General features: G+C 33.3%; 9 protein-coding genes and 1 long non-coding RNA gene across 12 annotated transcripts; 4 read left to right on the top strand and 6 right to left on the bottom strand.

The window, feature by feature from the left end:
* Window positions 1-1,281: 1,281 nt before the first annotated feature.
* LOC125216463 (chaperone protein dnaJ 15-like) lies at window positions 1,282-6,068 on the top strand. Of its 2 annotated transcripts, none has more exons than XM_048118175.1 (12): window positions 1,282-1,418; window positions 1,699-2,008; window positions 2,418-2,541; window positions 3,067-3,149; window positions 3,230-3,341; window positions 3,448-3,552; window positions 3,849-3,899; window positions 4,194-4,283; window positions 4,362-4,470; window positions 4,586-4,734; window positions 4,828-4,881; window positions 5,527-6,068. In XM_048118175.1, exons 2-12 carry the CDS (start codon window positions 1,881-1,883, stop codon window positions 5,749-5,751), a joined length of 1,230 nt encoding a protein of 409 aa, XP_047974132.1. In that variant the 5' UTR covers window positions 1,282-1,418; window positions 1,699-1,880; the 3' UTR covers window positions 5,752-6,068. The 2 variants fall into 2 exon arrangements, with proteins under 2 accessions (XP_047974132.1, XP_047974133.1); XM_048118176.1 differs by having other exon boundaries at window positions 1,401-1,539.
* Window positions 6,069-15,205: 9,137 nt separating this feature from the next.
* On the top strand, window positions 15,206-16,172 carry LOC125216485 (zinc finger protein GIS3-like). The gene has a single exon (XM_048118200.1). The coding sequence runs from the start codon at window positions 15,328-15,330 to the stop codon at window positions 15,901-15,903; it is 576 nt and encodes a 191-aa protein (XP_047974157.1). The 5' UTR covers window positions 15,206-15,327; the 3' UTR covers window positions 15,904-16,172.
* A 3,756-nt stretch (window positions 16,173-19,928) lies between these two features.
* LOC125215889 (cysteine--tRNA ligase 2, cytoplasmic-like) lies at window positions 19,929-23,427 on the bottom strand. Its single transcript, XM_048117471.1, has 9 exons — window positions 23,160-23,427; window positions 22,774-22,837; window positions 22,271-22,432; window positions 21,850-22,020; window positions 21,485-21,766; window positions 21,255-21,380; window positions 20,624-20,842; window positions 20,403-20,519; window positions 19,929-20,326 (listed from the first exon to the last, which is right to left on the bottom strand). The coding sequence occupies exons 1-9, from the start codon at window positions 23,330-23,332 to the stop codon at window positions 20,042-20,044; spliced, it is 1,599 nt and encodes a 532-aa protein (XP_047973428.1). The 5' UTR covers window positions 23,333-23,427; the 3' UTR covers window positions 19,929-20,041.
* A 745-nt stretch (window positions 23,428-24,172) lies between these two features.
* On the bottom strand, window positions 24,173-27,690 carry LOC125214909 (cysteine--tRNA ligase 2, cytoplasmic-like). Its single transcript, XM_048116129.1, has 9 exons — window positions 27,396-27,690; window positions 26,830-26,893; window positions 26,601-26,762; window positions 26,209-26,379; window positions 25,844-26,125; window positions 25,618-25,743; window positions 24,986-25,204; window positions 24,775-24,891; window positions 24,173-24,705 (listed from the first exon to the last, which is right to left on the bottom strand). Exons 1-9 carry the CDS (start codon window positions 27,566-27,568, stop codon window positions 24,331-24,333), a joined length of 1,689 nt encoding a protein of 562 aa, XP_047972086.1. The 5' UTR covers window positions 27,569-27,690; the 3' UTR covers window positions 24,173-24,330.
* Window positions 27,691-29,385: 1,695 nt separating this feature from the next.
* LOC125215841 (glutamine--tRNA ligase-like) lies at window positions 29,386-35,636 on the top strand. The gene is made up of 23 exons (XM_048117408.1): window positions 29,386-29,553; window positions 30,085-30,135; window positions 30,251-30,322; window positions 30,423-30,522; window positions 30,828-30,923; window positions 31,282-31,343; window positions 31,464-31,565; window positions 31,796-31,891; window positions 32,123-32,275; window positions 32,360-32,415; window positions 32,540-32,630; window positions 32,697-32,783; window positions 32,950-33,147; window positions 33,226-33,324; window positions 33,555-33,686; window positions 33,773-33,909; window positions 33,993-34,092; window positions 34,219-34,311; window positions 34,449-34,549; window positions 34,635-34,740; window positions 34,822-34,911; window positions 35,013-35,142; window positions 35,358-35,636. Exons 1-23 carry the CDS (start codon window positions 29,413-29,415, stop codon window positions 35,450-35,452), a joined length of 2,388 nt encoding a protein of 795 aa, XP_047973365.1. The 5' UTR covers window positions 29,386-29,412; the 3' UTR covers window positions 35,453-35,636.
* A 154-nt stretch (window positions 35,637-35,790) lies between these two features.
* Window positions 35,791-37,953, bottom strand: LOC125210024 (probable pectinesterase/pectinesterase inhibitor 6). Its single transcript, XM_048109604.1, has 2 exons — window positions 37,158-37,953; window positions 35,791-36,583 (listed from the first exon to the last, which is right to left on the bottom strand). The coding sequence occupies exons 1-2, from the start codon at window positions 37,951-37,953 to the stop codon at window positions 35,904-35,906; spliced, it is 1,476 nt and encodes a 491-aa protein (XP_047965561.1). The 3' UTR covers window positions 35,791-35,903.
* Window positions 37,954-38,774: 821 nt separating this feature from the next.
* On the bottom strand, window positions 38,775-39,372 carry LOC125212636. The gene is made up of 3 exons (XR_007174763.1): window positions 39,298-39,372; window positions 39,150-39,218; window positions 38,775-38,914 (listed from the first exon to the last, which is right to left on the bottom strand). It is a non-coding gene; the product is annotated as an uncharacterized LOC125212636 (long non-coding RNA).
* A 6-nt stretch (window positions 39,373-39,378) lies between these two features.
* Window positions 39,379-40,466, bottom strand: LOC125210023 (transcription factor BEE 1-like). The gene is made up of 6 exons (XM_048109603.1): window positions 40,249-40,466; window positions 40,048-40,155; window positions 39,879-39,944; window positions 39,697-39,765; window positions 39,549-39,617; window positions 39,379-39,384 (listed from the first exon to the last, which is right to left on the bottom strand). The coding sequence occupies exons 1-6, from the start codon at window positions 40,414-40,416 to the stop codon at window positions 39,379-39,381; spliced, it is 486 nt and encodes a 161-aa protein (XP_047965560.1). The 5' UTR covers window positions 40,417-40,466.
* A 5,363-nt stretch (window positions 40,467-45,829) lies between these two features.
* LOC125212736 (zinc finger protein CONSTANS-LIKE 16-like) lies at window positions 45,830-47,471 on the top strand. Its single transcript, XM_048112977.1, has 2 exons — window positions 45,830-46,985; window positions 47,098-47,471. The coding sequence occupies exons 1-2, from the start codon at window positions 45,948-45,950 to the stop codon at window positions 47,350-47,352; spliced, it is 1,293 nt and encodes a 430-aa protein (XP_047968934.1). The 5' UTR covers window positions 45,830-45,947; the 3' UTR covers window positions 47,353-47,471.
* A 19,399-nt stretch (window positions 47,472-66,870) lies between these two features.
* On the bottom strand, window positions 66,871-69,295 carry LOC125216102. 2 transcript variants are annotated; one of them, XM_048117726.1, is made up of 4 exons: window positions 69,134-69,295; window positions 68,094-68,296; window positions 67,945-68,008; window positions 66,871-67,576 (listed from the first exon to the last, which is right to left on the bottom strand). In XM_048117726.1, exons 2-4 carry the CDS (start codon window positions 68,273-68,275, stop codon window positions 67,274-67,276), a joined length of 549 nt encoding a protein of 182 aa, XP_047973683.1. In that variant the 5' UTR covers window positions 68,276-68,296; window positions 69,134-69,295; the 3' UTR covers window positions 66,871-67,273. The 2 variants fall into 2 exon arrangements, with proteins under 2 accessions (XP_047973683.1, XP_047973684.1); XM_048117727.1 differs by lacking the exon at window positions 69,134-69,295 and adding an exon at window positions 68,959-69,097.
* Between the last annotated feature and the right edge of the window lie 366 nt (window positions 69,296-69,661).

Here is a 69,661-nt window from a genome sequence, read left to right as displayed (position 1 = left end):
CCGATCGGCGAGCTCTAGTCGATTCGTGGGCACTAGTCGATCGTTGGCCGATGCGCTAGCCGCCATAGTAAGCTCAATTTTGGCTAGCCGGTTGCATTTTTTTTAATGTATTTTTTATGCATTTTTTTATTTATTGCATTTTTTTAATATATTTTTTATGCATTTTTTATTGTATTTTTAATGTATTTTTTTTAATTATGTAATTTTTTTTAGGATGTATCTTTTTTAAAATTTATATAAAATTATTGCATTTTTTATTATATTTTTAATGTATTTTTTTAATAAATTAGTGAGGAGTAGAGTGAGGCGGGGGCTCGTGTGTGAAAGCCCGTTTTTTTTAAAATTATGTAATTTTTTTAATTAATGTACTTTTTAAAAAAATGAAATTAATGAATTTTCCCGTATATGTGTCGTAAATTTAATTCCGTATTTTGTGTTTAATTCCTTAAATTTAGTTGTTTTTTTTATTTATTTTGTTTGTTGTGGCTAGCCTATGACTAGTCTATTGCTTATCCTGATGATGTGGCAGGAGAAATTTTAGTGCTGATGATGTGGCAGGAGGAGTTTGTGGCTAGCCTAAACCCATTGTGGAACCTCTTACACTTTAAGTCTTTTGTTTCATAGCTCTATTACTGCTTTATACGTCATTCTCGTTCCATAGTTGTGGAATCATTTTACCATTTTGGTACGTTATATAGTAATGAAGTATATCATTTCACTTTTTAGTAAAAGTCAACACATTTATTCTCTATTTATCTCTCTACCTTTTTAATTTCCTATTTTATTTTACGTAACTCACTTAACACATTTTTTATTAAATCGCGTGTCGAAAGAAATGTCTCTACTATTATAGACCAAGGGGAGCATACCACAACACAATTTGCTGTGTTTTTACATTACAACTAATGCTATAATATTGAGTTGTGTTGAAGATACATGAAATTAGTCTTTCTACTATTAAGCACTCAAGATTCGAAGCATGATTTTCTAAAAGTTGTGCTTTATATACTGATGCATTGCTTCTTTTTTGTTTTTTTGAAATCTAAGATATAAATGATTGTTTTTTTTAATGGCCAAGATCCCCATTTTGAAATGAATAAAAACCTTTATCCAACAAGTAGAAAAAAAAAAGCAATTGGAAAATGAATTAACATAGTATTACTCCATTATTGAACGCGCATTACATTATTATTCCATTAACCAATTCTCCACACTAACAAAAAAACCAATCAAATCTAATTTCCCGAAACATACATAATTAATTTATACAAATTCGATAAAATCATAAAGTATTACTGAAATAGTATTATTTCTAATTCCATTGACGCAAGCAAACGAGGAAGAAAAAAGTGAAATAAAAAATGATGAAAATACTTTGAAATCGTTCCATCTTCTCCGCCCGAATTCGAAAAGCCGAGGTAATTCCTTTAAAAACCCTAGATTCTACCTGTGATTGATCTTTGAGCTGGAGCTGCTAGCGTTTTTTATTTGCTTTGTGCACTGAATAGATCTTACAAGCATCTACAATTTCGTACTACTGTATGTCATTCACAAACCCTTATTTCTTTGTTGATTTGTGCATTTTGTTACGAAAAAGGCTGTTTAGTGATCCGATGCATTGGATTTCGCACTCCAGCTCAATCTCCCAAATATTTTGGAATTTGTGAATTTTGATTGCATTTGCTTGCTGATTTGCAGACAGGGCGACTGCTTGTACGTGAGACGCGAGTGTTGAGGGTGTTTTTCCGGATACTGAAGTATCAGTGATTGAATTTTGGAGGTTGGGAGAAGGATTTTAGAAGGGGAGATTGTAGAAATTTTAGAGGAAGGGGAGTTTGGGAAAGATTAGAGATTGGAGGTGAGCTTTGGAAAGAGGAGTAATGTCGGGGACAAAATTGGAAGGACCGTCAGCGCCTGTGTTGCGGCGAGATCCTTATGAGGTGCTTTCAGTTACTAGGGATTCGTCTGATCAGGAGATTAAGACTGCTTACAGAAAGCTTGCGCTAAAGTATGTGTTTTGCTTAACCTGTTTTATATGTTTCCTTCTTCATATATTTGTTATATGTTTTTCTGGCTACAATTTGAGTCTCTAAGTTGAGTTTCTGAGAATTATTTTTCTGCAAAATCTGATAAGTTGTGCGTTCATATGATTAAGCATTATTTTGCAAGTTGAAAACCCGCAAAATTTGATAAATGCGAAATTAAGACTGTCATGGATTTTTCAGTTTGATTAAATAAAGAGGATTGAGCTTTCTATTGTTATTGGATCTTTTGATCATGCTATTCGATTTGATAATTTCAACTTCAAATGAACTTGGGCCTCTTTCTCAAGAAACTACCACACCGCCATGTGTCAACAAACTGTACATTTTAAACGTTCCTTGGAATTGTTAAGGACAAGTTTTTTGGGTTGTCAGGTATCATCCGGATAAGAATGCTAACAACCCTGAAGCTTCAGAGCTTTTCAAGGAGGTTGCATATTCCTATAGTATTCTGGCTGATCCAGAGAAAAGGAGGCAATATGATAATTCAGGATTTGAGGTACTCCCTGCATTCTTGTTATGTTTTTTTAGTATTTTATACTTCCAATAGCTATCACAAGATATACTCATTGAAAGAGTACCATGTTGTTTTCTCATAAGCCATATAGGTAATGTTCCAAACAGGTAGTTTACGTGTGTATTTATACCTGGACAGATGTTTGATGAGATCTCCTCCCAGAAATCCTAGCAACTCAACGTTAAAAGCAATTAATTTCATATTCAGCTTGAGCGCTGTAACTTTCATAAAAGAATGATCATGATGACATAAAAAAACAACTGCAGCCAATATTTATACTTCAACTGCAGCCAATATCTGTGCCCTTAACTCCTTATACAGCGACGCCGGTTCTGCTCTTCTCTTTCTCTCAAAGGAAACCTTGGATATGGGGTTCTCAGCAAAGTTATATAAGAATTTATTTGCTTACCTTCATTTTGTGTCTTGTTTAGTTGATCATTATTTTTTCCATCACTTATGTGAGGTTATCTTTTAATTTCTGTGGTATCTGATATTGGTGATGATAAGGCCCTTGATGCTGAAGGAATGGACATGGAGATTGATTTGTCTAATCTTGGAACTGTCAACACAATGTTTGCAGCTTTGTTCAGGTTATACTCTTTACTGAGAATCTGATCTATACATATCGTTATTAACTTCCAAGCTCAGTATTATCTTTTCATTTGGATAGCAAATTGGGTGTGCCAATCAAGACTACAATTTCTGCCAATGTTCTCGAAGAGGCTTTGAATGGAACAGTTACAGTTAGACCTCTACCTATTGGAACTTCTGTGAGCGGAAAGGTGTGTAATCCTTTACCAGAAAAAAAATCTAGTCATAATGCTACTCTCTTCTTTCTCTGTCTTTATGTTTAATCTAACTGCTCTATTACCCGATGATTTATAACAGGTTGAGAAACAGTGTGCTCACTTCTTTGGTGTAACTATCAGTGATGAACAAGCAGAGTCAGGAATAGTAGTTAGAGTGACATCAGCTGCCCAAAGCAAATTTAAGGTGCCTTCCTACTCTGTGCTATCTACAACGGAGAGAAACACTTGTTCTTATTTCTACTTATCCCTTATCTTGTAGTAGTACTTAGCTGGAGTTTACTTCATGTTTCATTTTCCTTTATGCCTTTTCAGAGGTTCATATCTATGTTTGAAAGTAACTGTAGTAAGGCTTCAAATAGTTAAGATATGGCCTTATTCTTACTGAAAAAGGTTATAAAAAATGGCATCTATCACTTTTTCTCTTGTTCTAATAAATATATTATAGTTTCTTTCTAATGGTTCTGTTGCATGTATTTTCAGCTCCTGTACTTTGAACAAGATGCAAATGGGGGATATGGTTTGGCATTGCAGGTAATTTTGACTGCCAGTTCTATGTTTATGATTGTGTTGCTATTTGTTAATCTTGACTTTATCCTGTTTCCTCTGGATTTCAAAATTCACCATCTTGGTGATTTGCTCTCATATCAATTGAGCTTCAAAAATCAAGGCTCCTTAAGATGAATTTCATACATTCTTTTTTTAAACTTTTGTCATCCAACTATGATGTTATCTTTTGAGCTCTACTTTCAGAACAATAGTTAGAGCATAAATGACTTCCTAGTGGAGAATTGTAACATTTGATGACTTGTACCACTGTTAATACAGGAAGATAGTGAAAAGGCAGGCAAAGCTACATCAGCTGGAATGTACTTCTTACATTTTCTAGTGTATAGGATGGATTCAACTATAAATGCGGTATGTACACTCTCTGTTCCCTTAACTTAAGGCCTCATATTCTACAATTTCATTTATGAATACTTCTTGTTCATGTAGTTGGCAATGGCTAAGGACCCAGAAGCTGCTTTCTTTAAAAGACTGGATGGCCTTCAACCTTGTGAGGTCTCAGAACTCAAAGCTGGCACTCATATATTTGCTGTATATGGTTAGAACTTCTAATGGCATCCTTGTTTGTATTTCTTGGCATTCAAATCCGAATATTAAAGTTTGCTTTGTAGAAAGCATGAACTCATTGGGGATTATGTGTGTGATTCTTGCAGGAGACAACTTTTTCAAACCTGCTACTTATACAATTGAGGCCCTTTGTGCAAAGACGTATGAGGATACAACAGATAAGCTTAAGGATATTGAAAGTCAAATTTTGAGAAAGAGAAACGAGTTACGGCAATTTGAGACAGAATATAGGAAGGTATTTCTTTGTTTCCGTTTATAATTATTTTGAAGTAAAGAGTTTTGGATGTATTCTCAACACATGACCACTCGTCATCTTTATTTTTTTCAGGCACTGGCACGATTTCAAGAAGTCACTAACAGATACACTCAGGAAAAGCAGGCTGTAAGTTTGCATTTCGAGATTCCTTCATAAGTTCTTGTTTCTTGTCTGGCTAAGTGTTCTAAGCTCTGAAGCTTATTTCCCTTTGCATTTAGTTAAAGCTTTTTAGTTATTTGAGAATATTGCTATTTTCTATGCGATGGGAAGGGTATTAGTGAGTCTCTTTGTAATTAAACTGCCTTGAGGTTTTCCTAATTATCTTTGAGCGGGACACTGATATGCAGTGTCTCAGGACAGGCTGGTCCTTTTTTTGGGTGTGGGGTGGGGATAGGATGTTCTGTCAGTTCCTCAAACAGTCATGCCAATGTTCTGAAAGCCTTTGTTGTTCCATGAACAAAATCGGAATTGGACTACTGCCCTTTGATACTCACAAATAGAAGAGGAGCCTCTGAGATCCATTTTTAGTGTTCGATTATTCTATCTGAAACTTTCTGTTTCAGTAGGATATATTGAGTTGTTTTCACCCCCAAATTTGTACTCTAGGTTACCTTGTCGCCATCTGTATCTTTTCATATTTTCTCTCGGTTTAGCGAGCCGCCTTAGCCAACTCGTACGACAACTCTAATTTACTTGCTGACTTATCAAGTCAACCTTTTTTGTTTGTTGCCCTTTTTATATTCTCACCATTCATGGTATTTGCTTCAACAGGTTGATGAGCTGCTAAAACAAAGAGATACCATCCACTCTTCTTTCACCGTTTCAAGGACTGTTTCTTTCCCAGCAAGTGGACATTTTAGCAATGGAAGTAGCAGCAAACTTGCAGAAGATTATAAATCCGAGAGTCCAGGTGAAGAGGGCAGTTCAGATTCGAAGGATAAATCTTCAAAGAAGAAATGGTTCAACCTTAACCTCAAGGGATCCGAGAAAAAATGAACTGTGCTCGAGCTACCTCTTTACCTGCTCTTCGAGGTTTGAAGTTCGTTCTCTCCTTCATGTTCGCATCTCAGTTTTCTGTCTATATAAGGCTCACCCCTTATTATATCGGTGGAGTTGTATCCTATTCTTGAGGATGTCTCCTGGTTGGTCTGTCAAATTATTGCTGTAAAATGTAAGTAATTAGGTCTCTATTCATGGAGCTTTTCGTCGCCCGATGTTGGAGCTGGGATAGTTTGTAGAATAGTCGATTTATATTTGTTCTGGTTTCACTGTAACAGTAATTTTGTTTGCAAACTCAATTTTTCACTTTTTCAGTTGCATTTGGCACAAGGTTTTCCAAATATTATTACGCTTGTTGCAGGAGGTCATTGAATCCTTGGATTAAATATTCAAATCCAAATCAAGAATTTTCTTTATTTTAGCCCATTTTATTTGGTTCAAGAGTCGTGTGATTATTAAAAGTGCTTTTGACATAGCCTTTAAAAGATTATGACATAAATTTTTGTTTATTATTTAGTATGCATGGTGACTAGATTTCCAACTCTTTCTTCAATTCTTTATGTAGTTGTACCATATTTTCTGGATTTTGTTGCTCTTTTCTATCATTCTTGTCCTTTTTAAGATCGGATTTTTCATCTATGTTAATTAATTTAGGTTTGACGAATTTGGTTTCACAGTTTGTCTAGCGTGACACCAAAGTTTTGATGTTATATTATTGTTATTTGGTATTGGGATTTGCTTTTGGTATGCAATAATGTAAATGCAATAGTTTTATATACACATACTAGAGAGGGGATAAGATAGAAAATTAGTAATAATTTTATTTGCATTATTGCTAAGCTTTAATATTTTAATCAGATTAACCGATTTGAGAGGCTAATTAAGCTAATATATTAGTACTTCAGAGATATATATATGCCTTAAACAATGGCAGATGGACAGGAAGCCCAATAAATAAATTAATCATTTATTTAAAATCCATCTTAGGTTATCTGATCCTATACTTGTAGAAAAAAAAACATTGTTTAGCCCCAAAAAATTAGATGTACTATATAAGTATTTAGTGTTTTCCCGACATGACCTAATCACAAGAATAATTAACTTGTAACTACATTATTAATTAATAAAAATAACTGGTAGGAAACTTGCTATTTTGACTTAACTTGAAACTTGCATCTCACTTAGTGGCCCAACTCATTGATTGCCTCCAAACTTTGTAAAAAAAAGAGTGATTATTTAAGGTTCTTTCTTAAAGAAATAGGTAATCATCTTGTTTTGTAGAGCATTTTATAACTTAAAATCTATTTATGTCAGTCTTTCTCCATGACATAGTTTTCACATGCAAGCGCACGTACGCACATGTGCAAGTTTTTATATAGAGAGAAGAGATCACATATACATACAAAGTAGTACTAAGAAAGTATGTAAAGAGGGTTCAAGAATACTATATAGTGTAGGTTCGAAATTATTACATGGACTAGGTATTGTTTTATTCATAGAAGTGTACCTGACATGTGAAAGGAAAATCAACTAAAATCTAATGCAATTCATTCCAAAACCAACTAATAATAGATGGTGATATTTTAAGTTAATTTTTTTTCACTTCTCATTTCTGTATGGGATGCCTCGTTCATTGAAGTGTACCTCATTACAAAAAAATTGGCTTTAGCAAGTAGTGATGATTTTTCTCGGCAATTAGGAATAACATTGTTGTATCAAGTGATTGTTGTTATGGTAACACTTACCGAGTGATAGTGTACCCAATACATCACTGAAAACAAATATGCTCAGTGATTGCTAGAAAATCCCATTGCAATTTCATTTATCACTGTTGTTCGCAAAGAGCTCGGAAAGTATTATTTGCTTGGTAAATGTTACTTGCAAAAGCCCGTAGTTGTAGTAATGACACGTAAAAGGAAGGTACTCTAATGCTAGTGAGGTTCCATCCAAAACTAATTGGTGATATGAGAGGTAGTTTATATACTTTAGTTTGTCTCTTTTTAGTTCATACTATTTCAGTATTACACACTCAAACCAATATGTCCAATCAACAAAATTAAAGATCAATGCTTAGGAAAAACCGCTGCCCATGTAGCTAGATATAGATGATTAGATGGTAACACTATTTTCTCCTCTATATATAATTCTAAACTGCCCAATTATTAGCTTTTATTTTCTTCTGTATATATAATATTAAACTGCCCAATTAGCTTTAATCAAGGAACATTTTTATTTAATTAATCCCAATGACATGTGCAAGTGTCCCCCAACAAATGTGTTTTGAGTTTACATCTAATGTGGTGTTTATGTTGCCGTCTAAATGTCCACTTTGTTAGCAACCCTAAGCACATTTTATTTGTCTTATTACATATCTCCCTACCCCCCACCCCACCCCACCCCACCAACAAAACTCTTAATTAGTAGATCTAAATTCACGGGACTTTAATAAGATTAGTTAAATAACAAAAGCCCAAATATTGGAGTTCACTGTCAAATGTATTAAAAATATAGTAGACATTCTTGACTGTAATCTAGGCTTCGGCCAAGTTATCAGACAATTAATTAAGTTCATGATTGTTTAAGTGTTGACATGTGTATTAAACTACAAATAAGGGATAGAGTCACATATCACATGACTTAAAGCAAACTCCACCAATCCCACAACTTTATTGTATTCAATTTGAAGTAGGTTACAATCACTTGGAATACTTATTTGGAGAACTCATTATACTCTTATGAAATAACAGGACAGATTTCTGGTCAATCCCGCAATTTAAAAAATATCAATTATATCATTAATTTTTACACATTTACATGTCTCGTCAATAAATTCAAATATACAAGATCATGTCAGAATTTTATTTTTCATGAGACAAGTGAAGAAAATGTGAAAATTATAATATATTCGGTCATTTTTTAAAATTTCAAAATTGACTAAACTTTATACTTTTTCCGCTATTTTACCTATATATTTTATGTTTCAATCTTCTTTCATTTGTGCATGTTACGTGTATAATATTTATATACGTTGATAAAAAAGATAAAACAATGGATTTCCAATGATTCTATTTGAGTCAGCCCCACATAAGTAAATGGTTAATTTAACCATGCTTTTGAACATATCCATAAAAGGTGATTACAACTTGGAAACTAAGTCTTATATCACTCTCTTTTCCATTTCTCTTTAATCCTTTTTGGATCTTTCCAAAGTCATGGCTGTAAAAAGGGAACAAAGATGATTAGAAAAGTTAATGGTTGTATTAGGATAGGATCATGTTTGAAATAATCTTTTCTTGATATTGATTGAATAAGCTCTCATTGGTTTAGTTGTCTTGACAAACACATTTAGTGGGCCATATTCCGATTTAGGCAATCTAGAATAATAATTATCTAGAATTACTTCAATCAACACCAAGAAAAAAAAGCATGATTTTGGTCCTTAAAAAGCATTTTCCAATCGGTGATGGAAACCATTAACCACAATGAAAAGCCCCTAATCATGTTTAATAATTAAGTGCATTAGTAGATTAATCAACAAGCTTGTGAAGAAGTTGATTGGACAAGCTTGCTAGCTTATTAAAACACTCAATATTAATGTATTTTAATTGCTCAATATTTAAGTTTTTAAAACCATATATCGTTTGTAATTCTATATATATTAAACACAGATCAAGATATATCAAACCCACAATTTCATGCAAATAGTGGGTCACATAAAACCTATTTTTAAAGTATAAAATTTAGAAATTAAAAAAAAAATCAAAAGCATGTTTCTACACTAAAGATGATTTCTACCGAATCTCAATTTTTTTACATTGTGCTTATGATTATATAAATGAGTACAATAATTATACGAAGACAATAATATATCTAATCTAAATCATCTCAATTCTACTTATCTCTATGTATGTTTAGATATATCAACATGGGCATCGTGCAATAGGTTCTTAGGTTCATATAATAGTTTAAGTTTAGACAATAACATGTTTTTCCCTATAAGAATGGGGCGGCCATGTGCTTGTATTTTTTTCTCTAATCTTGACTATTTTTTATCCTCAAACAATCTTGTCTTACTGTATATATCATGATTCAAAATTAAGTGTTGCAGAATTTTGGTTGGGCCGGTTCCTTGTTTCCCACAAAGGCTAAATTTTCTTAATTATACAGTAACTCCACTTTTAATATAAAAAGGGAAAAATGTGGAAAAATAGTGAAGTTTGGTCAAATTCTGGTTAATCTCGCAATTTTAACATCCAAACGAAAAAACTACGGAGTTTGGATTTGTTCATAATTATTTCTCGATGAAAAATTCTAGTCGCCTACATGTAATATCGTATTATTGATATTTTAAACTAAATGACACAATTTTTTCTTTATAAATAAACGATACTATCTTTTAACTCATTTGGTGGTGACATATCCATGTATGATTTTCGGATGGCAAATCAGATACATTTTCACAAAAAAATACAGTATGTAATAATAGTGATAAATCCAAATTTCAATGTTGTATGACAAATCATAATTTGACCTAATTTTATGAATTTTCTAAAAATGTGCTCTAAGAAGAAAGTGAATATATGGGACTGTGCTATAACTTATGATTGGGTCCGCCTACCCTATGTATACTATATTGCATTAAGAAAAATAAAAGTTGCAAGATTTTTGGTCTAGATTCACTATTTTTATGTCATAATTTGAAGGAATATGGAAAGTAGTAGTAGTAACTTTCTTTTGTTGTAACTTTTACACCACCTAAGTAAAAACAATAGATTTATGGAATTAGTTGAATCATATGCAGGTTCACGAAAAGACCATAAAGCATGAGATTTGAGATTTAAATCAACGCTACACGATTTCTACAACTTTATACAAATTTGAGCAAAGATTCGAGTTTTTAGCAATTTTTGAAAGTCTAAGCAAACTTGTTCATCTTAATTAAACTTCCAATTTAAATTGGTTGTCTTTATCTAGATTTGCAAATGTCAAACCAACTTCTTGAGCCCCTAGTAGAAGTGATCGTATATTTACTAGGGTTTCCTAGCTAATATATATGTATATATAATCATTGGATCCATGTTCTCTTAATTAGACGACAAGTTTATATCTATATAGATAGATAGATAGGTTTTTGTAAAAAAATATTTTTCTATAGTAGGATTCCTAACTACAATTCCTAAATCTATAGCCACAAAACTTCTCAACTATAGATAACTCAATAATATATTTCTCTTGTATATCGAGGTTTAGCTTAGGTGGTAATGGGACAAAAGCAAGTGACCTTTTTAAATTTATGTCTCTATTTGTATTTTAACTAAATAAAATTGAATTCATTGCACTTGGAACAAATTGATAATTCATTTATTTTATTTTGCAGATAGTTCACAACTTCACATAATTTTTTCGAAGTATATATTATAACATTTATAAATGTCATTAAATTTTGTTGTGACAACTTTGTAAGTATATATAGGCAGCCATGCAGTATGTCACAAAATTTAAAATATGTCACAAAATTTAGTGACGTTTAATTAAGGATAATTTAGCTATCATATGTAAATGTTTAGCTAGGGAGTGGTTCCGGTGAGAACTTTTTGAAAATGAGAACTTTGAGAACTAAAAATCATATTAGTTCTCGGATACACTAATATCAGTTGACATCACAAAACATATCAATTACTGATATTGAGTCAAAAATTGATATTCATGAATCATCAACTGATATTTAATAAAAAACTGATATATTTTGTAATACCAACTGATATCAATATATTTGTGAACTGATATAATTTTGTGTTTTGATTTTAAGAAAAATTCTATCATGATCTAATCTGTCTTGTGTAGCTATTTATATGACATGTACTCCCTCCGTCTATGAATAGGAGTCTCATTTCTATTCGGCACGAGTTTTAAGAAATGTTAAGAAAAGTGAGTGGAAGAAAGTTAGTGGAATAGGGGTCTCATTTGTATATATTAGTTTTAAATGATATGTGGGTGGAATGAGTTAGTAGAATGTGGGGTCTCTTTACCATTTATAGTAATTATGAACCGGTACTCCTATTCGTGGACGGACCAAAATGAAAAAACGGGACTCCTATTCGTGGACGGAGGGAGTAAAAGGGTAACTATTTGTTGTGATCATACTAATGTAATAGGTTCAAATATGGTAGTAGTAGCATAGTTTCACACACACCCACATGTATGTGTGTCAGTGTGTGTGTAAATTTGAAGCACTTCTCTCTCTCTCATGATGTAGTTAGTAAGATTCTAATAGATCTTTGCCATTGAAAGCAAAGCCAAAAGGCTAAAACAATATGGATTTCAACGTAAATCACGCAAACAAAATTAACAAGAATTCATCATCACCACGTAATCCACTCCACTTAACATCTTGTCAAAACTCATACTCTTTCACACATGATTCACGAACACATTCATTAAACATAAAATTTACGTATGTAAAATACTAATGTCGGCATCAAGTTTGAATTTCCACTAATTAAGATTATCATATTTAATTAAGAGACGATAAGAGTGTGTATAAAGTTTTGAATTTCAACACAAATCATATGAAAGATATGATGATTGTACAATTCGATATTTACCTTAAAAATTTTCAAAATACACATATTCAAGTGTGGGGTAGATTATGTACCCACCATTCATGTCATAATTAATATTAATTAATGATTGAAAAGCCATGAAACCAATCCAAGAAAAGAGTGGGGTAGATTATTTAAATGACTAAAAATGACCTAAAATATGTTCTTATTGATCATATTTTAATTTATTTATTTTGCTTTTCTACCAAACTTTTCCTAATGATATTACTAAAATATTCCTTTTATTTTCTGCCAAATTTTTTTAAAGGACATTGGCGATGACTGAATTCCTGAGTTTAGATTGATAAACACACAAAACAATGTTGTTTGTACAAAAACATTCTTGCCCATGCATGCACAACTCAGTATAATGAAGAGAGAGATGGGCTTCACGATATCTCTAATCATGAATAAATTTAATAAAATTTAAACTAATATTGTAATATTCTCTCTGTCCTATAGTAAGAGTCCATTTTTTCCTTTTTACTTTATCCATGATAAAAAGAAAAAAGGTCCACTATCACTTTTATTATAAAATGATAACCAGGTCTCATATTTTAATAACTCATTCCATAACATTTTGTTATAAAATTAACGTATATAAAATTGAAATTCATACTATACTAATTTTTTTCAACTCATTTTCTTTTAAATTTCTTAAAACACGTACCAAGTTAAATACAAATTCCATTGTGAGACGGAGAGAGTCCAAATTTTTAAGTAAGGATGTGAATATCACGTGGGGTATGAAATTATGAATGTTGACATTTCTGATGTCTAATTGAATGAAAATTTGCTACTTAATTATCCAACAAATTCTGGTATACTGTTATAAGTGGTGTATGACAAGAAATTTAATGCTATACTTTCTTCTCCATGTATATCTCCAAGAAAGGTCAAGCACAAGGACGACATGAAGTAGAAGTTAGGTAAATACTAAATGCCTTACAAATTTAACTGAAGTTTGGTAGTACTTATTAAATGAGATTATATTTAATGATGATAAATAGACAGAAAAATCACTAAATTTAGGTAGTTTCTAGTTAATCCCATAATTTTAAAAATATCCGATTACATCATAACATTGACAATTTTTTCAATTGTCCCATAGCTAAAAACATCCGGCGTCCTAGGTGTTTTGAATTTTTTATGATGTACAATAACATATATGGACAATTTATCAAAATTATGATATAATCAGATATTTATTAGAATTGACTATGATTTTTTGACAATTTGGCTTTATTACTAAAGTCCCTTTTCAGAAAATGAATGATGAATATAATATTGGATAGCATTAATACTCAAAGCTGGCCAAACAGTGCTACAATTGCACCATAGGAATGATTCATTTGTGGTGTTTCCACTTTTGAAATCTTGTGGATTACCAAATCTTGCAATATAAATAACCTATATACTATTTTAATGTTTTTATCTTGGACTTTTCACTGATGCCCAGCTGTTTGCTGCAAATAATGGATGATTATAAATATATAGATAGGTCTGATTTTGAATGTTGGCCCATGATGAAGTGAATGTGTTAGCTAGCAAGAAAGTGGTATGTGTATAGTAACACAAAAACAAGGGGCAAACTCAATCATTTGATACTGCAAAGCTCACATGCATCACATTCTTCACTCCAATCCCCACACACCATATATATATAGTTCATAGGCTCCACAAATTATTTAACATTCTACTACTTTTTCCCTTGGTCTCAATATTATAAGGCTAGCACAATAAATTTTCATTTTTCCACGAATGCAAATAATTTTTATGGGGAAACCCTAATACTAATAATAGAAACAATATCGATTCAATCGTATATCCAAATTTTTATTTTTTCTTCACCTTATTTTCGTGATAAACAACATGATCTTTAAGTTTTTTAAAATTTGGCACTGAATTCAAATTTCGTTGGCCGATAGCTAGATTCTTTGGAAACATGATGAAAATATGAAGGTATCATTATAAAGCTCCCAGTGATACTTTGGCATGTAAAAAAAAGAAGAATATATAAAGTTTTGTGATGACGGTTGTCGTATGACTTGTATCCCTCCGTCCGTCATTTATAATCCTACTTTAACTCGTCAAGGATTTAAGAAATTGTATGACTTTATGAAGAAAAATGGAGAAAAAGTAAGTGGAATGCAAGCCTCACTTTTATATATTGATTTTATAATAGAATGTGAGTGCAATGATTTTAGTTGAATGTGGTGTCTATTTACTAAAAATGAAAAAAAAAAAAAGTAAAAGAGACTTTAAATCGCGGACGTCCCAAAATAAATGGGATGCTTTTACGCGGATGGAGGGAGTATTTCATGCCCACTTCAGTGACCTAAAAAACAAGCTATAACGGCAAACAAAATTTTGTACTCATCATAAAATAAGTCTGTGTATTTTTTACCAAGAAAAAGACAAAATATATACCCCCTCTGCCCCATAAAAATATGGTGCATATGATATGACACGTGAATTAAGACAAAATTGGTAAAGCGGAGAGGAAGAGTAGTTAAAGTAATGTTAGTGGATAGTGAGATCCACGTTATTATTAGTGTTTTAATAGTTGTACTATAAGTTAAAAAATGAACAATTAATATAACTAACCCAAACAAGAACCCTAAAAGTTAAAAAGGGCAGTTGTGTAACTTGACATGATAGAGGTGTAGAAGAGAAGGTGAAAAACTCAGAAAAATATGATGTTGATATATCGACAAGTGCAATCTATTGGATTCCTTAAAGTGTTTGTAGGGTATGTTTCCAACTCTCTCTTTCTCACACACACACAAATTTACATGTATAAATACCCCACACATGCAATAATCCCCTTATAAAACAAAACCCCCCATAGCTTCCCCTCTCTCTAAACACACATTTATTACTCCCTTCGTTCCAAGCTGCTTGCTCCATAATATTCCATTTCTCCTTCGTTCCAAGCTACTTGCTCCATAATATTCCATTTCAGTACACCATGACGAAAGTGGACTACGAAAACAAGCCATCATGCAACACTAGCGCCCCCTTAAAGCTCTTCGGCTTCCACGTCACCGAGGAGGAAGACCAAGAAGAGGACTCCTCCTCCGCCACGCGGCCGGACCCACCCGGTGGCCGCCGATACGAGTGCCAATACTGCTGCCGCGAGTTCGCCAACTCGCAGGCCCTCGGCGGCCACCAAAACGCCCACAAGAAGGAGCGGCAGCAGCTCAAGCGCGCCCAGATGCAAGCCACGCGCAACGCCGCCGTCTCCTACATGCGAAACCCCATCGTCTCCGCCTTCGCCCCGCCCTCCCACCTCCTCTCCGCCGCCCACGCGCCGCCGCCGTGGGTCTACGCCCCACGCGCCCCGCCCCCCTTCCACGTGTCGCACGGGTGCGTCTTCTCCGCGGGCCCCTCTGCCCCAAGCGGGCCTAGCGTTGGGCCTTCTTCGAAGCCCATTTTGGGGTATAATGGGCCGTCGCTGAGTAGATTTTCGAGTGATAATGGGCCTAGCTTTGACGATGGGTTTGGGCTGGATCTGCATCTCAGCTTGGCTCCAGCCGCGCCGTGAGGACTCTCTCGGCTTCAATCGGATTTTTCTGTACATTTTTTTCTTCTTCTGATTTATTGATTTATTTTTCCTCTTCTTCTCTAGTGACACATTTAAATTTTTTTAAAAAAAGTGCTCTCTTTACTTTAATTTTAAATTTAACACTAGATGAAATTTATGTAACTAATTCGGAATTTGTGGGTCCCGCATTGTAATGTATTTCGTTCGATCCAATTGGTAGTTAGAGTTATAATAATAGGATTGGAAATATTAGTATAGTTTTGATGTCCTATACTATCTTCATTCCTTGTTAAATGGAGCGTTTCTCTTAAATACAAGATTTAAGAAAATAATTTAATGATTAAATATGGAGAAAATAAAATAAAAAAGAGGAGAGACATATTAATAAAATGTGTTTTTTGTTATAACTAAAAATGATACAAATAACGTGAGACAATTTCGAATAGAATACGATTCAAGTAACATATAAGAATATAGGTATAGTAGTCCATGCAAAAATGGCATAATGATTTTCATGATATTGACAAAATTATTGTCAACCGCACAAACTGAAGTATAGGTAGTTTAGTCATTATTGTCATCATTATTTAGACCATTTAATTCCACCTACACAAAAGAACAGTGTAGGGTTTTCAAGCTTTCATTCAAAGTTTAATGCCATATTTGTCATATGTTTACAATACATTCAATAATTGAAGTTTCAAACTTCATTAATTAGATTTGAAGGGTCTCATTGGATGCTTGCAAACGAGTACTTTAATAATGTGGCAGTCTGAATTAAATTAGTTGTTTATTTCAACAACTACTTGAATTTGAGAAGAAAAAATGGTCAGATATAGTTGGGAAAAAAATAATTGGGCAATAAATGATAAATACATAAAAGTATGTATATAGGTAGACGTGAGAAGCCAATGAGATTTATGTTTAAGGAAGCTTAGGTGTAAGCACGAAAACAAGTTAATGCAAATCCAAGAATGAAGCATTTAAAAGTCTTATCTTTTTCAAGCTTTCCCACTTTTTTTTTTTAATCATTTTTCTTTGGGTTAAAAGACTAAATATAATATATAATAATATTAGCTATTTGAGAGGGGAAAATGTTCAAAATGGCACCTTCTTTTCGGTGGAAAGTAACGTTTTTTTTTTTTTAATAAATTGATGGTGTGTCTTAAGTCGGTGCCTTTTCATTGCATGCTCTAGCTTCATGTTGGCTTTAAAGTTTTAAATTTATGATTTATGTTAGTAAGGAAGGATCCAAGAACCTTTTTATGGTGAGAATGTGAGAATTCTTCGATCACGAACATCAACGGGTTGCATCACCTTGTCGGGTGAATGCAATTGCATTCATCCAACATGTACGAATCTCAATTTTATTTTTTAGTGCTATTTAATGGCGAATGCAATAATTTTTGATGCTCGTTGAAATTCTCACATCCTCATAATAAGAAGACCTTTATGTGAACCATATTTACAAAAATTTACGATATGCAATGACAATAATTAAGTTGGAAACTTACAATTTATTTCTCATTTAATTATTTCCATGCATAAAGTCTTTGTTCATCATATTCTTACATTATGGAAAGGAAGACTACACTATATAACTTAATTAATTAGGATATAGAAGTACACAATTTACAAATATATATTCATAGTATGAAGTTGAGTAGTAATGATGTGAATGAGTAGGGACATGATGATAATATATCAAATTATGAAAAGAGGGCTACAAGAGATTAAACATCAATAAATTATAAGGGATTTGCAGATTATATGCCTTTTCATGTCTGATTAAAAGATTTTTGTGTGAAATTGATGAGCCGATCTTAGTGAAAAAGAAACAAAGGATTTACACAATCTGAGATTCTTGAAAGCTTGTGGACTTATATAGCAAGAAGTGTATTTTCTACAATCCTACGATAACTTTTTTTGGAGATAATGAACGTGATTGTTGTGTGCAAAGGAAATTTCAAGAAAATCCAATCCCATAATTATCCCACAGAAATAAATCGTACGACTAGCTGTTATTTGGGGGCCCTATAGTTGCCCCCATTTTTATTTTACCCCCTAATCAAAGTTAGAATTGATGTGTGTGGACATCCATCTCATGTAAAATCAATCAAAAAATTATATGAGAGAGAGCATCTATATATGTTCAAAAAATTAGTTATGACTTATGCCGACAGTGTGAAAATATTTTTAGGGTCCAATTTCATTTTCAGTAACAAGAGTCTTACTTTTTCCTGATTTCATGAAATGTGGGTAAAAAAATTATTAATGGAATATATGTAGTGAAATATAGATTTGATGAAATTGTATTTCTACTTATAGACAGATCAGAATGAAATTTCTATTGGCGGATGGAGGAAGAATATTAATAGTAAGATTATATGTAATTAAGCTCGATTTTTCAATATATACACATGCAACTTATATTGGAAACTTTGATGATGAAAACATTATAATTATATTGATTCATGTCATGTACATTCTTGATTGATAAGACTGCAAATTAAGGTCAGTTTTTTTATTTTGGGACCATGACATGACATGAGTCACATGACAAACATCAAGTTGATGTACAATGATGTAAGGTTTTAAGTAGAAATAAAATGTTTCCAATTACATGTTTTGTTTCAACTAAAATATAATTGCATGTGTGCCCTAATCAAGATTTCACTGTCAGGGACAAATTAGGGTTGTTTTTTAGGAGTAAATTATGGCATTGATAATGGATCAGATTCCTAGGAAATGCTTCAATCAAAAATAGCACAAAAATGTACTAGTAATGATTTTCAGTTAAGTAGATAACGGGCATGCCTCTCTTTATATTACCTAGATTTGATAGTGACAAAATACTATTTTAGCACTTACTGAAATTTAATTGGAAAACTAGCCGCCCCACTATGGAGTTCCCCATCTAGTGTTATTAATTATATCATGTTACTCACTTATAAACTTTTTATGATATTTTGAACTTAATTTTTGGATGCAATCATGCCAAAATATTGTCACGAATCATTTATATGTGTTTTAAATATTTGCCCCTTTAATTTAAAATTACATCCATGCCTTATGTTTTGTGCGAAGAACTCTTTGTGTAACCATCATGTCAAAAAGTAAAAAATATTTCAAATCTATAGTGATAATAAAGTTAAAAATTTATTGTTACAGCTTACAATCGAAAAAAAAAACTCTTAATTTGGCGGGTTGTCGGTAAAACCAAAATAGTTATTGAGAAACCATAAAAATGAGTAAATTTTGGGTACGAATCTACTTGTTGATTCTTGAATTATATGTGGGGATGATTGAACCTCCATAGTTGTACCTTGTGGGACATTAACTTGTACAAGTACATGATTTTGGCTTACTATAAGGGAACCCTAAGTGGGAGTTGTTACACTTTTATGACATCCTTTGATGTTTCACCAAATTTTTGTCATATCAATATCACATCAACAATTTCCTTAATTTTAATTTTCACCAAACGCAGTCTAATATGGAGTTCTCCCTCCGTCCCATAGGAATATGAACTTTATATTGGACATGGATTTTAATGCACAATTGATAAAGTAAGAGTGAGGTAGAAAGAAAAAATAATTAAAGTAATGTTAGTGGAGATTGAACCAAGTTAGATTGAAGGTGATTTTGTGTTTTATTGCTACATAATCGAACACCTCTCCGGATATACGCATTGAATTTTACCATCGAACCGTGATTCATTTCCCCTTCGTGTTATACTGAAGCAAGTACTCATCATTCATGCTTCAATTGATGTTTCATCTTCAATTTATTCACAATTATTATGGGACGAAGAAATATTTCAAAATTTGTGAATGATGAAAGAAAATAGGTTTGATCGGTTTATATATAAATTTATTAGAAGAAAAAAAATACACTCATAAATCCAGATTCAGATATAACAAGACTATCAAGAAAGGGGAAATTGAGAAGTAATCAAAATTGGTGGTGTTTATGCACCAGAGCTACAATGCTTACAAATAGGTTAAGAATTTTCATGGACAAGATTAATAGTCAAAATTCTTGCATTAGAAAGGAAAATACAAATATCATAGATACAGTATAGTATGATTTGTTACTACTGACATAGTTCACAGGTTAAATCTGTTGTTCGTAACTGCTATTTATCGGTTGGTTTAGCCGACTGATCTTTTTCAGCAGGCGGCACACTTTTGGTATCGACCTGAGCGGTCTCTGGTTGAGCTGGTACGCAGGGCCTCCAGACAGTGCCATTCCCGACATCCATCAATGCGATTCCCTTTGCTGCAAGATCGCTCCTAATTTGATCGCTTCTAGAGAACTCTTTGTTCTTCCGGGCTAGTGTTCTTTCCTCGATTGATTGGAGAATATCCTCTTCGGTTAACTCTGCCCTTCTCAGAGCCTTGTCTTTCAGTTGCTCCAAGACCTGAGGCCCGATAAAACAAATTACTACGTAACAGCTCCCAAAATTACTGGTGATAGAGAGGTAGAAAATGAGGTACCTCAGCGTAGGTTGAACTGGAAAGTAATCCAAGAGTGCCGAGAACTTGCTTGATCTCTACCTCTAGATCAATAAGTGACTTGACAATGGATAACTGTTGTTGCTTCTGCTGTTTCTTCTGAAGTAATCACACGAACAAATTGTCCAAATTATGTAAGTTGCCAACATGATGAAAAGAAGAGGGGAGGGGAGGAGAGGGGAGATATCGATGAACATCCCTACCTTTAGTGAGTTTACACTCGTGTTGATGTATTTGAATGCTTCTTGCAGGGAAGCATTTAGGATGGTAGGTGTGTGCAGATCATCGGCTAGTTTTGTCTCAAAATCGTTATGCAGCCTACTTATGCATTCTTGTGCAGCGGGACTGATACGAACTTTAGGATTGTTGACTCCAGCATCTTCTCTAAATGCTGACAACGCATCTTCACAATCTTTAAGTGTCTGTTGATAATGAAAACAACCCATAAGTAACACACGGTGAAACATAAAATCTCTGTTATTGTTGGTTTTAATGTTCATATACAGAGTGCAATGTGAGAGAAACCGAACTTACCACAAGTAAAAGAACAAAGTATGAAATCAAGAATGCAAGATACTAAGATAGCTTGTACATAAAACCATAATACCAGTGCAAGACACCAATGGTTAGTTTCTGCTGCATAAAAATTACGAACATAGAACAGCATAGATGTTAAAAGTATTTGAAAATCTATGTTTAGTTAGAGTTCATATGCTGAAAAGAAAAGTTGATATTTTGAAAAAGAAAACCATGAACAAACTATGAAAGCGAGTTGAAAATATAAGCAATAACTAGCCATCTAAGACATGTGTACGTTGCCTGAAAGGTATTCACCTGATATATGTAGAAAACAGCATCTGAAGCAATTTCTATCTGAGATATGGAATAATTGACTGGAGAACGGTAGTGAGTTCCCAAGAGGAAGTGCCTTAGTGCAAGAGGATGGTACAATTTCGTAACCTGGGAAAGAATAATTGATTAAAGGCAAAGCACCCCCGATAATCACAAACATGGTTCAAAAAGTATATAGAAGGAAGTCAGGAACTAATAACTCGAATATTTACCTCACGAATGGTGAAAAAGTTTCCGACAGATTTTGACATTTTCTCATCATTTGCTGTAACAAAACCATTATGTATCCAGTAATTAACTGTGCTCTCTGAGCAAGCCGCACAACTCTGAGCAATCTCATTTTCATGATGAGGAAAGATCAAATCCATCCCACCGCCATGAATATCAAATGCGTGTGTCAAGTAATGAGCACTCATGGCACTGCATTCAATGTGCCATCCTGGTCTTCCAGGACCCCAGGGGCTGTCCCATTGTGGCTCCCCAGGCTTTGCAGCCTACAATGAGAATAGAATTAAGAAATTCACGAGGCAACCCAGAAACCATTTTTTGATAAGAATTAAGAAAACAAAATTCTCACCTTCCACAAAGCAAAGTCAGCAGGATTCTTCTTCCTTGTATCTACAGCAACCCGTTCTCCAGCTCTATTATCTTCTAGCTTCCGCCCCGATAAACGACCATAATTTGGGAAACTATCAACAGAGAAGTAAACATCTCCATCAACAGGATAAGCACAGCCATTGCTAATAATCTGCAAAATTGAGAATGTAAATAACAAAAGAAATGTAAATGATGAACTAAAGAAGGATAACATAGAAAAAGAAGAAGCTCCAGAATAAGACATCAACGCAGCCACATATACATCATACAATTTGCATCAACTTACTAAGACACAGGCATCGCAGAGAGAAATATAAAGTAGTAGTAGCATTTAAATTAGAAGAAAGATCATATTGTATTGTATATACTAAAGGGACAGAAATACAAGGAATCCAAAGGACCTTAGCTATCATATCCTTGATTTGCTCCATATGATCAGTAACATGTGGTTGGTTGGTTGGAAGAAGGCACTGGAGATCAGCCATGTCATTAAGAAACTCTTGGCAAAACCGCCCACTCAATGCTATTGGGTCTTCACCAACCTCATTCGCTCGACGAATAATCTGCAAATAAATTCCTTAGGAGTCACTGCATATATTTAACACAATTAAATTGGACACACACAGCCCCTAACCAAATTGTACATTTAAATAACATGCCATATAAATCCATGCAACCTTTATCACAGGTTTGGGATTGCCAATACGACCGTTTTTTTTAAATCAACATATACATAAATTTGACACGAGGAAAGATATTTAACAAGATGATAACTTATCCCTTGACAGCATTCAACATTATAAACCTTCATTGCTCCCTATCTTTAATTCTATGTAACCGATTCACTAGATCCAATTCTGATAGTCGTGAACATAGAAATAAACAATTTACCATAAGATCTCACCTTGTCATCAACATCCGTGAAATTCCGCACGTAAGAAACATCATAGTCCAAATATTTGAGATATCTAAAAAAATTCAATTCAAATATTCAATAAATGCAGTTCATAGGTTAGAGAATAGTAGTTTAACAAGTAATTATCAGGAGACGTGAAGCAAAAATCATGTTACATATCCAATAAATCAACATTTCATCACCAATTCAACGATTGCGAGTTGCGACAATTAGGTTCAGCTCGTTTCGAGAGATTGAACACATTAATGATTACCAGCTCCTCAAATACTCGATCCTCTCCAAAATTCCTCGACCGATTCCATTCATTCACTCTATCTCTATCCGAATCACTCTCTAACAAGCACAAAATAATAAAAATTGGAAGAATCGCAAACCGGTAGAGAACATCGAACGCAACGTAGGCGCGGGCGTGGCCGATGTGGCTGAGATCGTAGGAAGTGACGCCGCAAATATACATCCCAACTTTGCCCTCAACAATTGGCTTAAATACCTCCTTCTCCTTCGTCATACTGTTGTACAATTGCAGCTCCGGCTTCTTCCCCGCCATTTCTACTTCAATTGACACAAAATTCTGCAGCTGTTGAATTTGAGGGCTCTGGAAAAGGAAAACAGCGACAAAACCCTACTGCGGTTGAAATTTCTGTTAAGTGTATTTGACTATAATAATAAGTTAATAACAGAAAATATTCTCCTAATTACTACTAATACTCATGTTTTTGTTTTTGGCATTTAACTTTGATTACAATTTACAGTCAAAGGTTCTCAATTTACTTTCCACGTGCGATTTTCAGTTTGAAAAAGAAAAATTATGTAATTCCTTTTTAGCAATAATTTGATTTAGAAAAAATGTGAATCAATCTCAGAGGTTGACTAATGACTATATTTTGTGTGTATGAATTTTGAGAGAATTTTAATTAATATCTTAGCTTTAGATTTTATTTTATATCGTGGAGTATTAGTTTTGAGAAATTATTTAATTATAGTCAATTATAATAAAAAACAATTTTATGACATTTTCTAATACTTTTACATTGATGGTGTTTGTGCTTTTCTTGAGATAGAGATTTTGACATATTACTCAACATTATTTTTTTGGTTTAATAAAGCAATTAGGACAAATTTTCTTTTCCAACGAAATTGAATATCATTACTAAGTCAAAATTGTAGTAATAAAAATATCCATATTCACATAATTGACAAAGATTAGGTATTAATCATATTCTTCTACTATAGAGTTGGAGGAAAAAATAAATTTCACTAGAAGTCTTGCTATAAAATATATGGAGTAATTAAAATTTCTCATGTGTGTGAGAGCCCAATACATAACTAGTCCATCAAATAAAACCTCAGATAAAAAACAGAGGAACGTTAGAAATCTCCAGCAAAAGAAAAAAAAAACATAAAAATATCTATAAAGAAAAAAAAGGATGGAGTTTATGCATCAGAGATTCAGAGCTACAAAGCTTACAAATAAGTTACAAATTTCTTGGTCAATAGTCCGAATTCTTGGAGTAGAAAGGACTATCTATCTGTTGTTCGGAACTTCTATTTATCGGTTGGTTTAGCCAGCTGACCTTTTTCAGCAGGCTGCGCATTTTTGGTATCAACCTGAGCGCTCTCCGGTTGAGCAGGCGGCACATTTTTGGTATCAGCCTGACCGCTCTCCGTTTGAGCAGGCGGCGCCTTTTTGGTATCAGCCTGACTGCTCTCCGGTTGAGCTGGCACACAGGGCCTCCAGACAGTGCCATTCCCGACATCCATTAATGCGATTCCCTTTGCAGCAAGATCACTCCTGATCTGATCGCTTCTCGAGAACTCTTTGTTCTTTCGGGCTAGTGTTCTTTCCTCGATTGATTGGAGAATATCCTCTTCAGTCAACTCTGCCCTTTTCAGAGCCTTGTCTTTCAGTTGTTCCAAGACCTGATAAAACAAATAAATGTGTTAGAGCTGCCAAAGTTACTGGTGACAGAAAGGTCGTCGATGAGGTACCTCAGCGTAAGTGGAACTGGAAAGTAATCCAAGAGTGCTGAGAACTTGCTTGATCTCTATCTCTAGATCGATAAGCGACTTAACAATGGATAATTGTTGTTGCTTCTGCTGCTTCTTCTGAAGTAATCAGACGAACAAATGGTCAGTATTACGTAAGTTGCTAATGCTGAAAAGAAGAGAGGGGAGTGGAGATATCGATGAAAATCCCTGCCTTAAATGAGTTTACACTCGTGTTGATGTATTTGAATGCTTCTTGCAGGGAAGAATTTAGGATGGTGGGTGTGTGCAGATCATCAGCTAGTTTTGTCTCGAAATCGTTATGCAGCTTACTTATACATTCTTGGGCAGCAGGGCTGATACGAACTTTTGGATTGTTGAGTCCAGCATCTTCTCTAAATGCAGACAACGCATCTTCACAATCCTTAAGAGTCTGTTGATAATGAAAACAACCCATATAATGCTATGTAACAACTATGAATGAAATATAAAATCTTTGTTAATGTTGGCTTTAATGTTCATAATATACAGAGTGAGTAAGGTGAAACTGTGAAAGAAAGGAACAGCAAATTACGAAATCAAGAATGCAAGATAGTAAGATAGCTTATGAAGAAAACCATGATACCTATCACAGAAACCAATGGTTAGCTTCTGCTGCCTAAGAATAAAGAACAACATAGCTGCTAAAAGTATTTGAAAATCTATGTTTGGCTTGAGTTCATGTTGGAAAGAAAAACAGATATTATGACCAAACAAAACCAAGAACAAACTAAAGAAGCGAGTTGAAAACAGAAGCAATAATTTGTAGTCCATATATGATATGTGTATGTTGCCTGAAAGTTTCACCTGATATATGTAGAAAACAGCCTCTGAAGCAATTTCTATCTGAGAAATGGAATAATTGACAGGAGAACGGTAGTGAGTTCCCAAGAGAAAGTGCCTCAGTGCAAGAGGATGGTACAATTTCGTAACCTGGGAAAGAATAATTGATTAAAGCACCACTAATCATCACAACATGATTCAAATATTATAGAGTAGAACTGTAGAAGGAACTACTAACTCAAATATTTACCTCGCGAATGGTGAAAAAGTTTCCAACAGATTTTGACATTTTCTCATCATTTGCTGTAACAAAACCATTATGTATCCAGTAATTAACCTTGCTCTCTGAGCAAGCAGCACAACTCTGAGCAATCTCATTTTCATGATGAGGAAAGATCAAATCCATCCCGCCACCATGAATATCAAATGTGTGTGTCAAGTAATGAGCACTCATGGCACTGCATTCAATGTGCCATCCTGGTCTTCCAGGACCCCAGGGGCTGTCCCATTGTGGCTCCCCAGGCTTTGCAGCCTACAATGAGAATAGAATTAAGAAATTCATGAGGCAAGTAATTCACCAGAAACCATTTTTTGAAAAGAAATAAAAGTTCTCACCTTCCACAGAGCAAAGTCAGCAGGATTTTTCTTCCTTGTATCTACAGCAACCCGTTCTCCAGCTCTATTATCTTCTAGCTTCCGCCCCGATAAACGACCATAATTTGGGAAACTATCAACAGAGAAGTAAACATCTCCATCAACAGGATAAGCACAGCCATTGCTAATAATCTGTAAAATTGAGAATGTAAATATCAAAAGAAATGTAAATGATGAACTAAAGAAGGATAAAATAGAAAAAGAAGAAGCTCCAGAATAAGAACATCATATAGTTTGCATCAACTTATGAAGACACATGCATCCCAGAGAGAAATATAAGTAGCATTATAATTAGAAATTAGAAAGACCATAATGTATACTAAAAGGATAAAAATACAAGGAATCCAAAGGACCTTAGCTATCATATCCTTGATTTGCTCCATATGATCAGTAACACGTGGTTGGTCGGTAGGCAGAAGGCACTGGAGATCAGCCATGTCATTAAGAAACTCTTGGCAAAACCGCCCACTCAATGCTATGGGGTCTTCACCAACCTCATTCGCTCGACGAATAATCTGCAAATAAATACTTTAGGAATCACTCCTTATATTTAAACCAACTAAATACGACTAACGATCTGACCTTGTCATCAACATCAGTGAAATTCCGCACATACGTAACATCATAGCCCAAATATTTGAGATATCTACAAACATTCAGTTCAAATATTCAGTGAATGCAGTTCATAGGTAGGAGAATACTAAAGCTGGACTATGTAACAGATACCATAAACTTAAAACCGTAAAAAGAACATAGACGAACACAGTTTTCCCAATCCTAGAGCCAAATTGTTTTAGCACTTTAACAAATCCAGAATATAAATATCTTAAAGTCCATATCAAGTTACTCGATTCAGAAGTTTTACAAGTAAAATGAATCAAGAGATACCTTCTGCCAGAGCATGAAGCAAAAACTCAAACAATTATAGCCTAAAATCAACATTTCATCACCAATTCCATAAAATGCAACAGCTAAGCAGTCAAATTAGAAAAACCTTAATTAATTATTGCAACAGCCTAACAATTAAAAAAGGCACAAAAATTACTCGATCCTCTCCGAAATTCCTCCATTTCCATTCACTCACTCCATCACTGTCCCAATCTCTCTCTAAATTGCACAAAACAAGCAAGCACGAGGGAATCGCAAACCTGTAGAGAACATCGAAAGCAACGTAGGCGCGCGCGTGGCCGATGTGGCTGAGATCGTAGGAGGTGACGCCGCAAATATACATCCCAACTTTACCATCAACAATCGGCTTAAATACCTCCTTCTCCTTCGTCGTAGTGTTGTACAATTGCAGCTCGGGCTTCTTCGCCGCCATTTTCTCTTCAATTGACAAAAAATTCGGCAAAACTTAGGGCTTTGCCTTTTGCTCTGCTTCAAATCGGAAACGTCACAAAGCAAACAACAAAACCCTACTGCCGGTTGGAATTTCTGTTTATTATACTATCAATATACTTTCTTAAATATTTTTGAAGATTATTACAATCCATCATTTATTTTGGGAGCTGAATATTTAATTATACCTGATTATCCAATTGAAAAATAATATAAATTCTCTTTTACCATAATTGATTTATATATTACTCCTGAAACATTATTAAACCTCATCATCCAATTAAAAATCTTTTGGAACTTATCATAATTTTAATTTGCAGTTTTAATTTTGAAGAATTATTTAATGATAGTCAACCAGGAGTAAAATCAAAATCTCCGTGATTTCACGTATTACTCGATATTTTAATGCGAATAATTAGGATGGTGTTTTCGGGATGTCACTATAATTATTCTTTGCTCTTTTTTTCTATGAAATTCATTCGCATTACTCAATTAAACTTATATTTAGTACTCCTATTGGATGATTGATACTTCTACTACAATTTTTTTTTACTAGCTATAAGTCTATAACTAGGCCTGTAAATTCGGGTACCAGCAGACATCCAAACCCGAAAATTCGAGTATCCAAATCCGAAATCTCAAAAATATCATACCCAATACCCGATCCGCATGTGATTTCGGGTACCGTAATACCCGATGCGGGTACCCGTATCCAACTAATCGGGTACCCATAAACCCGAAATTATTATATTTCAAATTTATTCTAATTATATAAAGTATATTTTGATGAGAACATAAATTATTAAAAATAGAAAAAATACTAATAGTACTATTTATTGATTATTATTAAAAATTTAATCTTTAATTTTAATGTTTTAGCTTTCTCTAGATTGAGATTCTACGACATTATACAGATATTCACTACTTAATTTTAAAATAAAGAAACTTTTGGCACAACTTGAACTCAAAATAGATTAAAATAATTTTTTTAAGATTTTAAATAAAAATGTAAATAAAAGAGATAAAGCATAACTATATATTGAAAAAATAATACTAAGAACGTAAATAATGCATATGATGTTTAAATAAAATAGAAACAAATGTAAAGAAGTGGTATTAAAATCTAGATAATAGAATAATAAAATGTCAAAATAGTCTTAAATCGGGTTGCATTATACTAAAACATTCATAAATCTAAATGAAATTAAATAAATTTACCCTAAATTTACCTTACGGGCCGTATGCGCTATACTAAATCGAAATATTTATCATAAATATATAATTAATCGGGTATTAGTCGGATACCCTAATACGGATTTTGAGTACCCTAAACCCGAAAAATCCTAACATGAACTACTCAAACCCGTACCCAAACCCATAATTTCGGGTTTCGGGTATCCAAAACCTGCCGGGTATTGAGTCGGGATCAGGTTTACCCGACCCGCTGAATAAATTTTCACCCTATCTATAAGACTATAACTATTAATTTTTCAAGATTCGAAATACTGAAAAGGAAAATGATTTCAAGATTCGTGATATAGAAAAGGAAATAGGAATATAATTTCAAGATTCGTAATTTCGAAAAAAAAACCTAAAATGTAAAAAAGAAAGAAACGGTAGAAATTGAATGTGCTGAAGTGCGAGACAACCTAAAATTAAAACCGCTGAATAAAAAAAAAAAAAGAAACGGTAGAAATCTCACGCCTAAAAAGAAACGTAAAAAAGGAGCATCGAATAAAATAAATAAAACTTATTAATTTAATGGATTTTAGTATTACTAATTAGATATTGAGGGAAAATAATTACAGTTGAGTTTGAGCAGAAGCAATGGTGGGGAAGAGCGCGACTGAAAGCGGCGGCGGCGAGGCGCAGGATTTGTTTCTGAAGATAGGGCTAGATGAGAGGACGGCGAAGAACACCGTCGCTAACAATAAGGTCACGGCGAATCTCACCGCCGTCATCCATGAGGTATGCCTGCGTTTGCAGAATTGCAAGTTTTGCGATTGCGTTGGCGGAGTGTGATTTCTAGTGTTGTTTTCTGTTTGTGGATGCCGGTTTTGTGATATATAGTTGAAGTATCTGCCTAATGTTTTACAATTTTGTTGTAATTGGAAGGGAAAGAGAAGTTCGTTCGTTCTCAGATGTGATATGGATTGTGATTGAGAGTTTTATTAGTGATCGAATGTGGTTTTATCTTTGCATGTAGTATTCTTCCATTTTTTGAAGTTATTTGAGTAAAACATTAGTTAGTTTCGGATTTAGCTATGCATCACCTCAAAAATCTGCAAACAAATGCTTTTATTGGATGTAATGAGGTTAGATTAGATTGATAAAGTTGTTGATGTTCATAGATTTTTTTGTTCTGTGGTGATTAGGAAATGGAGATAAGGTATAGTCAAGCATTTAAGATCATCTATTGCCAATTTATGCGATATTTTTGTTCCATTATAAGTTATTGTACAAGTTAGCTTGTTTTTAAGTTCAACTCTGGTGTTGCAGGCAGCTGTGACTGATGGATGTGATCGAACAGTTGGGAATCTACTTTACACGGTGAGAACAGAGCAGCATGTCTCCATTTCAATTTTCCATATGCTGATTGTGGACTTTATTTCTTAACTGAGATGGATAGAATATGAAAAGTTAAAATGATACCTTTTCTTGGCAGGTTGCTACGAAGTTCCCTACAAATGCGCTTGTACATCGCAGGAAGTTGCTTAACTACATCACTTCATTAAAGGTCCGAAGCTCATATATTTATGTATTTTCGTAAGAGGTTAAGGCTTGAATAGTTACTTTTGAGTATGCCAGTAGTTAATCAGTATTTCTTATGGCTGCAGATTAAAAGTCCTGCCCAGTTGGAAGCTGCCTTTATATTTCTTACTAACATTGCTTCTGACAACTTGAAGATTGATGAATTTGAAGCTGCGTGTGGTGTAGGTATGATGCAATATTATAATTTATAATTCATTGTAGATATAATAATATTTATATTTTAATTTGAGTTGGATTGCGGGCTCTATAACCTTTTCGAAAGAAGATTATGAACCATCAGATCTTTGCCTCTTTAATTATCTTGAGATCCTAGCTATTATGTTAAAGGTGTAAAACTTTTCTTTATCCATCATGTGAACCGCTATGGTTTTGAGTGTTATTCTTCTATATGCTATTTGATTAATTACTATTCTGTTAATGCCTTATGAGTTATGACTCTTATCCTAAAAATTGAATCTTGTGTTGACTAGGAGTTGAGGTTTCTGAGGAAGATATTGAACATGCTGTAGATGAGATTTTTGAAGAGAATAAAGCTGCTATTTTGGAGCAGCGGTATCGAACAAATGGTTGGTAATTCCATATTCCAGAAGCCAGAGTGGGCTTAATTTATTTTACATATGCTAATGAAATAATATGGCCTTGTATGAGATGCATATTTGTTATTTTAAGTAGTACTGGAACTTTGTGTTTGAACTGGTTTAGGCTTTGTTAGTCAGGTTGATGATTATATTTTATGGAGTTTGCTTATATTGGACATTCCGGGTTATTGACTTTGTGATTAATAAGGCTTGTAGTTGATGTATAGAACAGTTTGCATCCGACCCATCTTGCATGCGAGTAATTCTTATAAGAAACTTGTCTATTTTGGCTCGATTTATTTTCTTATGATGATCATATGTGTATTGATCAATGATATTAATACAGTTGGCGAACTGTTTGCTCATGTCAGAAAGAAACAGCCGTGGGCAGATCCAAAGGTTGTCAAGGTAATATTAACACCTGCTAGAGTTTGCAAAAGTCCTCTAGAAATTAGCATAACAACATTAAGATATGTATTTATGCATAGTTTTGTTTATTTTTCTGACTTGCTCAATTGCTGCCACCAGAAAATCATTGATACTAAATTATGCGCCCTGCTTGGCGAGAGAACAGCCGCAGACAATGAGAAGCCCGTAAAAAAGAAAAAAGAGAAACCTGCAAAAGCAGAGGTGAGGCTTTTGAATATATGTAGTCTTTCACTATGGAGTGAACATTTTGTTAATCTAAATAACTGTATTTCTTACAATATGTTTTTTTGTTCTCTTGTCTTATTGCCAGAGGGAATTAATATTACTAGCGTTCAGCAGTGTAAAATTATAATTTGTTCAGTATGATAGTAATTATGCAAATTTTGCGTACATGACACTCGGTTTCCTTTTACTGTCTTTGGTGCCACCAGGAAAAATCAGTTGAAGTGACAACAGCTCCAGAAAAACCAACTGAAGAAGAAATCAATCCTTTTTCAATATTTCCTTCACCTGATGAGAACTTTAAGGTGGTAAAATCTGTACTTTTGATCTTCTTTCGTGTGAGTTGCTTGGATCTCTTTTGGTGAGTTTATACTTTTGGATATCTGAAGGGGAAAGTTCAAATTTTGGATGGTTCTAAAAGTTGCACTACTCGCTGTTCTAACTCAGTGATAAACTTGACTTAAATTACTCCACTTCATTCCTTTCCTCATGCTTTATTATGATGACATCATAAACCCTAATTTGTTGGTTTTTAGGTACATACTGAAATATATTTCAGTGATCGTCCGGTGCTTAGAGCTTGCAATTCAAAGGAAATACTAGAGAAACATCTAAAGGTCACAGGTGGAAAAGTACGTACACGATTCCCACCTGAGCCAAATGGGTATCTCCATATAGGTCATGCCAAGGTATATTATTTAGCTGTCTAGCATCTCTGGTTATATTTTTATCGGAATTTCTCACAATTTCTTATTCGTTAATGAATTGTTTAGGCTATGTTTGTGGACTTTGGCCTGGCAAAGGAGCGAGGGGGAGGCTGCTATCTCAGGTCTGGAGAGTGCTTCTGTACTAATTGTCATAAGAGTCTTCTTTGTTTCGTCTTACATATTTTGTTGTCACTGTAATGTCACAATTGAGATTTTTGGTCTTCTAACCATTATTTTGATACATAGGTTTGATGACACCAATCCAGAAGCTGAAAAAAAGGAATACATTGATCATATTGAAGAGATTGTTGGGTGGATGGGCTGGGAACCATTTAAGGTATAATTCGTTACCCAAATGGTTGACGGTCTTGTGGAAATCATCTGATGAGTTTGAAAATTTCAGATCACCTACACTAGTGATTATTTCCAAGAGCTCTATGAATTAGCAGTGGAGCTGATACAACGTGGTCATGCTTATGTAGATCATCAGGTGAATTTTTTAGTTTGAGCACTCGTATAATCTTTCTTCTCTATATCCTAATGAATCTTTTGTTCTGTTGTTGAATCTTACCTTTTTCCTTGTTATTTCTTGCTTTATGTGTGACACCTGGTAAGTGGTGACAACTGACAACAATTCTCTTTATTGTTTGTTGCAGACACCTGATGAGATAAAAGAGTACAGGGAAAAGAAGATGAACAGTCCTTGGAGGGATAGACCAATTGAAGAATCTCTCAAGTTGTTTGATGACATGAAGAAGGGGTTAGTTGAGGAAGGAAAAGCAACATTAAGAATGAAGCAGGACATGCAGAGCGATAATTTCAATATGTATGATCTAATTGCTTATCGTATCAAGGTAAGTGTCTTGGCATGGACGTTTGACTTTAAGAAACTTGAAAGTGATGCTAATGTGCTTCCTCTTTCCACTGTTCAGTTCACACCCCATCCCCACGCAGGAGATAAATGGTGCATCTATCCGAGTTATGATTACGCTCATTGTGTTGTTGATTCTCTTGAAAACATAACACATTCGGTAAGTAGCTTTGCTTGTCGAATTATTTTCCGTATTCACTTTTCTTTATAGCTTTACTTGATACTCAATGCTTGCACAATAAATACATGGATGGTAACGTTTTCTACTTCAACTGGTTTTTCTTGTTGTCTGTCTCTTTAACAAATAAAGCAAGAGCTTTATTTTGTTTGTTATACCTCATGTTAGATGTGTTTTTTTCCCTAAATGATTAAGTCAATCTTTTCATGCAGTTGTGCACGCTTGAGTTTGAGACACGACGAGCCTCATACTACTGGTTATTGGATGCACTGGGTCTCTACCAGCCATATGTATGGGAATATTCTCGATTGAATATTACCAATACAGTGATGTCAAAGCGTAAGGTGTGTAGTGTTGAAGTAATGAAAGGCTGTGAGTAGGTAGTTCAATTTCACAATCGGATCTGATCCTCTTTGGCATGCTCTTGCAGTTAAATCGACTTGTGACAGAAAAGTGGGTCGATGGTTGGGATGATCCTCGCCTTATGACACTGGCTGGATTGAGACGTAGAGGCGTAACTTCTACTTCAATAAATGCTTTTGTTCGAGGAATTGGGATTACTAGAAGGTTAAATATCTGTTGATTGTATCCCACACTTTGGTTTCTTAATGTGCTTTGATGATTGAAAAGTAAAATTATGTGTTCTGCAGTGACAATAGTTTGATACGCCTGAACCTCCTAGAGTACCATATAAGGGACGAACTGAACAAAACAGCACCTCGGACCATGGTTGTGCTAAACCCATTGAAGGTGTGTATCTTCCCATATTTATATGCATTGAGTCTAGAATCACCATCAGTTCTTTTATGGGCATGCACATTTGTGAATTTTGAATTTGGGAGCATGACGCCCCATCTACTATTTTATGTATTCCAGGTAGTAATTACAAACATGGATGCCGCAGTCATGGATCTTGATGCCAAGAAATGGCCAGATGCTCCAGCAGATGATGCATCATCCTTTTATAAGGTATGGCTTGGTGCTTCGTGTGATGCTTCGGTTGTCCATCCTGCTTCTTTTATTAATTTTAGTATATTTATGCATCATACTTGTGTTATTGATATTTGCTGACTGCAGTTTGATGTTTATTCTTTTTTCTTTTTTAGGTCCCTTTCTCTAAGGTTGTTTACATTGAACAATCTGATTTTCGTTTGAAAGATTCTAAAGATTACTATGGACTTGCTCCGGGGAAATCTGTCCTCCTTAGGTGCCTCTTTTTGCAGCCACTCTTAAAGTCTCGCGATAGCTTACACTTTTCAGATGGCACTGAAATATTCTTCTCCGTAATGTAGGTATGCATTTCCTATCAAGTGCACAGACGTGGTTTTAGGGGATGACAATGAGACTGTGCATGAGATTCGTGCTGAGTACGATCCGTCTAAGAAAAGCAAACCAAAGGTAAGCCTTTATATAACCGTACGAGCATGAATGAATATTTAGATTTTCGACTAATATTAAATTACTGACTATGTTCTACAGGGCGTTCTGCACTGGGTGTCAGAATCATCACCAGGGGTTAAGCCTCTTAAGGTGGAAGTTAGATTATTCGACAAACTATTCAATTCTGAGGTTGGGACTTCTTCGCTTATCTTTGAGTCAACTTTTCACTCTGTTTTAACTTTCATAGCAGCATTATATACAAACTCACTATTGCTTGGTGTTGTGACCAGAATCCTGCGGAACTTGATGACTGGCTCAGCGATCTGAATCCACACTCGAAAGTTGTTATAAAGGATGCATACGCAGTGCCTTCTGTCAAAGATGCTACCGTTGGAGACAGTTTTCAGTTTGAAAGACTAGGTATGCACCTCAATCCCGCAACTTCTCATTCTTGATGTAAAACTTTTTAGACTCTCGATTAATGGTATTTTCCAACCTCACGGATTGAATGCCGTATACATATCTACCCGAAAGTTGGGACTTGCAACGTTGATTTCAAGAATATATGAGCCAAACTGCTAGTGACTATCCAACCCGAATTTTTGTATGATACAGTTGAGTCATTTTCGTTTCAGGCTACTTTGTTGTTGACCCGGACTCTTCGCCTGAGAAGCTGGTGTTTAATCGGACTGTAACATTGCGCGACAATTATGGTAAGCAAGGGAAGTAAATTTGGAAGGCCGAGCAACACGGCACACAATTACAATTACAATACATCGTCCAATTCTGTAAAACACAATGTTTTTTGTAATTTCAGAACTATTAATTTATAATTCCAGTTGTTAAACATCATATCAGTGATAGTTTTCGTCTAACCCGTTTTTTATGTTTTTAATAGAAACCCATTTACATTCTTTCGCTTTTGACATATTTTTCTTTTTTTGGATGCTCTACTCTAATTGACGTATTTTGTAAAACGAAAATATCATTATTTTAATTTTATTCTCTCCACTCTAATTTACAGAACAAAATTGCTTAAAATCATATGCCGAATAGGAAATGCTAAACTTAGAGTAAGACGGCAGAGTATGCCTTTAACACTAACTGGATAAATATTGTTTGAATAAGAAGACTGATAATTAAATGCGTGAAGCCTAATTTAGCATCAAAATCCCTTATTTTTAGATATTAGAATTAAATGGCACGCCGGTGGCCGGAATCCAGGAATCTCCGGCCAAAAAGTGCCCCACCGAGAACTCTGCTGCCTCATCTTCACTATCAATGACGTGGAATCCCGGCCAATTAACCCTCCCACTAGTGTCTGCACCTTTGCCGGAGTTCTTGTACTCACCGTAATACAAAGTCTTCAAAGCGTAATTCCCTTTCCACGGCAGCCAGCCCGCCGGCGCAATCAAATCATCGATTTCACACTTGATGAACACCGTCCTCGAATACTTTTTCCACGGCCGCCCTAGATAATTCTCCGCCGGAGCTTCACCTGGCGCCGCCGTAATCCGTGAGTTGTGGATCACAATGCCGGAGTTGGCGGAGGCGCTTTTCCGGCCTTGTGCGGTGATGGTGTTTTTCTGGTTGGGCAAAGCTTGCCTCAAGTAGATATTGCAATTTTGGATGACGGTGACAGCGTGGCCAAAGATGAAGTCGACGGTCCCATATATGTCACAGTCGCGATAGAACTGGCGGTTGGAGTGGACGTAGAGGGTGTCTTGGTAGCCTTGGAAGCTGCAATTGTAGAAAACTGAGTTGTCCGCTGTGGAAAGGAGTGCCACTGCTTGATCATTCGCGGGCCCGGCCGTGTTCTCGAATGTTATGCCCTGGGCGATGAAGCCGTCGCCACGGACACCTACATTGTAGATTTACGGTTTAGCTTATCGAAAATTACTCTCGTAGTGGTAGTGTAAATATAACCAAGATAAATGCAAACAAGACTTTCAACTTGTATCAATAAGTCGGGGGTTCAAATCATCACAACCATAAAAGTAATAGAGTAACATTCGTAGATTTTTTTTCCTATCTTTTCTTATCGCAATAGTGTAATTACAACTGACTATAATAATTACAATCCAAACCAACCCACTTAGATGAAAAACAAACATATTTGAAATTTGTATCGATCAAATTATGCCATGACCAATCTAGCATTGTTAGAAACATTGGACATTATTATTTTATAAAAGTCACGTCGAAGTTAATTTGACCCCAACAAAAGTACCTCGTTCCTGAAGTAATTACTACTCCGTTTTGAAGCATTAATTGAGTTATTTTATTTTCTTTGACAAAAAACCAATATTTTTATTTTTTAATTTATTCTCTCTGCTACTTTATTTCCTTTTTGCACTTAGCAAGGGACGAATGTAGTAGTAATTTAAAGTAATAACGTTTCGCTTTAAGTAGGACGGAGGGAGTAATCAACTTACTAAAAGTTGCGGAACCGAACGTTGAGGAGCCGTTTCGGACACTGTTGCTCCCGGTAATAATAGTTTCGTCGATTCCATCTCCAATCATCCTTAAATTCTTCAAATTCTTGTCCACCACCACATTTTCATTGTAAATCCCCTTCTTGACATGCACAACAACTCTCCTGGTTCCGGCGGCGCGCGCCGCAGCTAAGCCTTCTTTGATAGTTTCATAGGTACCAGAGCCATCTTGCGCCACCACTATATCCGCGGATTTTTTTAGCTCACCGGAAAATTGGATTAATTTCCGGTCGCTTATCTTGCCGCCCTTAGCTAAGGGACTTGGTGAGGAAATGGCCTTACTAATGACTAGTGCATTGTAAATCGACTTGGTGAAGTTAGCATTAGCTAGGTTGAAAGATGGGGATATTGAGGAGAGAGGAGGCAAGCCAAAATCAAGAAATCCATCTTGGCATGTTTGTTCATTGGCTAGTGAGGCACTCAACCATGTTTGCACATCGTTTCGGTTGTTTTCAGAGGCGATGGATTGATTGAGCCGATCTATCGAGTCTTGGTAAAGATCTTTGCAGTCGTCCCAGGCCGTTCTGGCTTGATCGTGGAACGAACTTGGGTCCATGGTGGAAATGAGTTCGTGGGCGATTTGAGCATGGGCTAGGGTTTCCCTGAGGCTTGAATCGAATAGTTCGTGTGCTTTAGTATCAATTGGAGCACTAGCTGGAGCGTAAAATGCGGAAACCGTGGTCCCGAAGTATGCTGGGATTAATAAGAGAGGCAAAAGAAAAATATGATTGGTCATTTTGTGCATGCCAAAGGTTAATTAGTAGTAGGATGTTTTTTTTTTGGAAGAGGTTTAGAAGGTAAAATTGAGTTACAATGGTTTTATAAGGGTATATTACATTAGTTAATTAAATAGAGAATCAAGTAGGGACTTAGTGCACATTAATTCATTGTGCATCAATTTCTTCTTTATGATCTCTAATGAATTGTTCATAACTACGTTATATAGTTACTATTAAATATATAGTTGACTCAAAAAAACGAAGTAGTTACATCACACCTCAGTTTTAATGCAAACCTTTGAATGTATATTTAATGGATATGTAACATCCCAAACTTATTGATGTTATCAAATTCAATTTAAAGCAACTTTTTTTAGAGTTAAGTTAATGTATTATATTCACGTCCGGCAGAGAGTGTTCCTTTTTCCATTTCGACGTAATAAGAGTCTCATTTCAATATTTATATAAATACTTAAATAGGTTTTATGTTCCTCTAACTTATTACTTCATTTAGCCTATTAAATTTATCTAACCGTTATTTTTTCATTTCATTTTTGACAATCATAAATGAAGGCTCTCTCTCTCATATACACACAAAATCATACTTTTTAATTACTTTCTTTTAGATGATCTTCAAATTTGGAGTAAATTTTCCACGCAAAGTTCCGATCATTGATCTAAATCGCCTATAAATGTAAGATTGATCAACCATAGACCCTATCTGAGATTTTTAAAATGTGAATGGAGCAATCACAATATAAGTCAATGTTACAATACGATCAATCAAAAATTAAATAGATTGATTATGAAGCTAAAAAACATATACTACTACTATAGAGTCAATCATGTCAGAATCAATGATAACCAAAAATTTAAAATTAAAGAGGCCATCTTCTAGAGTTTGGAACTCTGAAATGCCTCCATATCCATTTCTCATATGTTTCTGAGTTTCTCCATTGCTTCTCCATAAGTGCTTCCCTATAATTAAAAAATTAGTATATTCATTCATTTCACTTTTTTTATCATAAGTTTTTTTAGTCAGCTTTTCAATGTACGTATGAAATAAATAAGGAGACTTATGACTTCTATGAATTTAATCAATAATTCAGTATGGATGAAAGCCTATTTAGAGATTGTGTGTGTGTGTGTGTGTGTGTGTGTGTGTGTGTGAGAGAGAGAGAGAGAGAGAGAGAGAGAGAGAGAGAGAGATCACTTGTTGTGCTTGAGATGGTGAGTTGAAGTCATACAACAAACTTGCTTCAGAAAGCTTCATGGAGAGAAACTAAATGCACAAAAAAAATCCACATTAATTGCGTAATAGAATAATTAATTAATTTATATAAACACTATATACATCTTACATCAATCTGATTGTGCAACGAATTTATATAGTTAATTATCTCATCCAACATCACAGCCATTCCCATCATCTGCAGACAATTTTAATTCTTTCATTATTTTAACATAAACTAGAAGAATAAATATAATCATAAATGGAATTAAATATTCTAATGGAAAAAAAAAAAATTTAATTAATAACTACCTTGTATGTGTGTGTGTGTGTGTGTGAGAGAGAGAGAGAGAGAGAGAGAGAGAGAGAGAGAGAGATCACTTGTTGTGCTTGAGATGGTGAGTTGAAGTCATACAACAAACTTGCTTCAGAAAGCTTCATGGAGAGAAACTAAATGCACAAAAAAAATCCACATTAATTGCGTAATAGAATAATTAATTAATTTATATAAACACTATATACATCTTACATCAATCTGATTGTGCAACGAATTTATATAGTTAATTATCTCATCCAACATCACAGCCATTCCCATCATCTGCAGACAATTTTAATTCTTTCATTATTTTAACATAAACTAGAAGAATAAATATAATCATAAATGGAATTAAATATTCTAATGGAAAAAAAAAAAATTTAATTAATAACTACCTTGTAGCACCCTGGGACCAGATCTTGCAAGCATCTGAATTTCTCATTTATTTTCTCTCTTCTTGACTATTTCAAACCAATAAAAAAAATGATGGTAAATATTCTCTACTCCAAACAAAATGTGAAAAATAATAAATACAATAAAAAGTAGTACAAATATGAAAGATACCCTTTCAGCCAAACTATGGCTGTCAGTTGCTTGACCTCTCTTTGCTCTAACATGAACAACTTCTTTACACTTCTCATCCACTCTCTTTCTCTTCTTCCCACCATTATTCTATCATAAAATCAAGAAAAAAATAATACTCATTCAATGTAACAAAACACAAGGGTTTAACAAATGAAAATTAAAAATATTTACTTGTGCTACCTGAGCAAGAAAACCGACATCGGGAGAGGAAGGAGTGTTGTGGTTGCATTCAAGGCCCGGTGCAAAGAAATAGGGAACCATGGGGTCGAACACCGGCTTGTTAGGCCCAATTGATCTTAAGATTAGATCGTCGTAGGAGATTGGAGTTTCTTGATTGGAAAAGGACATGATTGGAACACCATTTGTGTTAAAATGGAAGCCTTCTTGGTTTGAATTCATTTAAGATCTTGGATGAATGGATCTTGAAATAATCGTTTGATTTGAATGTGTATATATATATATAGGTATTAATAGGGTTTTAAGTTGAAGTGTAAGTTTTTGGTGTTTATGAAATGTAACTTTCAACTTTTTTGACTAAAATATTTTAGCTTTTTTGCCCATCTAACTATGTTGTTTATCCATTCATGGGAAAAAATTAAAAAGGAAAGAATTGGATTGATTTTCATTGATGCAATTTTCATTAATGGAGCTGACACCATTCGTTGTCTTTGTTACATTCGATTTTGGAAATGGGAAAAGGATTTTGGTGATGGATATGCAAGTGACCAAGAATATCTTGGTATGTGACTTGATAAGACATATAACAATTTGAGAAATAAAATAACACATATTTAGATACAAATTTGTGTAAGTGGCGTCTATCTTAATAATAAATGTATGTGATCAAATTTTGTACAACCAAAATCTAATTTATTTGACAAAAAAATAGGTTTATTTATGCATTTAATTAAAATATTTAGATACATATATAGTACATGAAAAGTGTATAATATTGTGGTCATATATTTATGATTTTTGTATTATTTTTTTATTTTTTTAGAACTATAAATGTAATTAGTGCATACTTTAATTCAAATTTTAAAAACAATAGAAAGAAAATTCAAATATAAATATAAAAAATGAGTTTAAAGGCTAATAAGTCTTTTTAACTTATCCACTTTCTATATTTATAATTTTAATATATAATTAATAATCAAATTATTAATATAACCTTATTTTGGTTGTACAAAATTTGGTTGTTTATCATTATTCTTATCTTAAACCCAAAAGCATATCAAAGAACTTATGGAATTGACAATGATGCCGAAAATGCCAAAAACATTAATGGTCTCGAAATGACTTAAAATTTAGGGATCGCAAAACAAGCTGAGGAATCAAATTCATCAATACACCATGATGAACAATGGAATTTGGTCATCGAACATCATTTAAAGGGTGAAATCGTCATAATATTATTTTTCTAATTTTTTAAATTTTCGTATTTTCGTTTTGTTTCTTTTTAAGTTCATAGGATTTCTGGACCACTCATAAACTAGGAATTCCATTATTTTACAATTAGTTCTAATATTACTAATAAATATATAACCGGGCCGTTAGTTATTATAACAATGAAGCTACACTCCGTCGTCATTGTTCGAACACCGGAGTTAGCGACGGCCTACGGGACAATCCATCATCAAATTAAATATAGTCACATTATATGGTCGTTTTCATAATGGTAATTAGTAATGGTCTTTACTATGAATGAAATGGATAGAATTGCATAATTAGTTCGTTATCCATAAATAGAATATTGTTAGATTAGTTAATTAGGTAAATCATGTTATCCACGTCCTCCAAATTATTTGGGTTAAAGTTCTTGATGAACTAAAAACGTTGCAATGTTTGGATGCCTTTCTATTAATAGTTATATATAAAACTCCACTCTTTAATCATGAGGGTTAGAATATTGTGGTACTTTGCAACTCGCGGCATGTGACTTGTTTTTCTAATTGAAGAGCTTTGTGTATACGAGTATCTTTATTATTTGACTAAATTTTGGAGCTTAGTTACCAACTTTTTACTATATTTTGGAGCTTAGTTCCAATTTTTACATAATTTACACCTCAAAAAACAACATATAATTAGCATAGATACTAGTATGAATGAGTGAGATTTTATGAGTATGTTCCTCTTTCTCTAAGTCCGGGAACGTGCGAGCTCTTACCGTATGTTTGATTTGTTGGCTAGTTTGTATGTGCGGGTGTTTTTCTTGGTTTCTGTTATAGTTTTGCTTTGTCTCTTGTTTGAGTGCTTTCAATTTTACCAAGGATGTCAATATGCAGACTTGTAGGGATCGAGTTAGTTTTTCTTTTGTTATTTGTTTGTCATTATTTTTTTAGCAAATCCTTGTTAATTGTCTTAATAGATGAACTTTTCCTTATATTTTGAGTATTTTCCTTATATGAAAAGAAACAATCTATACCATACATATGTCTACCAAATAATATATAGTAGTACTATATTAAATCACATATAGTCTGCCAAATAATATGAAAATGAATATAAGTTTTGAAAGAAATTCTATCTCTTGCACATTTATTAATCCATATACATACACACGGTTCATTACCTTTCTTGCTTAAGCAAAGGACCGAATGGAATATGGTTGTAAAAAAAATTATGCCTAAACTTAGATGCATAGGGACATGGGTGATTGTCCTCATTAATTTCAAACAACATAGGGTATGGGTGAGCAAAGAAAAATCTTGCTTTAATTATTCAAGATAATCTACTAAGATTCTTGGAATTGATTAATATTTTTGAAAAAAAAAACTTTATTAAGATAAACAATGGGTACTTGAAATCCGGACAACAAAAACAAATGCAACACTTATTAGTCTATTGAGCTCAAAATCTCTACGTATGTATAGTTGAAATCCGACTATAATTATATTTAAGATGAGAGAACTGAGAAAATGAAAGTAGACTGAATTATTTATTAAACGGATTAAAAAAATAATAAGACTATTATTTAGGGACAGAGAGAGTAATACTTTAATATAAGGATGCCAAAATTTTCATTTAAGTGTGATGCAAAATTGAGCCAGTCGCTCTGATTTTATATCATAGATTTTAATTAGAAGAAAATTATAAAATTTAATGTAGTAAATTCGAATTTTTGGATGTTACGTTTTCTTTTATATTTTAGTTTCGTTCCATATAAACGCTTCTATTTAATGATACTTCTTCATTAATTGATTTTTGGTTACTCTAGAAATTAAATATGTTTACCGTTGACTATTTCTATAGAAGTATTCGAATTAAACGAATAAAATACTCTTGGCGGATCGGCCCAACAAGAGTTCTACAATAAGGTTTGGGCCTCATTATTTAAGTTTAAAAAGGAAATAAATTATTGGGCTAAAAAAATAAAATGTTGAAATTGGCTTTTGAAAATGAAGTTTACTTCCGGCCTAATTGGTGCCGGGTGAGGAGTGACGGGGTTGGGTTGAGACGATGGTGAGGTCGTGGGTAAGAGGCTAGGGCTTGGTAAACAGTTAACGGGGCTCGTAGTATGATTTATGTCTGCAATTCTGTGAATACGATTTTATTTTTTTTATTTTATTCTTAAAGTAAGTAATTAGATAGATAACTAGGTTTTGATCGGTTCACTTACATCCGAACTCAACTTATAAATAGTTGAAACCAAACCCTAATTCGAGTTCAGACCGAACCGAAACCACTCAATACGGTTTTTAGAAGCCAGTTCAAGTGCTTACTGCTCACCCATATATGTTGTAATATGTCAATCGACGTAGATGAAAGTAAACCTTTCTATATGTGGTTAAATTCCATTTTCCTCTAATACATGTGTAAATTAATAAATATCTACTATAGCATTCGATTTAATTTAATAAGTTCATTTATTTTATTGTAAATCTCAAAAATATCAGTTAGACAATGGCAAAATCATCCCATACATCGTTGGATACTCTGTCTATGTTGTTATATGTATGTGTGTCAGTGTGTATGTGTGAAAATTGTGTCATTGTCAACTCCATGACTGTAACATACCTTCACAGGTTTTTTGCCAAAAACCTATTTCAACAAAAAAGGGGTTAGATTTTTAAATGGATGAGTTTTCCACATCATATTTATCCACTCATGATATAATTCTATCTTTTTTCTCTCTCTTGTCGACGTGGCTCTATGTGTTCCTTTACTGAAGTTTTACATTTATAGAAACCAACAAAAAAAAAAATTATGTCCAAAAATAGCTGTGCTTGTAGAGGCAATTTTAAAAAGGGAAATTAATATTTTTTCAATAATTCATCTATATATATATATATGTTCTTGAAATTGCTAGATTTTTATGGTATCTAAGAATATTTAAACAGAATGTGCTGTTTCAGACATGGTATGGATAACATGATGGATTTCTCAAGAATTTCCCATACCTACACCATTAAAATGAAAATTTGGATTTTTGCTCAATGTTGGAGATATTGTAGATTTGTAGGTACGGTGATCTTGTTGAACTATATGATAAAATAATTCGAGAATGTTACATAGTGTGATACTATTATTCTAATTTCTAGGCATATATGCCTAAAATATCTTTTTGATAAACAAGGTAGCTCATTTCAATTGAGAAGTTAAAAATACAATATGTGATAATGTGAATGTGAATGTGTATGTTATAGTACGCCTATATATTAGTAGTAATTTTAATACTATCAACTACTAAGGTTCATCAAATTAAGTTTGCCTATTACTATATTGAAGCATGCTTATGTGTCAACTAAGACTGATAATTATGCAATTCTCATACATATTCGATCTACATGATTCGAACATAATCATATTGTATAATTGATGCAATTCCAGCTGACAAAGTTGAAAAAGTAACAATCTCGGACTTAAAATTCGCACAAAACTTGCGAAACGAGGTGTAAAATCGAACTCAGCACGCCTCCACGGGAAGTCGTTTGAGAGGTGAAAACATCATTTTACTATTTTCCACATTTTAGGTTATTTTTAGATTTTATTTCATATTTCCTTTTCGTTTTAGGGTTTGGCCGCATATAAATAATGGGAACTGTTTTTTTGCAATCAGTTTTTTTATATGGAATCAAAGAATTTTCAAGAAACTATAGTTTTTTAAAATTCTTGCATAGTTTAATTATTCTTGCAGATCAATTGACATCAACAATAGTCAATACACAAATTATCACCAAATCAAATCTATCAAACAATATTTATATTTTTAGGCTAACAATAAATATCTGAATAGCTTTACTTCCATTATAGAAAAGTTTCCATCTTTAACACCAAAATCATTACCATATTTTATCTCCCATCACTATTATTTTTTGGAATTGGGGACCATGATTTATAGACTTCGAACAGTATTATCAAAAAGAGACAATTCTTTCAAAAGGGGTCTCATTCAATCTTCTTCTTTCTTCTATTTTTTTGCCTTTTTCTTCCGCAATAAAAAAATATACAAATTAGAAAATACTGGATTAATACTTGTACTCATCCATGAAAAAGCTCACTAGAATCCTGCAATCTGAAATCCAGCCAATCAGTAACCTAAAATTACGATAATATTTATCCTTTCAACCAATGAGAGAAGAGATAAGGTCCTTTGTGGGCCCAAAAGTGCAAAGCCCATAAAAGTGTGGAAAAAGTGTATAGTATATAGTTTTTAAAAAATAGAGCAAAAGTGCATCTAGTGGGCCCGACTCCAATTTAAATTATTGCCCTTAAAAATTGGACTTCATTATATAAACATGAAATCCTAACACATTTTTTCTTGCCTTTTCCTTGCAGCCTTTTACATGATTGCTTTTAATTTCATTTTTTCCCAAGTGTTCATATAAACTCATACTTATATATATACACACATACACATACCAAAAAAGAGAAATTCAATGGTTTCTTCAGACAAAAAATTGGCTAATATTGTTGGAGGCAAATCAGTTAGGGCTTGCGATAGCTGCATTAGAAAACGTGCCACGTGGTATTGCACGGCCGATGATGCATTCCTATGCCAATCGTGCGACTCCACAGTCCACTCAGCGAACCCTCTCGCCCGCAGGCATGAGAGAGTTCGCCTAAAGACCGTGTCGCCCTCGGTCAAACCTCCTTTTGACCGTGGACTCAGAATCTCTGTGCCTTCCTGGCATCAGGGTTTCACTAGGAAGGCACGGACCCCGAGAAAGGGCAAGCACTCCAAGTGCGGCCCTACTGACGGGGGATCCCTCAGCAGCGACCGCACCCACAACCACCTCGTCCCGGAGCTCTCGGGCGAGGAGAACTCGCATGACGAGGAGCAATTGCTCTATCGGGTCCCAATTTTCGACCCGTCGGTGGCCGAATTGTGCATTTCGGTGAACTCGAACGAGGCCGTCGTCGGGAACCCGAACGACGGGGAGATCACGCCGGGTTCCGCGCCCGGATTCGACGGGTTTCTTCCGTCGGAATTGGATCTTGCCGAATTCGCGGCGGATGTTGAGAGTTTGCTAGGGAAAGGGCTTGATGAGGAGGCGTTCGACATTGAAGGGCTTGGGATTTTGGATGATGAGAGGGAGAGGGAGAGGGAGAGGGAGAGTTGTTTGGGGAGTGAGAAAGTGAAAGTTGAGCATGATGAGGAGTTTGATCATCTAAATATTGATGGTGAATATATTGGTGTTGGGAGAGAAACATTCGAGTTGAATTTCGACTATGATTCTCCAATAAATGGTGAAGATGAGGAAATGGATACTAAAGAAATAAGCATGGAGCAAATTTTTGGGAGCAATTTTGAAGATTCTAGCAAAGTCTTTGATCATGGTGATGATGATGCTAAGAAGATTTTCTTGAGGCTAAACTACGAGGGAATTATGTCGGCGTGGGACGAGGAGAAGTCTCCGTGGACGACCGGGGAGCGACCGGAGGTGAACCCTAACGATTGGCTGTCCGATTTCGCGGTATGTATGATTTAATTAAGCATGTTACATTTTAGTGCACCGATTGATAAATGTCACATATTTCATTTCAAAAGTTTCTAAATTTGACTTTTTTTTTTTTACTCGATTGTAGGGCACGTGTGGGGCGGTACATGTCTACGGAGACATCGGGATGATGGGCGGGCAGCAGGCGGGTGCGGGGGGCGACGGAGGGAGAGAAGCGCGGGTGTCGAGGTACAGAGAGAAACGGCGGACAAGGTTGTTTTCGAAGAAAATAAGGTACGAGGTTCGGAAATTGAATGCGGAGAAGAGGCCTAGGATGAAAGGGAGGTTTGTGAAGAGAGCAAATTTTGTGGCATCGGCGGCTTTAGCTTTGATCAATAAATAGGGTTTTGTTTTAACTGTCAAATTTCGTGTTAACTTTTTGTTAACTGCCTTAATGAATATTTTTGTGTATAGCAATTGTTTATTAATCTTTTGCAGAAGCTAAATTTTTTCCAACCTAAATTGATTGATTTTATTGACAGAGTCGATTCAATTTCAAAGACTCCTTGTAATTAAAATTCATACTAATTACTATTTGGCTCATATTGTAAATAAATAGTGCATTTTCCAACTTAAGTTGATTAATTTTTTTTGATGGAATCGCTCTAATTTCCAAGATTCCTTATAATGAATATAAAATTATACTTCTTTCTAACTACAACTTTAAAAAAAATTAAAAACCTTAGACTAATCATCATCGACAACTTCCATTTATAGTACTACTATAAAATTCTAAAAACTCCCATCACAAGCTTGTAAGTGTAAGTGTAGTAGTAACATTCTTGATATAGATATATGATTGTAAGAAAACTATATAATTAAGAGGGGCAAATGGGATTCAATAATTTTTATTTTTATTTTCAAATAACCATTATATAATTGTTAGTTGAATATGCAAGTGTGTTTAAAGGAACAAAAAGTGAGTGATAATGGCCCTCCATGTTAAATTCAAATCTTGGAACTTTGTGACAATAAGAGAGGTGTTGACATCCATGAATGGTACCTTTTGGATTTATAAATTAAAAAATAGGAAACATAAGCTAGTTGCAGATGTGACCTTTTCTACTAAGAAAATGACTAATCAATGAAAAGTATAAATATCTTCAAACTTTTTCTTCATGAAATAAATATCTTCACATTTCTCTAATTTACGTATATTATTATAGAGTGAGGGCGTTTCTTTGTGGACAATGCTATGGCCTTTTGTTGGGCTGGTGAATAGAATGGAGGCTATACGATTTGTTTGGGCTTTAAGAGCATCTTTCAATGGCCCGTTATAGTTTGGGCTTTTTTTTGAGCCCGTGATACTGTACATCTTTCGGTTAGATGTAATTTCCTTCAATACAGATCTCATATATCCTTTTTGGTTTATTTTTCATAGGGGTGGCAAATCGTGCGTGTCGGGTCGTTATCGTGTCGACACGATAACGACACGAACACGATAACAACAAACACGAACACGACCCGTTAAGAAAACCTCAAACACGAACACGAACACGACCCGCTACCCTCAGACACGAACACGACACGAACACGACACGAACCCATTAACGACACGAATTGTTTCGGGTCAACACGACACGAACACAACACGAACCCATTAATGACACGAAAATAAGTATTGAAAAATGAAAATAATAAGAATAATAATATTAAAATATTATGTGTTAATAAGAATAATAATATTAAAATATTATTTGTTAACGGATAACACGAACACGACACGAACACGCATTGTTAACGGATAACACGAACCCGACACGAACACGACACGAACACGACACGAAATTTTCGTGTCCTTAATGGGTCGACCCGATAAGGACACGAACACGATAAGCTCTGACCCAAACCCATTAATTTCGTGCCGGTTCGTGTCGTGTTATCGTGTTGTGTCAAAAATTGTCAGCCCTAATTTTTCACATTTACATTTTATTATATTTATGAATGAGTATCACAACCCATCACTCATTTTATTTGTTCACACTTTATTATAAAATTTATATAAAAATGAGATTCACGTCACACTAATTTTGATGATCAATTCATATTCTTTAGCAGAAGATGAGTATTCCTTATTCATTATTCACAAACTTTTATAAAACTAATACTACTATGGAAAACATTTTTCTTTATGCTTAATCTTATTTTGCCCATTGGGCGTGAAGTTATTTAGAAAGCCCAAATAATTCCCTATATTCACATTGGGCTTGATAAGCCTCTCTATTATAATATAGGATTGTGATTTCAAATATGGATTATTTTTCTTTTACTCCTCTCCTTTCTTGAATGAATGAACATTTGATTTTTCAGTTATGTAGCAAATTGCTTACCAAGTTATAAGTGTGTGATTAATGTGTGTGAGTTGGCCTCAACGTAGATTGTTTAATGTCTGAAACTAAAAGTCTTGAATTCAAGTCTATCATGATGCGACCTTCAAATTTCTGTCTATTTATCCATAAAAAATTATTACCTCCGTCCCACAAAGATTGTCCCAATTTTCCATTTCCATCTGTCCCACAAAATTTGTCTCATTTCACTTTTTACTATTTTTTTATAGTGTACCTCATATTCCATTAACTCATTCCTACTCACATTTTATTATAAAACTAATATATAGTATAAAAGTATAACCCAAATTCCACTAACTTTTTCAATTCACTTTACATTACATTTCTTAAAACTTGTACCCGAACAAAGTAAGACAATCTTTATGGGATGGAGGGAGTACAATCAAAATGGACACTTTAACTAATGATTATAATTATACTCCTAACATACTCCATATATCTTATGTGAGACTTGAAAGTGAAAATTTCATATTGACAACCAATAGCAAGCAAAATGAGACATGATTAATGGTTGATTAGATGGTTAATAACAAACGGTGGCACCAGCATTTAAATGCACGTAGACATAATAAAAGAATAAAAAAATAGAAATCCAATAGTAATGAGTAGTGTTTGGCAGAGAATGGGACAGAAGGATTTCAATTTGATGCCATTCCAAAGCACTACCAAACAAGCCCTTCCCAGAACACTAATTAAACTCACTCAGCTTTTTCGACTTTGATCCGCCGCACAATACGTGACTTTTTCTTACCTCGATTTTCATCTCTCTCTCTCTCTCCTCTTTCTCTCTCTTCAAAATCTTCACAGTTGCAGTTTCATGGATAGGACTTCACTGCATTAAAAACCAAGTAAAGGCGATGCAGATTTGACTATAAAGAGAATTGTCCATGCTTTTATTTGTTGATTCATAAACCGTACAATTATTTTATAGTAAAATTTTTCATTTTCAAAATTGAAGTGATTTTGATTACTAAAACATCCAAGTCAAAAGCATATAAGTGAGTTAGGGTTTAGATAAATTTTGCCATGATTTTAAGATACTCTATGGAGTATACACAGAATATTCTTGTCTTATACTCCCTTCGTCCGTGAATATTAGTCCCGTTTTTCCATTTTAGTCCGTCATCGAATAGGAGTTCTGGTTTAATTTTACTCGAATTCTACTGACTTTTTTTCCACAAACTTTTTTTAACAATTTTCAAAACTCGTGATAGAAAAAAACGAGACTTCTAATGGCGGACAAACGAAGTATCAAGATATATGAAACTTTCATAAGTACGTACTATTATGTTTTGAATAGGATATTATAAGTGTAGTGCACTACTCCAATTTATCACAATACACTGTACACACTTTTATAGTAGTAGTGGTACAGTATATAATTAGGTTTGATGTGCACGAGTAATTTTTATGATGATGGCCTTTTGTTGTACTCCCTCCGTAAGATATTTATGAGTCTCATTTCTTAGCAGCACGAGTTTTAAAAAATGTTAAGAAAGTGGGTGGAAAAAAGTTAGTGGAATAAAGGTCATACCTGTATGTATTAATTTTAAATGAAATGTGAGTGGATTGAGTTAGTGAAAGGTGAGACCCTATTACTTTTTATGGTAAAAGTGAACTGGGACTCCTATTCGCGGACAGTGAGAGTATTTTTGGTTATACTTAGTTTTTATAGAGGAGTTCATGTTTAGAAGTATTGCAATTAGGCCTTAGTAGATGGTTGCTTCATGATAAATCATGTGCTTCTTATCTTTGTTAATTTCTTTGTAATCGGCTAAAGCCGCAGTTTATTAGTACTAATGAAAAGAGTGTGGATTTGTGATGCTTAGAGTTTTTATCGAGGAGTTCGTGTTTTAGAAGTGTCGCAATTAGGTTCCAGTAAGACGCTTGATAATAAAGTATGTTTCTTATATTTGATAGTTTTGTAAACAGCTAAAATTGCTGCTAACAAAAAAATATGTGGAGTTGTGAATATAAAAATTGTGCTAATTGTATCTATTATTTGCAAAATCCTCCCCAAGATTGCATTTGGAGATGCTCTAGTATTAAAATTTGCTGCACCAAAACCCATTCTCAACAACACGACTAATTCTTAGCCCAAAAAGGTTTCCTCAAACTATTCTCTGTCTTTTTATTTCATCAACTTTTATGTCAACAAATAAAAGTTTAAATATAAATAAAATCTCCAAATATGAAAACTTTAAACTTGATATACCCGGTATGTCCCTGACATTAATTTGTTTTTATTCATTGATATGGATTTGTCTGTGTAATTTTTTTATGAGTAGAAGACAAAAAGTTCACTGCAAAAAAAACTAAATATTTATTAATAAATACATAATCTGAGTAAATTACATTTCAACTGATGTTCTGGATCGCACTGTCTTGTCAAAATATGACTGATTAATTGACTAATTTCTTTTCATTGACTTAACTCATTTTTTTTCTTCTTTTTAAAATTTTCATTATTTTTTTGGTAATTATATTCAGTAATTTATTTCTCACTATATGTTTGCATCTTGCCCGGTGCAACTATTCTAATTTCGCAAAGAATAAAACCCTTTTTTTTTACTAATATATGCTCAATTTTGGACCCAAATTAATCAAGAAATATGAGAACCCTAATTGAATTCTTCAATAATAAATTATGTAGTTGGATTCCTGAATTCTTAAATAATACTAACAAAATGCAGTTGGATTCCTTGCAAGCTCATGTATTTCAACTTTATACCATGATTAAAAATTATTTTGTCAAATTAGAATATCTAACTCAAAAAATGAAAAATTGAACATAGAATATGCAATTGGACTCATCTTCCAAGAAATGTGGAGCAGCCGCCTCATACATATATTAATTCCTTCAATCCGAATTTTACTCCATTAAATTAAGGGTTCCTCATTCATTATTAATTGGGTTATGATTAATCTCTTTCTTTTCTTTTTGTTTATCAGGAATATTTTACACTATTTTCAAATAGTATTAATTTTCTTTTACAAACCATTGTTACATTAAATGAAAATTTTATTTTTATTGTAACTCATAGTCACTCAAAGAAGCAAGACAGTGACAATGCAAGGAATCTGAGACATAGGTCAAAAATAACACAAATATGCTTATGATGTATTTTCAAACAAAAAAAGTTTACCTCAAAATATAAACTTACCCATTGTGGAAATATGAGCTAATAAAGTGACAAGAATCCAGATGCTCTGACTAAATTGGAAATACTAAGACTACAAGCAATACTATAATTGCTAGCCATGTCTGAATTCTTCGTAAAGTCATACATTAGAATCCCAAATCTTTAGAATCTGATCAAAACCAGAATCTTTTTGCCCTAATTGTGAAAGGTGGTGTTTGCTTTTCTATGAGTTCAGTGAAAATGCATTACAAGATACAGCAAATTCTTGCAAAGAAAAAGATAGTTAACAGTGTCAATTTCTCAATACTCCTATCATTTTTCAAATTGTCTATCTACTGATAACACGTCTCAAACTTCGATCAAATTTAATTTAATTTGACAAAAAAAACCCATGAATTTTAGTCGCATTCCTACTAGTTCGCAAATTAAAAATCATCCCGGAAAACTATGAAATTTGAATTTGTTCGCAGTAGTATATTGCTGATATTTTTTTACCAATTGATGTTTTCTTTTTGAATAGACTACATTGTTCGTTCATTGCTAGAGACTTCCTACATTTCGCGGCTGTAATATCAAATCCAAAAATTTCCCCGTACGTGTGATAATTGCAAACAAAATAAACTGCGTGATTTTTCCGACAAATTTTGAAAGTTGCAAGAAAGAGTGAAAAATCACTAAATTTCATGATTTCCGGTAATTTTATCTTGAATGAAAAACAATACTCCTACATACACTCCCTTTTCTTCAATTAATAGTGTGAAGTAATTTTCTTTTCTTAAATTAGTATTGTGTAACAATTTTGTTGATAAACCGACAAATTATTCCAAGAAGAGGATCAACAAAACACACACTATGCCACACACATAGATACTCTCATGTATAATACTCCATATATATAATTATATAAATGAATGAAGAGCAATTACAGTAATTAAATGGTGATTTATTAAAAAGCAAGAGCATAAAAGTGGAAGAAAATAAGGTCCTATATACAGCTAGCAGGATCTTAATAACCAAAATACCAACGGTTTACCCCTTGGAATTTGAGCAGCAACGACAAGCAAAACGTGGGTATTTTGGACAAATGATACAAGTCCAAGAAATTAAACATAATTAAGAGATGATTAATTAAAAGCAAAACTCCACTAATTATGCAGAGGATCTGGGCAGCTCGGTATCTTCCTCTTGTAATCTTCGTAGTTTCCATTTGCTGCGGCGGTGGCGTTGTTGAGATCGGAGATTCTCCTATCGAAATACTCTCTGAATTTCTGCGTCTGGCTCTTCTCCGGCGGGTAAATCCTGATGGCGGTGGAAAAAATCATGATGTGGAGGAGAGAGATGATGAGGAGAATCGCTAGTCGTGTTTTTCCGCCGGAAAACGACATCGCCGCCGGTTTTAGAGGCGCATTTCTCAGATTGAGATTGAGATAACTCTGTTTCTCTCTCTTTAACTATCTATCTTTGATTGAATCTGTAATGGAACACACGCAGCAGCTTCAGTATTTGGAGTGTGAATTAACGGCTTTGATCTTTCTTTACATACTTACTGAGAGAGAGAGAGAGAGAGGGGTGTATCATGTATGTATACATGCACGGGTGGGACCCACTGATGGAAACGTATATCCAACTAGCATTGCTTTGTCGATCGGTTTTAGGGAATTAATTAATCACTTGCTAGATTAGGGAGTATTAGATTTTCTTAGTCTAGATATGCACTCCTTATTAATACTATTCTTACTATTAAGTATGCTCACGAACTTATGTTGATGGATCCACGAAATAAAATTATGTGGACTCGTATTTCTCTTATAGTCGAAATCTGCTATATTCTCCTTTGTCACACAACTTATTGGACGACGACTTGTATGTTAACAGGTCAGAATATTGTTCTCTAATCGAAAAATAAACAAATTAATACACAACTAAAAGGAGGGCTGGGATGCTGGTGCGGATTGTCAGATCGATTAGCGGCATGCTTCATAGCTTGGATGAATACTCCTCTACTCAAGTTTGACCAAAATAACTTTGAAATTCTATATTCTTCATTATTGCTTGGTCAATTTGGAAGATTCAGAATAAGGATTAATTGGAATTGATTGTGGATTAAAAGTTGGTGTCCGAGTTTCACTATACCTAAGGAATTCGTTACCGACGACTGAAGTGACCTCAGAAGTTGGACCGAAGGGTAAGGTACTTTGATCTGTTTGCCTCCTGTTCCTTTGGATTTCTGTGTTTGCTTTGTCATTTCTTTCTATGATTGGTTTGAGTTTATTAGCAATATGCTAATTGTTGCTTTTAGTTGGTTTTGATGTTTTTTTTTATCTTGTCATAGACTCATGGAGATGTTTCCTCCTGGATTTTTACTTACCACCATTTGATATAATAACTATAAACTTGGAATAAATTTTCTCTAGATTGAATCTCACTAACGTGAAATTCTTTTTATAAGATTCGGTCTTGTGCCTCATTTTGCCAGATATATATGCCTGACGAAATATTCATCGTACATATGTACAGTTTAATTATTTTTAATTAAGGAGTAATTAACGTTTTAATTGATAAAATTAAGAATTGAACTTAATTAGATTTGGAAAAGCATGAGACGTGGTCGACCGAAATAGGTTGGCTGGCCGGGAATCTTGCTACGGTTTTGATAAATATTTTTGTTTTCTAACGATTATTTATTTTTAATTAATATAATCTATATACATCATGTACTAAATCTACATACAATATAGATTTTGAGAATTTCATAAAACTTGACAAAATAGGATTGTACCACCTCATATTCTCAATAGTGAAACTTGTGAGCAACTTTGAAATACTAATTGTCTTTGGTTTTCATATTATGGAATTTATTGAGAATATCAAATTTTTAATTTTTAATCATCCTTCATTTAATGATAAATTCGGAAGTACTATTGAGCTGTCATAGACTCATAGTACAAGATTTTTTTAGGCAATTTACAATTGGAAATAATTGAAAATAATAATCTTAAAATTACAAATTCACCTAACTCATCAAAATCATGAAATTTTGTGACAAACAGAAATTGCAGAAAATGCCCATTCCTTGATTTATTACTGACGGCGATGTCTCTGGGAAAAATTAAATGTTGTCACGAACAATCAACAATGAAATCATCGACAAAATTCTTATGACACCTAAAAATAAGTAGTTGAATATTTATGCTTCTTAAATATGTAATGAAATCATATAACTACCAGAATAATAGAAAAATAAAGTGACATCACTATCAAGACAGCAATAATATACTAATACAACTATATAGTATAGTATTTTTTTTTTCTATTCAAATCTGTATGCTACATTCATCCAAAAATTTCAAAGAATCAAAACAAGAATGCTTCCTCACGTGTTAAACATAGGACCAGCCAATCAGTGCTAAATTAGGAGTAGTTTCAATATTTTTTTTATAACAATTTAATAATCCATGTAGCATTTAATGTTAATTATCACCAAAGTTATGAAGAGATTAAGGAATAAACAACATGCATAATGATTGACGAGTGAAAATTCACGTGCCCACTTATGGAAAAACCCAAAAATTTTCTCAGAGTTTGCACTATCAACAGCATTATAAAATAAGGTTTTCTTATAGGATTTTGTGACAAAAAGTTCTTGAAAAGTTTTGTTTAGAAAAATGCAGGGGTTGTTTGGTTGACTCTGAAAACTGTAAGGGGGGGGGATTGGGGTGGGGTGTGCACACACACACACAAAATATATGTATGTGTATATGAGATTGTGGACATATTAATAAGGTTGGAAACCTTTTAAGTTTGTACCTTAAATTTGTTTCTCTCTTGGTGTCTTCTATTGTGATTTTTGGCCATTTTGTTACAGAACATTAAATCTCAAGAATGTCTTTTACTTAATTCTATTTTACACTCTAGCTATTAGCCTCATTCCCTAATTTGCCATTTTCTTCTTGCCCACATTTGAATTATATTTTTTTTTCACTAAATAATTTGCAATTCTGCAGAAAATATAATTACTTGATTTGGCAATGGGACAGCTGCTGTATAACTCTGGACTGACATACAATTTGGGCAAAACATGTACTAATGGATTGGCAATCGAATTTAAAACAATATCTATTATAATCACTTAATTTGGATGATCATTATAATTGGTAGCATTAAACTAAAATCAAATCAACAAGTTGGAAATAAAGGAAATGATTTGACAAATTAAGTACTACTTCCTTGAACATTCAATACTAAAAATAGTTCTTGAAATCATATTACTACTATATAGGATGGTAATAAATTAAATTAAATTATGGGGTGATATATAGTAATAAAAAGAACCATATCATTATTGTAACAATTGACTTAAATATGTTAACTCGTACAAAATGTGATTTCCATTTTTATGTGCTTTGTAAGTTGCCACAAAATGAAGAAAATTTACTCATATATACATCAAATCTAATTTTGTCCTAGTAAGCTGGGTCATTAACTTCACTGGTCAGATATAATTAATTTTTTTTGGGCTTACTTTTTAAGGCCCGATCATATCAATATTTATAGCCCATAATCATATTCTTCTCCAATTTAACAAAATTGTAGTTCCATATGGTGGTAGATAAAATGCTAATAAAATAAATGTGAAATCTCAATTCAAACAATTTATTATATAGACTTGAATTTCTTCCCCAAAAGTCGGTATATCATACTAGCATATACCAACTAGGTCAAAGAAATTCTCAATATTAGACACAACATGAAAAAAATTAAAGATAAAAGACTTTTGATATACATGTATTCCCCTCTCATTTCTTTGGCTAATTATTGTTCCTCTTAAGGATCATATAGATGAAATGAAATTGATCATGTATAACAAAAAATTAATATTAAAACATAATTTTTATAATTGTCTCTCTATCTCATGGTGAATTTGGAGAAGAAGAATTGTGAGCAATTTTGAAGTCCCAAAGATCAAAATCCCACACATCTCCATAGAGAGAGTCATAAGCATTTTCTTTAGCTTCAACCTCCCAGAATGGAAACCAACAACTAGCCCATTCCATTTGCTCATCCACCCCACTCCACCGCCACGCCACCACTTCCACCTCCTCCGCCACCACCACCGCCTCTTCCAACTTTTTCGCGTCTAGTTTCGCCACTTTCTTGGCGGTTGAGGCCTCTTTTGTGACATTGCCTATTCCCCTTTTACCACTTCTACTATCCATTGATTATTGATTTTTGATTTGAAGATATCTCTCTTGCTATATGTACATATATATATATATATATATGTATTGGTGGTGAAGTCATTTTTGCAATTTTGGACTTTGACAAGAATATGTTTATTTGGAACCTAAAGCACTACTTTCACTTCATTATGCATTGAATCTTGGGACCAAAATATTTTAGTTTACAAGAAAAAGAGGTCATGTTTTAGAGACCCTCATAGTGATTAATTGCATATGCTTTAGAAGTCAGATTCTGATAGTGGATTCAAAGGGACAACTTACTATTTTTAGAATTAATGTGGATATGCTTGTTATGTTTCTTCACAATCAAATAGATACTTTCTTTATCCAATTTGGTTTTTAGGCGGCCACCGACCACTTCATGATAAGATTTTTGGATGTGAGAAGAACTATTTTCAAAGTTTGATTCTATTTTATATTTTTGTAACTTTTTATTATAATTGATGCATCTAGGAAACATAATTTATAGGGTCGAATAATGAACGATGGAAGTGCATAGAAGAACGGACGCTAACCACGAAACATAATTTATAGGGTCGAATAATGAAGAATGGAAGTGCATAGAAGAACGGACGCGAACCACATTCCCGAAAGAATGGGTGGAGTTTCTATGACTCATGACGCAGGGTCGACGACAACTTTAAATAACGAATTTGATGAAGTTTTTTGGCCCTACATTGGCCGTCGGGGATGGATCCACCCCAATAACATCTTGATCTGTCATTAGTATTGTCTATTATAATTCATAATCAATTTAATTAGCTATATATGTCATTAGTAATCATCGATACCCTGATCACTTGACATCTTTAGAATATACGTCCTGATTATTTAAAAAGTTGTTCATCCATGCAACGGATGTCTTCCTATCACATAAAATGAGATTGACTACTCAAAAATTATGATTCAGAACATGTTCGATTTAAAAGTATATTTATGATTAAATATGTAAAATGTTTGATTCTTGACATTAAATCTTATACTCCCTCCGTCCCAAGATAAGTGACCTACTTCTTTTGGGTACGAGATTTAAGGAATGGTATTTAAATAAGTTAAAGTGGAGAGAGTAAAGTATGAAAGAGGGAAAAGTAGAGGAGAGAAGAGAAAATAAAGTAGGTGGAGAATAAAGTAAGAGAGATGACTTTTTGCTAAAAATGGAAATAGGTCACTTATAGTGGGACACCCCAAAAAGGAATACAAGTCACTTATCTTGGGACGGAGGGAGTATAATTTAATTCTAGATGGATGATCAAATAAGGTACTCCAACTGAATGACATTTTAAAAAATATGATTGAAACAGACACGTATTAATGTAGTACTCCCTTCGTTCCGTGGTAGTTGAGTCATTTCATTTTTTGCACTTGTTTTAGAAAATTGATAATAAATAGTTAAAGTGGAAAAAAAGTAAAGTAAGAGAGAGAATAATATAAATAAGACTCTTATCTACCTTATTTTGTCACTTACTTTACTCTCTCTCCAATTTAACTATTTAAAACTCCTTCTGTCCGCAAATAGGAGTCCCATTTTTCCATTTTTGTCCGTTCGGAAATAGGAGTCCCGGTTCATAATTACCATAAATAGTGAAGAGGCCCCACATTCCACTAACTCATTCCACTCACATATCATTTAAAATTAATATATACAAGTGAGACATCTATTCCACTAACTTTCTTCCATCCACTTTTCTTAACATTTCTTAAAACCTGTGCCGGAGGGAGTATGATTTTTCCAAAACGAGTCTAGAAAATGAAATGACTTAATTACTGCGGAACGGAGGGAGTATAGCATACGACGTTCGGAGCATGGGTTTTTTACCATTTGTATTATATAGGGATATTCTTTGTAAAATGATTTCCTAGAGATTTTCTATTAAGAAAATGTCTTTGACAACCATATAAATGTCTTTTAAATCGATGGCCACAAATCAATTTATATTTTGTTGGAAATGAAGCGAACGGGATAAGTGCGAAATTTTTATCTTCTAAATTTTTTAGATTTTGAAAAGTTAAGGGCCGGACCAAAACTTAATACTCCATATTTGTTTTTTTGGGCCGCATAAAATCAATTCTATTGGCTTACTTACAAGGACCAGTAAAGTTATGGGCCTGTCTTCATATTACAAGCCCATTAAAATCCTCTTACCCTATTTCCTTTACTCCAATTTAAGAAAATTGTATATTTCATAAGTCATATGGTTGTAGATAACATAGCACCAGTTCTTTAAAACAAACAAATAATTAACAAATTAAAAATGCAGGTTGCCCAAGTGAAACATATCGAATTAACAATAAATTAAAAGTGAAATTTCAATTCAAACAATTTATTAGCAAGACTTGAATGTTTTCCCCAAAAGATGGCACTATATCTCAGCATATACTACCAACTAGGTCAAAGATTACATGTCTAAATATGTAACCACACAACATGAAATAATTAAAGATAAAGACTTTAGATATACATGATTCCTCTCTCATTTCTTTGGCTAATTGTTTCTCTTAAGGATCCAATTAGATGAAATGAAATTGATCATGTATAACAAGATAGATAAATATTAGTAAAACATAAATTTTATAAAGTCATCTCCATCTCTCATGGTGATTTTGGAGAAGAAGAATTGTTAGCAATTTTGAAGTCCCAAATGTTAGAATCCCACACATCTCCATAGAGAGATTCATAAGCATTTTCTTTAGCTTCCCAAAATGGAAACCAACAACTAGCCCATTCCATTTGCTCATCCAATCCACTCCACCACCGCGCCACCACCTCCTCCGCCACCTCCACTGCCTCTTCGGACTTTGTCACGGCCAATTTCGCCACTTTCTTGGTTGTTGAGGCCTCTTTTGTGACATTGGCTCTTCCCCTTTTACCACTTCTACTATCCATTGATAATTGATTATTTGAGTTGAAGTTATCTATCACTCTATTAGTCTATTATATATATGTGTATCGGTGATGACATTTTTGCAATTTTGGACTTTGACAAGAATGCGTTTATTTGGAACCTAAAACACTACTTTCACTACATTATGCAATGAATCTTGGGACCAAATTTTTAATGAATATAATATCATTGCACGTACACCAAAAATATTTCCAAAGTATGAGATCAGAAAAATATTATTTTCTAGGATTATACCATACATGATTGCCGTATTGTTCAATACTCCTCCGTCCGCCATTAATTGGTTCAATTTGATTCAATCCGGATTATAAAAAATGTAATGGAAAGTAGATGAAATAAGTTAGTAAATGCGAGTTAAATGAATTTAGCTAGTGGAATGTGGAGTACCAAGTAGAAAAAAGTAAATACGATAATTATTTGCGGACAGGGAAATGACAAATTGAGCTAATTAATGACGGACGGGGGAGTATATATTTTATACAACATCCCAATTTAATAGATTCGTATACTCGTTTGAGACGTCCCAAGCTAATCAACACATCACACATTTCCACCTTCGACAAAAATGAAATATATGATAGTACTTTATTTTTTCTTATATCTTTTATTCTCTCTTCATTTATCTATTTTATTTTATATTCCATACTAAAAGAAATATTTCGATTAACTTAGGATGAAGGGAGTACTGATTAACATTTTATTGTGTATGAATTTTATTTTCGGGTCTTAGAGGTGCTCTGATTTACCTTACCCTAACAAAGATGAATTGCATATGCTTGAGAAGTCAGATTCTAATAGTGGATTCAAAGGACAACTTACTATTTTTAGAAATAATATGGATATGGATGGCATGTTGCTTGACATCCAAGTTGATATTTCTCTCTTAAAGTTGGTAGATTAATTAGGCGGCACCGACCCCTTGGTGAAACAATGATCTTTTAATAAATTTCATACATAAGTATTACTATTAGACTAATACAAAACATAACTTTTATGATCACGTGATGAAGCAAATAAGCAAATGAAATTGGGGCTTACCCATTGTACTATGAGATCGGTGACAACTTTTACAAATAAATTTAATACTCCCTCCGTCTCACATAATTTTACCCAGTATTCTATTTTGAGCTGTCACACATAATTTTACTCATTTCACTTTTACCATTTTTAATAGTGGACCTCATAATCCACTAACTCATTATAAAACTAATACTTTAAAATTAGGACTTACATCCCACCAACTATTTCAACTTACTTTTCATTACATTTCTTAAAATCCGTGCCGAGTCAAAGTATGTAAAATTATGTGGGACAGATGGAGTACCTGGCCCTACTTAGATTTGTCATTGGTAATATAGGATTTTCGAATTTTGTAGTATGCATTCGTGTTGTATGGTCATATATACGCATCAAATCGTATTAGATTAGTTTGGTTATGGTTTCCACATAATTTATAATTATAATCGAAATATATATACCGAATAAGCAATGTATTAATATAATTAAATAGCTTTCTTGGTTGGGTATAATTGCATCAAATAAACCCTTAGGTGTCTATTTTCTAGGTCATGCTCATGGTCCCAAAAGCGGTATCATCGGCCATTTGCATGTGATTTTAGATGGGAGTAGGTAAATAATGTTTTCAATTATCATAGAGTTCACTTGGAAAGAATAAATTTATAGGGTTCACTAGAAGAGAGAGTAACAAAATATTTATTTTCTTCTTTCTCAATAAATGAGGTGTTGTTTTCAATCCCAACATTAAAGAAAGTATTATTTCGTGAGAGATAATATAAGATAAATAAATATATAACAAGGTACGAGTAAAAATAAATAAATAAATAAAAAATCACAAACTTGCCATTTTTTTGTTGAAATAACTGTTTTTTTTATTGAGAAAAACTGACCTACTTGCCTAGGAAAACTCAGAAATGAATATGTTTTACTTACCGTTAGATGGGTGGAATATTACTAGAATTTGCGAATTGGCGAAAAACTATGAAGTTTGATCAATTTATAGTAAATATGTCCTATAATTTTGAACAACAGTAAGAAAAATTATGAAATTTTGATTTGTTTGCATTTTGAGAAATTATAAATACTTGATTCAGCATCTGAAAATTATACGTACATATCATTGTCGATAAGTAACGATGTTGTATATTCGTAAAAGTGTCATATATTCAATTGATTCGTAATAGTTGCGAGACAAACCAGAATTTAAGCAAATTTTATAAAAAAAATTCTCATAATTTAGACAAAATTTAAGATATTTGATGAGGTGGATATGACTAGATTGAAAGGGATATGATATAACTGACCCCAGTTTTTGGGAAATATAAAAAGCCCATAGCGGATTTGTAGACTCGATTCTTCGGCCCACAAAATATTACTAATAGTATTCATTTTTCGTAACTTTTTGGGTCCACTAGAGTCGATCATTAAATATTTCCTCGTGAATTGAACATAAATATTTTCCAACTACTCATCTCTGGAGAAACGTTTTATCAGTGGTTTATATTTTTTTAAGATCGATATTTTATTTGAAAATCAACACGGAGTAAAATTCACAATTAGAATCATTATATTGTTCACATCTTCGTTACTCGTGGTTTTTGTTTGTAAGTTCATCTACTGTAATTCACGAAATATTGATTTAGTTTAGTCACATTTTAAAACTACCAATAATAATTATAATAATCCGATTTATTTTCACAATTTTCAAAAAAAGTGTGTGGGCCCCTATTCCGCCGTTCAACGAGACAAATCATGCAAGAATCACTTTTATTTTCCTCGACAAATAAACATAATATCGTATTTCAGTTCAAATAGGATCAATACCATAAATTTGAAACCGAATTAATCATACTCCCTCGTTTCTCCAATAATTATTCATCTTGATTTCCACATATATTTTAAGAAATATAACAAAAATTAAAAAAGTTATTGGAATATAGATCTCACTTTTATAAATTGATAAAATATAAGTGAAATGAGTTTGTGGAATGTACAATTAATGTAAGACAAAATGAAAATAACAAAAGTGGACAATTAATGTACTCCTATTAAGAAAGGAGTAACTTTTATAATATTCGTAATTGTCTCATGCGATTTAATTGCGCCAATTTGTTGGGAAGGTTGCGGATTTGAAGCGCCGCAATTTTTTTGTAAATTAAAAAGGAGGCAGACAATGCAACGTCCAACAAATATGGAAGTTACTGCTTATTTACCAGATTTGAAAGTTATGAAATTGATCAAAAATTCACAGAAAACTGACATAAACTTTACTTTATTTTCAAGAGTAAACTATAAAAATGGTTCATATATTATGGGTGTATCTCGCCCATAATCTCTAGACTTTAAAAATAGAGTGAACTTCAAAAATGGTTTCTGGACTATGGGTTTGTCTCGAAAATGGTCCCTGGACTTTAAAAATATCACCAGCAGTCTCTGAACTAAGGGTTAATATAAAAAACGGTCCTTTTGCACTGTTTTGAGACGAAAATGCCCTTCTAAGAGGTTTTGGGGGGTTTGGGCAATTTGGTCTTTTTACACTTTTAACATTTTAAATCTGATTTATTTCAGTTATGTACTAAATCTGATATTATTTCAAAATTATTATTCTTCTTTCCTTTTGTCATCCTTCACTTTGTTTCTTTATTTCAATATTAGATTTAATTTTACTAAATTAATTTTAAAATTTTAGTTTTTAAATATCAATAATTTTTTTTAATTATAAAAATTAATAGTCATAATCAATATTTGCTAGTGTCTAATATTTAAACAATAAGATATGACAATGCCTTAGTTTTAATCAATATTTAATAGCTTTAATCATAAATAGATCATATAACACAATTTATTCTGAAATAAATATGCATATAATGTAAGACTAATATAATTTTCGTTTATTAATTTGAAAACAATCAAAATGACTAGAAAATTTCAACAAAAATACTCCTATATAAAATTTTTAGTCAACTTCATAATATTCAATTACAAGCAATTATAACAACCGAACGAAGGCTAAATAGAATAGCTCTTATTTTTCCATCATGATCAATATTATTTTTCTGTACTTCTTCAATTCAGCTGAATATTATATTAAATAACAAAAATTAATAGTTTTAATCAATATTTATAGTGTCCATGAATTAATAGTTTTGACTAAAAAAATTTATTGATATTTATAAATTAAAATTTAAAATTTAATTTTATAAATTAAATCTAATATTGAAATAAAGAAACAAAGTGAAGGATGACAAAAGAGAAGAAGAATGATAATTTTGAAGTAATATCAGATTTAGTACATAACTGAAATAATATCAGATTTAAAATGTTAAAAGTGTAAAAAGACCAAATTGCCCAAACCCTCCAAAACCCCTCAAAAGGGCATATTCGTCTCGAAACAGTGCAAAAGGACCGTTTTTGATATTAACCCTTAGTCCAAGGGACTACTTGGTGATATTTTTAGAGTCGAGGGACCATTTTCGAGATAAACCCATAGTCCAGGGACCATTTTTGAAGTCCACTCTTAAAAATATCGCCAGTAGTCCCGGACTAAGGGTTTATCTCAAAATTGGTCCTTTTGGCTTTTTTTGGTACGAAAATGCCCTTTTGAGGGGTTTTGGGGGGTTTGAGCAATTTGGTCTTTTTTACACTTTTAACATTTTAAATATGATATTATTTCAGTTATGTACTAAATTTGATATTATTTCAAAATTATCTTTCTTCTTCACTTTTGTCATCTTTCACTTTGTTTCTTTATTTCAATATTAGATTTAATTTTACAAAATTTTAAATTTTAATTTTTAAATATCAATAATTTTTTTTAATTACAAAAATTATTAAATAAAAAAAATTAATAGTCATAATCAATATTTGAAAGTGTATAATATTTAATCAATATGACAAGGACTTAGTTTTAATAAATATTTAATAGCTTTAATCATAAATATATCATATAATACGATTTATTCTGAAATAAATATGCATCTAATGTAAGACTAATATAATTTTTGTTTATTAATTTGAAAACAATCAAAATTTACTTGTAATTTTCAACAAAAATACTCCTATATAAAATTTTTAGTAGGATCAAATTTTTAGTCAACTTCATAATATTCAATCACAAGCAATTATAACAACCGAACGAAGGCTAAATAGAATAGCTCTTATTTTTCCATCATGATTAATATTATTTGTGTGTACTTCTTCAATTCAGCTGAATATTATATTAAATAACAAAAATTAATAGTTTTAATCAATATTTATAGTGTCCATGAATTAATAGTTTAATTAAATTTTTTATTGATATTTAAAAATCAAAATTTAAAATTTAATTTTATAAAATTAAATATAGTATTGAAATAAAAAAACAAAGTGAAGGATGACAAAATGGAAGAAGAATGATAATTTTGAAATAATATCAAATTTAGTACATAACTAAAATAATATTAGATTTAAAATGTTAAAAGTGTAAAAAGACCAAATTGCCCAAAACCCCCCAAAAGGGTATTTTCGTACCAAAAAAAGCCAAAAGAACCAATTTCGAGATAAACCCTTAGTCCAGGGACTACTGACGATATTTTTAAAGTCCAGAGACTATGGGCGAGATAAATCCATAATTCAGAGACCATTTTTTAAGTTCACTCTATTTTCAAAATAGTTCATTTACCATTCTTAATACGGGATTCTCTCCATTTCACAGTAGTGGAGTTGCATTTCGGTACATTCTATAGTAGTTGAGTCATTTTCTTTTTTAGTAAAAGTTAGCACACTTCATCTCACTTATTTTACTTTCTCTCGCTTCATTCTTTCTTCATCTCTCAACCTTTTTCATTTCTTACTTTATTCATCAATTATTTAAAACACTTTATATTACTTTTTCTATATCACTGTGCTGAAAAAAAAAATTCAATTACTACGGGAAGGAGTGACGACAATGACTTCACACAATTTCTTGTCCGCAACGTGTCAAAAACCAACCAAAACTATACCAAAATTTCAATCAAAATCCCAAATTTGCCTCCAATAAAACAACACTTGGACAAATTACTCAATTTTATTTATATCTTTTTCGTCAATGATATCCTTGTGAACCCATAATTAAAGGTCCCAATTAGTCATTTCCGCGTGGCATACAAGCAATGCATCATCATCATTCATTTCTTGAAAGCAAAATTTAAACAAAATTTCATACCAATAATTGCACAAATAAGCAAGAATTTAAATAAAGTAGAAAATTCCATTGATTTCATTTATACATAACCTCACTTCCTTACAAAGCCAAAATGAAATTCAACCAAATTATAACAAGAAAAAGCCAAAGGGAAACCCCTCTTCTCATCTCTTACTTACACCATTACAAAGAGGGGTTTTTACCCTAGATTTAGACCTCACCCTAATTATATTTTTTTCCTTAGTCATAACTTCTTAATTTCTCATATACTTACAAAGACTCGACTAAGTTAATTACATTCATCATCATATATATACACATTACTCCGACGACAAAATCAACATGTATTGTAAACCTCACTTTTGATCAAAATGTTGCTAGATTTTTTTCCCTTAAAATTGATGCCTCAAACCTTCATCTCTCTCTCCCTATGTATGTACTCATCCTTCTTAGGCCAAGGTGGGGATGCTGCAGTTGCGCCGATCACGGTCGAGGCAGTCGAAGCCCTCGACCCGGACGGCCGGGTTGTTCCCGAAATTCGACCTCACGCAGCCGCCCGCCTTGCGGGCGGCAGAGGAGGGCGACGGGGCGAACCCGGTCGAGGGGATGGGGAATGCCGCGGGGGCAAACTTCTCGTCACCAAAACGAGCGTCTTGAATTAGCGGGTTAGATACTCTACTCGGCGGCGACCCGGAAAAAAATGGGGGCGACGAGGCTACCGGAGGAACGGATTGGTCCGAACCCGAACAACCCTATTCATTTCAAGAATTCAACATTTAATATTTCAATTAAAAAAAATGATGGATCTAACAAGATTTCAAGAACACAACTTGTAACATGATGAAAATTAAAAATAAAAATAAAATTAATTTTTTGGGGTTAAAAAAAATTCTTGCAAACAAAGTCATACAAAGATCTATTTTTAGGTAGTAAGTTACACACAAACTAGTATAACATGATGAATTAAAAATAAAACTAAAAATATACAGATCTCACTTTATAAAGTTAAAAAAATGACTTGTGAACAAAGTCATACTTACAAAGTTTTTGTTCTATCTAAAATCTAACCACATATAATTACAAAATATTGAAAATTAATTAAATGAAAATAGAAACACACCTTTGCAAGAATTATATCCAGTAGCTCATTTCCAGCTTTTGCATCATAATCCTCTTGCTGATGGCTGCAAAAATAAAAACGAAATTATATAAAAAAATCAAGAAAAAAATAAAATTAAAAGAAAAAACATAAAAATAATAAAAAAATACCTAAAGTGCCATCTCAAGGGTCTTGCAAAAGCTGGATCATGGGTGGTGCGGTTTAGGCCGACCCGCCGCGGCTTAGGGCAAACCACCGTCTCCTTCCTCTCCATAGATCTGCCGGCGGCGGCGGCGCTGGCCCAAATTTCTTCACAAGAAGCATAGCTCTGCTGAATTCCACAGTGATTCATTTCTATTGAGAAAAATTTAACCTGTTTTCAAGGGAAAAAAAAGTCAGACCCAAAATAAAATAAAAATTAATTAACGAGATGGGTGGATCTATTTATGTTAAAGATCGGATTTTGTTTTATTTTACTTAATTTTGAAGGTAAGAATTGGTCAAATTAGAAGGGCCGGCTGAGTTTTATTGACTTGTTCCCACTGACAAACAGTTAGTTGTCTGAAAATTAATTTTTTTATAATAATTTGAGAAGAAAACATCACAGATCTGTGGGAAACATCGAAAGATTTGATTTTTTAGAGATGGGAACAGATCAAACCAGCTGTTGTTGAAAGATTAGAAATCCCAGAAAAAAAAATTGGGAAAAACAAGAAATCTGGATTTCAAAAATTACCCACCAAGATGAGAACAAACACTGGAAAAAATGAACTTTTTCAAAAATTGAAATCAAGAATTACCCACAAGATGAGAAAATCACTGAAAAAAATGAACTTTTTCAGATTTATGTCTTCAAAAATTGAAAACAAGAATTACCCACCAAGATAAGAAAATCACTGAAAAAAATGAACTTTTTCAGATTTATGTCTTGAAAATTTTAAAACATGGATTACCCACCAAGATATGAAAAATCACTGAAAAAAATGAACTTTTGCAGATTTATGTCTTCAAAATTTGAAATCAAGAATTACCCACCAAGATAAGAAGATTCACTGAAAAAAAATGGACTTTTGCAGATTTATGTCTAGAAAATATGAAATCAAGAAAACCCAGTTTTTCTTTGATATAAAAGGTGAAATATTAGAAGCAAATATGTGTGAAACAACAAGAAAGAGAACATCTACTTTGCAACTAGAAAGAGAGTTATTACCTGAAGGAGCTATACAAAATTGGGAGCACTTGGGAAAAAGAAAAGAAAAAAGAAAAGAGAGAAGAAAGAGAAAAAAGATGGATGGAAGAGATGCAGATTAAACGGTCAGTTTCGGGGTAGGAGCAAAGAAGGTTGATAAGGCTAATCTCTGTGGAATTTATAGCACAAGATTGGTGGAGTTTGAGATATGAAAATAGTGTTTTAATAATGGAAATGGAATAAAATATTTTGTAATAATATTTTATAGGGTGTGGATGAATACAAGTGCGTGGGGGACAACTACTGATTTCAGGCAGTGGTAAAATAAAAGAGGATTATTATTTTATAATTTAGTTTGAATAAAGGTTGAGGAGCGTTTAGGGTGAATTGACTATACATTTAGACATATGAATATGGTAAATTGGTGATAACAATATGAATTTTGATTAAAATATTCCCTTTCCATAAATTTAAAAGTTAATTTTTAAAAATTACTATAATTCTTGGGAATCATATTATTGTTAAAATGTTCGCATCTAATTTGGCAGC

This window comes from Salvia hispanica, chromosome 3 (assembly GCF_023119035.1).
Source record: "Salvia hispanica cultivar TCC Black 2014 chromosome 3, UniMelb_Shisp_WGS_1.0, whole genome shotgun sequence".
NCBI classification, from domain to species: Eukaryota; Viridiplantae; Streptophyta; class Magnoliopsida; order Lamiales; family Lamiaceae; genus Salvia; species Salvia hispanica.
Note: the sequence above shows the minus strand (reverse complement) of the source record. Positions and strands in the feature narration are given on the sequence as shown.

What these genes read in the sequence shown, in the direction of transcription:
- LOC125216463 (XM_048118175.1), top strand. Translation starts at nt 1,881, where the DNA reads ATGTCGGGGACAAAATTGGAAGGACCGTCAGCGCCTGTGTTGCGGCGA. An exon ending in ATGATAATTCAGGATTTGAG is followed by an intron (nt 2,542 to 3,066) that starts GTACTCCCTGCA and finishes GGTGATGATAAG; the next exon opens with GCCCTTGATGCTGAAGGAAT. An exon ending in TGGATTCAACTATAAATGCG is followed by an intron (nt 4,284 to 4,361) that starts GTATGTACACTC and finishes TTGTTCATGTAG; the next exon opens with TTGGCAATGGCTAAGGACCC.
- LOC125216485 (XM_048118200.1), top strand. Translation starts at nt 15,328, where the DNA reads ATGACGAAAGTGGACTACGAAAACAAGCCATCATGCAACACTAGCGCC.
- LOC125215889 (XM_048117471.1), bottom strand. Translation starts at nt 23,332, where the DNA reads ATGGCGGGGAAGAAGCCGGAGCTGCAATTGTACAACAGTATGACGAAG. An exon ending in GCGTTCGATGTTCTCTACCG is followed by an intron (nt 22,838 to 23,159) that starts GTTTGCGATTCT and finishes GAATTTTTTTAG; the next exon opens with ATATCTCAAATATTTGGACT. An exon ending in ACTTTTTCACCATTCGTGAG is followed by an intron (nt 21,381 to 21,484) that starts GTAAATATTCGA and finishes ATTCTTTCCCAG; the next exon opens with GTTACGAAATTGTACCATCC.
- LOC125214909 (XM_048116129.1), bottom strand. Translation starts at nt 27,568, where the DNA reads ATGGCGGCGAAGAAGCCCGAGCTGCAATTGTACAACACTACGACGAAG. An exon ending in CTGTTTTCTACATATATCAG is followed by an intron (nt 25,205 to 25,617) that starts GTGAAACTTTCA and finishes CATTATCAACAG; the next exon opens with ACTCTTAAGGATTGTGAAGA. An exon ending in CGAGTGTAAACTCATTTAAG is followed by an intron (nt 24,892 to 24,985) that starts GCAGGGATTTTC and finishes TGATTACTTCAG; the next exon opens with AAGAAGCAGCAGAAGCAACA.
- LOC125215841 (XM_048117408.1), top strand. Translation starts at nt 29,413, where the DNA reads ATGGTGGGGAAGAGCGCGACTGAAAGCGGCGGCGGCGAGGCGCAGGAT. An exon ending in TAATTGCTTATCGTATCAAG is followed by an intron (nt 33,148 to 33,225) that starts GTAAGTGTCTTG and finishes TCCACTGTTCAG; the next exon opens with TTCACACCCCATCCCCACGC. An exon ending in TTTTCAGTTTGAAAGACTAG is followed by an intron (nt 35,143 to 35,357) that starts GTATGCACCTCA and finishes TTTTCGTTTCAG; the next exon opens with GCTACTTTGTTGTTGACCCG.
- LOC125210024 (XM_048109604.1), bottom strand. Translation starts at nt 37,953, where the DNA reads ATGACCAATCATATTTTTCTTTTGCCTCTCTTATTAATCCCAGCATAC. An exon ending in GTTCGGTTCCGCAACTTTTA is followed by an intron (nt 36,584 to 37,157) that starts GTAAGTTGATTA and finishes TCTACAATGTAG; the next exon opens with GTGTCCGTGGCGACGGCTTC.
- LOC125210023 (XM_048109603.1), bottom strand. Translation starts at nt 40,416, where the DNA reads ATGTCCTTTTCCAATCAAGAAACTCCAATCTCCTACGACGATCTAATC. An exon ending in ATGTCGGTTTTCTTGCTCAG is followed by an intron (nt 40,156 to 40,248) that starts GTAGCACAAGTA and finishes ATTTTATGATAG; the next exon opens with AATAATGGTGGGAAGAAGAG. An exon ending in TGGTCCCAGGGTGCTACAAG is followed by an intron (nt 39,766 to 39,878) that starts GTAGTTATTAAT and finishes AATTGTCTGCAG; the next exon opens with ATGATGGGAATGGCTGTGAT.
- LOC125212736 (XM_048112977.1), top strand. Translation starts at nt 45,948, where the DNA reads ATGGTTTCTTCAGACAAAAAATTGGCTAATATTGTTGGAGGCAAATCA. An exon ending in ATTGGCTGTCCGATTTCGCG is followed by an intron (nt 46,986 to 47,097) that starts GTATGTATGATT and finishes ACTCGATTGTAG; the next exon opens with GGCACGTGTGGGGCGGTACA.
- LOC125216102 (XM_048117726.1), bottom strand. Translation starts at nt 68,275, where the DNA reads ATGAATCACTGTGGAATTCAGCAGAGCTATGCTTCTTGTGAAGAAATT. An exon ending in CCCTTGAGATGGCACTTTAG is followed by an intron (nt 68,009 to 68,093) that starts GTATTTTTTTAT and finishes TTATTTTTGCAG; the next exon opens with CCATCAGCAAGAGGATTATG. An exon ending in TGGATATAATTCTTGCAAAG is followed by an intron (nt 67,577 to 67,944) that starts GTGTGTTTCTAT and finishes TGAAATGAATAG; the next exon opens with GGTTGTTCGGGTTCGGACCA.